The 69011-nt window shown below is 46.2% G+C and overlaps 2 protein-coding genes across 2 annotated transcripts; both read right to left on the reverse strand.

Moving 5' to 3' along the window:
* Positions 1–2051: 2051 nt before the first annotated feature.
* Positions 2052–9339, reverse strand: LOC110522708 (cAMP-regulated phosphoprotein 19). The gene is made up of 3 exons (XM_021601184.2): positions 9069–9339; positions 8356–8478; positions 2052–2461 (listed from the first exon to the last, which is right to left on the reverse strand). The coding sequence occupies exons 1-3, from the start codon at positions 9129–9131 to the stop codon at positions 2285–2287; spliced, it is 363 nt and encodes a 120-aa protein (XP_021456859.2). The 5' UTR covers positions 9132–9339; the 3' UTR covers positions 2052–2284.
* Positions 9340–12249: 2910 nt separating this feature from the next.
* Positions 12250–57939, reverse strand: LOC110521206 (protogenin B). The gene is made up of 20 exons (XM_036969160.1): positions 57692–57939; positions 56222–56521; positions 52011–52155; positions 51691–51827; positions 49872–50052; positions 49436–49551; positions 41625–41784; positions 39952–40199; positions 34874–35038; positions 34229–34534; positions 30590–30778; positions 20629–20724; positions 20102–20288; positions 19693–19820; positions 19232–19402; positions 18427–18615; positions 17791–17914; positions 17033–17180; positions 16758–16865; positions 12250–15877 (listed from the first exon to the last, which is right to left on the reverse strand). Exons 1-20 carry the CDS (start codon positions 57759–57761, stop codon positions 15650–15652), a joined length of 3396 nt encoding a protein of 1131 aa, XP_036825055.1. The 5' UTR covers positions 57762–57939; the 3' UTR covers positions 12250–15649.
* Positions 57940–69011: the final 11072 nt, after the last annotated feature.

Here is a 69011-nt window from a genome sequence, read left to right on the forward strand (position 1 = left end):
GCAAAAATATATATATTTCAACTTCTCATTTAAAACAGCTATCCGAGGACAGTGATCCTCCGGCAGCAATTTTCCTCAAGATTCTTTCTGCTCGATTTTCATTTTATGAAGTAGTTCAGAAAGTATTTCAGACCACTCACCTTCTTCCGCATTTTGTTAAAGCCTTATTCTAAAATGGATTAAATTGTTTCTCCCCCCCCCTGATCAATCTATACACAATACCCAATAAAGACAAAGCAAAAATAGTTTTTTTTTAGAAATGTATATAAGTATTCATACCCTTTACTCAGTACTTTGTTAAAGCACCTTTTGCAGCTGACTTGAGTCTTAGGTATGACGCTACACGTGTGGCACACGTGTATCTGGGGAGTTTCTCCCATGCTTCTCTGCAGATCCTCTCAAGCTCTGTCAGGTTGGATTGGGAGTGTCACGACACAGCTATTTTCAGGTCTCTCCAGAGATGTTTGATTGGGTTCAAGTCCAGGCTCTGGGATATTCAGAGACTTGTCCCGAAGCCACTCCTGCGTTGTCTTGGCTATGTGCTTAGTGTAGTTGTCCTGTTGGAAGATGAACATTCGCCCCAGTCTGAAGTACTGGTCGCTCTGGAGCAGGTTTTCATCAAGGATCTCTCTGTACTTTGCTCCGTTCATCTTTCCCTCGGTCTGGCTAGTTTCCCAGTCCCTGCCGCTGAAAAACATCCCCACACCACACGTGACGCTTGGCATTTCATCCCAAAGAGTTCAATCTTGGTTTCATCAGACCAGAGAATCTTGTTTCTGATGGTCTGTCAGTCTTTAGGCAAACTCCAAGCAAGCTTTCATGTGCCTTTTACTGAAGAGTGGCTTTCCGTCTGGCCCCTCTACCATAGAGGCCTGATTGATGGAGTGCTACAGAGATGGTTGTCCTTTTGGAAGGTTCTCTCATTTCCACCGAGGAACTCTGGAGCTCTGTCAGAGTGACTATCGGGTTCTTGGTCACCTCCCTGATCAAAGTACTTCTCCCCCGATTGCTCAGTTTGGCCAGGTGGCCCTAGGTATTTTATTTAACTAGGCAAGTCAGATAAGAACAAATACTTATTTACAATGACGGCCAAACCGGGACAATGCTGGGCCAATTGTGCGCCGCCCTATGGGACTCCCAATCACGGCCAGATGTGATTCAGCCTGGATTCGAACCAGGGACTGTAGTGACGCCTCTTGCATGGAGATGCAGTGCCTTAGACCGCTGCGCCACTCGGGTTCCAAACTTCTTCAATTTAAGAATGATGGAGGCCACTCTGTTCTTGGGGCCCTTCAATGCTGCAGAAATTGTTTGGTACCTTTCCCCAGATCTGTGGGACATGATTTGGAAAGGCACACACCTGTCTATATAATGTCCAATCAATTGAATTTACAACAGATGGACTCCAATCAAGTTGTAGAAACATCTCAAGGATGATCAATGGAAACAGGATGCACCTGAGCTTAACTTATGTAAATAAGGTACTTCGGTTATTTTTTTTTATACATTTGCAAAAGTTCTATAAACTCGTTTCCCCTTGTCATTATGGGGTATTGTGATGTCATAATGGGGTATTGTGATGTCATAATGGGGTATTGTGTGTAGATTGATGAGGATTTTTTAAAATCAATTTTAGAATAAGGCTGTAACGTAACAAAATGTGGGAAAGGGGAGGTGGTCTGAATACTTCCTGAATGCTCTGTATGTAGAAGGTGCAGGAATGAAAGAAAGGGGCCAGAAGACAGGCCTAGTAGAGGTAATTGGCTCCCTAACCCTTACCAATGGCCACACCCCTATCCTTGGCTCCCTACCCCTTCCCCTTGGCTCTACCCCATAGCTCCCTACCCCTCTGCCCCATGGCTCCCTATCCCTTCCTCTTGGTTCTCTACCCATGTCTCCCTACCCTCTTCCCCTTGGGGGCCCCCCCCTACCTCTTCCCCTTGGGCCCCCCCCCCCCCTCCCTACCTCTTCCCCTTGGGGCCCCCCTCTACCTCTTCCCCTTGCCCCCCCCCCCCCCCCCCCCCCCCCCCCCCCCCCTACCTCTTCCCCTTAGGCGCCCCCCCCCCCCCCACCTCTTCAATGTTTGAACAAATGTGAGGAATATGGAGGAAGGGCCAGCAAAATATGCATGCATTGAAGGGTTAGTGCCAAGCGGTAGACCTAGGGAACTAATTGAGACCGGCTCAGAGAGAGAACAAGAGCGAGCGATGGAATGGTAACAGAACAAAACAGTTCCAAGGTTCCATGGTTCCTAGTTCCATGGTTCCTAGTTCCATCAACCCACTCAGCCAGCCAGTTTGCTAGCCACGATAGAGGGCTTCCTCTGGGGGATGTCCTGGGGTGTGGGGATGTGGTCCCCGGTTATCTCTGCCTTCTCAGCCGGCGTCACTGCAGGGAGCTGCTGCTTGTTCTTCACCTTAGCCTTGGCCATGTTGTAGTCCCCAGAGTCAAAGAACTTTTGCTGTAGAGACACAAAACAAAAACACAGATTAGTTATGGTACAGGTCTAAGGATGTGAACCTTTAAAAAACGAAATTGGGAATGTTAACGTTTAGAAAAACTCACTAACCAAATTTTTTTTTTGAACCAAAATTAAAATTCACAGCGCAGTTATCACAACACTACCACTAACAGGTCCAGATCATCATAAAGGGAAACATTTAGATTAAACACCTAATGCAACCATGCTGTAACATTAGTAGGAGAAGGTTGGTATCTTCAAAATGATTTGCCACGGATGTAAAGCGCTCTGCGAGTCATCGTCGTTAACGGTTGGGGCGGGTGGGGAGAATGGCTGAGTGAGACAGGGAAGCAACAGCAGTGAAGTCCTGTATGGAAATACCTTGAAAAATTAAACGAGGTGGTGGTGAAATGGAAAACCTTTGCGAGGTGGGCGACAGTGGCAGTACAGGTGCAATGCTGAAAGGGAGGCCCAGCCCGTTGCTGCCAGCAGTGCGATAGGGGACGGAGTGAGAAACATCACAGAGCTGACTACAGAAATGATTGCAGTTGATATGCAGCCATTGTCAAATGGAAGAGGATGTTGGCTTCAATGCCCTGATGACATATCTAGAACCAGACTCCAAGATGGAATGTTGAATCAATGGTGGTGGATGTTGGCTTCAATGCCCTGATGGCAGACAGTGCCGTCGCAAAGTAAATCACACCCCTCGACTTATTCCACATTTTGTTACATTACAGCCTTATTCTAAAATGTATTAAATTGCCCCCCCCCCCATATCAATCTACACACCACACCCCAAAATGACAACGCAAAAACAGGTTTTTAGAAATGCTTGCAAATGTAAAAAAATTATTACATTTACATAAGCATTCAAGACGCTATATTCAGTACTTTGTTGAAGCACCTTTTGGCAGCGATTACAGCCTCGAGTCTTCTTGGGTATTTTGGGGGAGTTTCTCCCATTCTTCTCTGCAGATCCTCTCAAGCTCTGTCAGGTCGGATGGGAAGCATCGCTGCACAGCTATTTTCAGGTCTCTCCTGACTTATTCGATTGGGTTCAAGTCATCTTTCCCTCGATCCTGACTAGTCTCCCAGTCCATGCGGCTGAAAAACATCCCCTCAGTTTGATGTTGCCACCAACATGCTTCACCGTAGGGAAAGTGCCAGGTTTCCTCCAGACGTGACACTTGGCATTCAGACCAAAGTGTTCAATCTTGGTTTCATCAGACCAGAGAATCTTGTTTATCATGGTCTGCGTCCTTTAGGTGCCTTTTGGCAAACTCCAAGCAGGCTTTCATGGGCCTTTTACTGAGGAGTGGCTTCCGCCTGGCCACTAACATAAAGGCCTGATTGGTGGAGTGCTGCAGAGTTGGTTGTCCTTCTGGAAGGTTCTCCCATCGCCATAGAGGAACTCTGGCGCTCTGTCAGAGTGACCATAGCGTTCTTGGTCACCTCCCTGACCAAGGCCCTTCTCCCCTGCTTGCTCAGTTTGGCCAGGCAGCCAGCTCCAGCAAGAGTCTTGGTGGTTCCAAACTTCTTCCATTTAAGAATGAATGATGCCGCTGTGCTCTCGGGACCTTCAATGATGCATAAATGTTTTGGTACCCTTCCTCAGCTCCTGTCTCGGAGCTCTACGGATAAATTCCTTTGACCTCATGGCTTGATTTTTGCTTTGTCATGCACGGTCAACTGTGGGACCTTATATAGACAGGTGTCATGTCCAATCAATTGAATTTACCACAGGTGGACTTCAATCAAGTTGTAGAAACATTTCAAGGATGATCAATGGAAACAGGATGCACCTGAGCTCAATTTAGAGTCTCATAGCAAAGGGTCTGAATACTTATGTAAATAAGGTATGTTTATTTTTATATACATTTGCCAATTATTTATTTTTTTACTGTTTTTGCTTTGTCATTATGGGATAGTGTGTAGATGGATTAAATAAATAAAGTTCTCATAAATTTTAGAATAAGGCTGTAACGTTACAAAATGTGGTAAAGGTTTAGGGGGTCTTAATACTTTCTGAATGAACTGTATGTAGAGCGACTACAAGATGCCATGCATTAAAAATGCGAAGGCCCGGATGGAGAAATTGTACAATGGACAAAGTGCGAGCTCTCACACAATACGTGACGTTAACAACAGATTGTTGGACATCTATGAACACGCTGTCATACATCACTGTGACAAGCCATCATATTGACGAGAAGTGGGACATGAAGTACATACCGACAACATGGAGGAGAGGCACACATCTGAGAACCTAAAAACGTCATAAAATCTACCATCGTTGCCGAGTGGGTGGGGGGGACAACCGTAAGGTGAGCGCAGTCTGGTAGCCATGACTATAGTAGATTGAACTGTGGTTGACCCCAGTGACAATACAAAAGGCCATCTCTGAATTGTGTTTTTGTTTTATTTTTTAAGTAATTTTATGATCTATCACATAGTATAGCCTTTAAAAAGTGTTGTTTTGGGTTCAGAGAAGTCTGTGTTTGACTCTCTTTCCCAGAAAAGGAAAACAGATGCCTATCAAAGGAGGAGAATGATTCCATAACAAACATGCATTGCTGCGCAAGTAGGTGAATGTAAAGTGAAATTAATATAGTTTACATGTTCAGCGCATCTACAGCTACCAAAGTGTTGTGTTTGTAGGGCACAACCATAGGGGCAAAACTACCTTTGGCCGCCTTTCCTTCCAGTTCTCTGCTGCTAATAACTGGAACAAATTGGAAAAAAAAAAAAAAAATCACTGAAGCTTGAGTCTTATATCTCCCTCTCTAACTTTAAGCATCAGCTGTCAGAGCAGCTTACCGATCACTGTACCTGTACAGAGCCAATCTGTAAATAGCCCACCCAACTACCTCATCCCCATATTATTATTGATCCTCTCTCTTTTCCACCCCAGTATCTCTACTTGCCTATCATCATCTGCACATCTATCACCCCAGTGTTAATGCTAAATTGCAATTATTCCGACTCTATGGCCTATTTATTTCCTTACCTCCCTACTCTTCTACATTTGCACACACTGAACATAGATTTTTTTTTGTGTTATTGACTAAGTTTGTTTTTGTCGCACTGCTTTGCTTTTATCTTGGCCAGGTCGCAGTTGTAAATGAGAACTTGTTCTCAGCTGGCTTACCTGGTTAAATAAAAGGTTAAATAAAAACTCAAGGAGGTACATCGTTGGTCTGACCAATCAGAATTCACACTAAAAAAAAAAAACTGCTTTGATCACATGGACTGGAATATGTTCCGGGTCGCCTCTGGAGATATACGCAGGCTGTCACCGGACTAATAAAAAATAAAACATTTTCAAAAGCATAAATGACGTGATACCGATAGAGTCTTCAAAACGTTCACAAATCAACAAACGTGGATAGATCGCAGCCTTGTAGGAAAACTGAAAGAGACAGATGCTGCTTATAAACAGGGCAAGGTTACCGGGGACAATTGTTTGGTTAAACAGTACGAATATGACCTACGCAGATCAATCAAGATGGCGGAACACAAGTATAGGGACAAAGTGGATGAGCAATTCAGAGGGTCGGACACAAGGCAGTATGTAGCAGGGGCTCTTAAGGAAGCCAGCCACATCGCGGTCACCAACTCCACCCTACCAGAGTAGCTTAAAACCTTATGACACACCTCACGATTCGAGCACAATGACCCTGAGCTGCAGAGAGCACACGATGACAACATGGGTTACACACTTCCGGGCGTCACTGAGGACATATGTCACTCTAACGTGTTAACCTTTGCAAGGCTGATGGCCCAGACATGAGCAGACCAGCTGGCTGTTGTGTTGTCAGACATTTTTAATCACTCCCTAGCTTAGGCCTCTATACCCACCTGCTTCAAGATGTCCGCTATCGTCCCTGTGCCCAAGGAAGAAAACTGAACTGAATGACTACCGACCAGTAGAACTCACTTCCATTATCATGAAGTGCTTCGAGAGGCTCGTCAAAGACCATATCACCTCCTCCCTCCCCGACACTCTCCATATCACCTTCTCCCTCCCTGACACTCACGACCCTCTCCATATCACCTCCTCACTCGACCCTCTCCATAGCACCTCCTCACTCGACCCTCTCCATATCACCTCCTCACTCGACACTCTCCATATCACCTTCTCCCTCCCCGACACTCACAACCCTCTCCATAGCACCTCCTCACTCCCCGACACTCGACCCTCTCCATATCACCTCCTCACTCGACCCTCTCCATATCACCTCCTCACTCCCCGACACTCGACCCTCTCCATATCACCTCCTCACTCGACCCTCTCCATAGCACCTCCTCACTCCCCGACACTCGACCCTCTCCATATCACCTCCTCACTCGACCCTCTCCATAGCACCTCCTCACTCGCCGACACTCGACCCTCTCCATAGCACCTCCTCACTCCCCGACACTCGACCCTCTCCATATCACCTTTTCCCTCCATGACACTCACGACCCTCTCCATAGCACCTCCTCACTCAACCCTCTCCATATCACCTCCTCACTCGACCCTCTCCATATCACCTTCTCCCTCCCCGACACTCACAACCCTCTCCATAGCACCTCCTCACTCCCCGACACTCGACCCTCTCCATATCACCTTCTCCCTCCACGACACTCACGACCCTCTCCATAGCACCTCCGCACTCGACCCTCTCCATATCACCTCCTCACTCGACCCTCTCCATATCACCTTCTCCCTCCCCGACACTCACAACCCTCTCCATAGCACCTTCTCCCTCCCCGACACACTCAACCCTCTCCATATCACCTCCTCCCTCCCCGACACACTCGACCCTCTCCATATCACCTCCCCGACACACTCGACCCTCTCCATATCGCCTCCCCGACACACTCGACCCTCTCCATATCGCCTCCCCGACACACTCGACCCTCTCCATATCGCCTCCCCGACACACTCGACCCTCTCCATATCACCTCCTCCCTCCCCGACACACTCGACCCTCTCCAATTTGCCTACCGCCCTGACAGATCCACGGACAACGCAATCACCATTGCACTGCACACTGCAGTCACCCACCTGGACAAAAGGAATGAGGATGCTGTTCATGGACTACAGCTCAGCCTTCAATACCATAGCTCATGGCCCAGGGTCTGAACTCCTCCCTAATGCAACTGGGTCCTGGACTTCCTGACAGGCCACCCCCCAGGTGGTGAAGGTAGGCATCGTTATCTCCTCGTCTATGGTCATCTCCCCCCCAACAGTCTTTACTCTGCCTCCACCCCAATGGACATGTATTCATCACTGCTACAGTTGTTATTTTATTTATTTTTTATTTATTTAACTAGGCAAGTCAGTTAAGAACAAATTCTTATTTTCAATGACGGCCTAGGAACAGTGGGTTAACTGCCTGTTCAGGGGCAGAACGACAGATTTGTACCTTGTCAGCTCGGGGATTTGAACTTGCAACCTTCCGGTTACCAGCCCAATGCTCTAACCACTAGGCTACCCTGCAGACAGTGCTATTTCTATTGTTTAGTGTTTTTTAAAATTACCATTTTAGTTATTTTAATTTAATTTAATGCTGCATGTTGGAGCTCAGAGCCTACGAGTATTTTTGTTTAACCAGGCAAGTCAGTTTAGAACAAATTCTTATTTACAATGAGGGCCAACCCCAGTCAAACCCGGACGAGGCTGGGCCAACTGTGCGCCGCCCTATGGGACTCCCAATCACGGTCGGTTGTGAGACAGCCTGGATTCGAACCAGGGTGCCTGTAGTGACACCTCTAGCACTGAGATAAAAATCCTTAGACCACTGCGCCACTCTCGAGAGCCCAATGTACCCTGCAATCACACGTGCAACCCTGTACATGTGACTATTAAACAATGAATCGCTCTGAAGGAGGAACAAAAAACATACCCCTTTCTGAAGGCGTTTCCGGAGCAGGTCAGAGCCCCCAGGTTTGGCTCCAAGATGAGGGTACCTGGCCTTCAGTTTCACCTCCTCTGCCTTCTCTGGAGTGATGACATTATCATCAATCTCCTGTGTTGGCGGAAGCACACACAATACACAGTATAAACACGCATGGAGAGACATGTTATGATGTAACGTTAGGTCAGGCAGCAATATAGTTTTATCAATCTCGTGGTTGACAAGTCATGGTTAGTTTAACAACTAGCTATGATTCTCTGAAAAACGGATGTCCTTTGGTTTGATTATCTAATGGTTGGGGTTCGTTTACTAGCAATCAGCACACAACGTTAGCCTTCTGCGTAACAGCAGTGTGGCAACAAAAAAAGTAGCTTAGCGGCCAGCATGAACGCACGTAGACAAAACAATATGGACAATATATAGTTAGCTAGCTGGTTAGCTAACATACAGAGCTAACTAGCCTTAAATTGAGAAAGACTCGTGTTGGTAGTTAACTTTAACGCGCTATAACTCATCTTGATAACTAAAATAATGATTGTGCAAGGCGATGATACATTTGAAATACACTAACCAAGTTGCTAGCTAATTAAAATGCTGCTTAGACATCCACATTTGACCATTATCATGGCTAGCAAGCTACTGGCAATGTAGCATTAGCCTAGCTTGATAGCATCATAATAATTCAAACCTGACCGTCTGACCTGCTGTTCCTTGTGGGTTGCCTCATCGCTGGAGGGCCTTCTTCCTTCAATCTCCTCGGACATGGCAACAAGCAAAAAAAAGTATGTAAATATCAGGTTTTCTACAAAACTGACGCGAGGTTAAACTTTCACACCAACAAAACTGCAGTGCAGACGCAGCACATATATATATGGCTAGCCCATACAACAATGGCCGTATGTTTGAACTGGGTCGTACCACTCTCTAAAGTCGCTCCCTCACTTTTTCTCCCCTCTGTGTTGCAGCAGATTGTACGTCGATTGAACGTCGTAAAACACGAGACGGTGGGGGAAGCTCCGGGGCCGTTGGAATATATAACCACTGAACCCTTTCTTCTTCAAAGTAATCCCCAAAACGTATGTTTATAGTGAGCAACACATAATTAGATTGGCAGTATTTATGTTAAATGTATTTGAGTCCCTGTCAAAAGTTTGGACACACCTACTCATTCAAGGTGTTTCCTTTATTTTCACTGTTTTCTACATTGTAGAATAATAGTGAAGATGTCAAAACTATGAAATAACACATACGGAATCATGTAGTAACCAAAAAAGTGTTCAACAAATCAAAATATATTGTATATTTGAGATTCTTCAAAGTAGTGCATTGCACACTCTTAGCATTCTCTCAACCAGCTTCATGAGGTAGTCACCTGGAATGCATTTCAATTAACAGGTGTGCCTTGTTAAAAGTTCATTTGTGGAATTTACTTTCTTCTTAATGCGTTTGAGCCAATCAGATGTGTTGTGACAAGGTATGGGTGGTATAAAGAAGATAGGCCTATTTGGTAAAAGACCAAGTCCATATTATGGCAAGAACAGCTCAAATAAGCAAAGAGAAACAACAGTCCATCGTTACTTTAAGACATAAAGGTCAGTCAATGCGGAAAATGTAAAGAACTTTGAAAGTGTCTTCAAGTGCAGGCACAAAAACCATCAAGAGCCAGGATGAAACTGGCTCTCATGAGGACCGCCACAGGAAAGGAAGACCCAGAGTTACCTCTGCTGTGATGAAACTGGCTCTCATGAGGACCGCCACAGGAAAGGAAGACCCAGAGTTACCTCTGCTGTGATGAAACTGGCTCTCATGAGGACCGCCACAGGAAAGGAAGACCCAGAGTTACCTCTGCTGTGATGAAACTGGCTCTCATGAGGACCAACACAGGACAGGAAGACCCAGAGTTACCTCTGCTGTGATGAAACTGGCTCTCATGAGGACCGCCACAGGAAAGGAAGACCCAGAGTTACCTCTGCTGTGATGAAACTGGCTCTCATGAGGACCGCCACAGGAAAGGAAGACCCAGAGTTACCTCTGCTGTGATGAAACTGTCTCTCATGAGGACCGCCACAGGAAAGGAAGACCCAGAGTTACCTCTGCTGTGATGAAACTGGCTCTCATGAGGACCGCCACAGGAAAGGAAGACCCAGAGTTACCTCTGCTGTGATGAAACTGGCTCTCATGAGGACCGCCACAGGAAAGGAAGACCCAGAGTTACCTCTGCTGTGATGAAACTGGCTCTCATGAGGACTGCCTCAGGAAAGGAAGACCCACATTGCTGGTGACACTGTCAGTGATTTTATTTAGAATTCAAGGTACACTCAACCAGCATAGCTACCTCAGCATTCTGCAGCGAAACGCCATCTGGTTTGCGCTTAGTGGGACTATCATTTGTTTATCAACAGGACAATGACCCAAAACACACCTCCAGACTGTGTAAGGGCTATTTGAAAAGCAGCCAAAAAGTGCTCAGCATATGTGGGAACTCCTTCAAGACTGTTGGAAAAGGCTTCCTCATGAAGCTGGTTGAGAGAATGCCAGAGTGCAAAGCTGTCATCAAGGCAGAGGGTGGCTACTTTGAAGAATCTCAATCTCAAATCTATTTAGATTTGTAGAACACTTTTTTGGTTACTACATGATTCCATACGTGTTATTTCATAGTTTTGATGTCTTCACTATTATTCAAAATTTTTGAAAATAGTAAAAATAAAATAAAAACCCTTGAATGAGTAGGTGTCCAAACTATTGACTGGTACTGTATATACATTTTTAACATAATGACACTTTTGACAGTTAAACTAAGGCCATGAGTCATTTATAAATTATATTCTTCAATAATAAATGGGCATATATTATTAATTTACAAGTCCAAAAATGTATGTAGCAACTAAGGATTCTAGCTTTTACTTAAGGATCTTCCCCTTTTTGACATTTTTGCCTAAAATGACATACCCAAATCGAACTGCCTGTAGCTCAGGCCCTGAAGCAAGGATATGCATATTCTTGGCACCATTTGAAAATAAACACTTTGAAGTTTGTGGAAATGTGAAAGGAATGTAGGAGAATATAACACAATAGATCTGGTAAAAGAAAAGAAACGTTATTTTGTATTTTTTTGTACCATCATCTTTGAAATGCAAGAGAAAGACCATAATGTATTATTCCAGCCCAGGTGCAATTTCGATTTTGGACACTAGATGGGAACAGTGTATGTGCAAAGTTTTAGACCGATACAGTGAACCATTGCATTTTTGTTCAAAATGTTGTATCAAGACTGCCCAAATGTGCCTAATTTGTTAATTAACAACTTTTCATGTTCAAAATTGTGCACTCTCCTCAAACAATAGCATGGCATTATTTCACTGTAATAGCTACTGTAAATAGGACAGTGCAGTTAGATTAACAAGAATTTAAACTTTCTGCCACTATCAGATATGTCTATGTCCTGGGAAATGTTCTTGTAACGTACAACCTCATGCTAATCGCATTAGCCTACGTTAGCTCAACCATCCCATGGACGGGACACCGATCTCGAAGAAGATTTATGTAACAATTCACCGATTACCTATTTATATCTGCTGAAATTTGAATTGCAAATTTGTTTACACTGCAAATAACTCTTCCACAAAAAAAAATAGGGCAACTATGGGCCCTGGTAAAAAGTAGTGCACCCTATTCCCCATTGGCCCTGGTCAAAAGTAGTGCACTACATCTGGAATAGGGTGCTATTTGGGATGGAGGCTTACATCCACATATCAATCAATGCTGTATACTGTGTTTTTTTTGTTTTTTTTTTACATTGAGGTGAATCAATGTCCTCATTATATCTCATCCACATCAACTGAGAATTACAAAACACAACAGCACCACTGCACCAGACAGGAATAGTTTTTCAGGAACAGTTTTATTCAAATGATGAGACAATCTTGAGAGGACCAAACAGTTTGGCTTGTGCATTGTGACACAGAAACACCTTTGTTTTAACAATTGAGATAAAAAAAATACAAAATGATATGGTAAATATGCATTACAAACGCAGGAAATTATAACAAAAAATGAGCCAAATAATAAAAATAAGCAACACACTCAAAATGTTCAATTGGTGTCCTGCAAAAGGCAACAGGCAACAGGCTCACTGACTAACCTGCCACTGGGCACAGGCTTTGAGAACACAGACAAGAGGGAAAATAGCCCAATCTTTTCTTATATCCATCTATGAAAAATATGCGTTAACACTCAATAAAATTATCCTAAAAGAACAAAACAATAACAAAATGTTTTAAAAAGTCCCAAAGTTAACTTTTAAGTTCTTTAAGGTGAAATCTCTTGAACAACAATCATATCGACAACTAAACGGAACCATTTTTTGACCTCTCAAGCTGCTCAAAAAAAAAAGGGAACTTGGCACCACAAAGAATCGACTATAAAATGCCCTTTCCAGTGAATCAAAATCCTAGAAACATAAAACATTATGCAAATACTGTTATGTAAAAAAAATTAAAATAAAACCAAAGAACTAATGAATAAACAACGGTGACTTTAAATTAGTCTTTGGTTAAGATGAATTGCTTTTCAAAGATATAAAACTTGATTGTGTTGCTCTTCACACATAGTCGTTATCGATTTGATAGTCAGAATCCTTGTCGTATTGTCACACTGAAATATAGAATATAGTCATAACAAGGTTAGAATACCGAATATCGTAGTTGCCAGGTTAGAATCTGGTTGATGGATGAAAAATCCCCCGGAAAAAAAATAAATAATAATAATTCACCTACTATCACTGTTAATACACTGACTGGATTCTTTGGTCCTGTGTGAGTAGCAAATACTATCAGGGTTGGACTCAATTCCATTCCAATCCAATCAATTCTGGAAGTTAACAAAAATTCTAAATGCCAACTTTGCTCATTTAAAAGGCATTGGAATGTCAGTTTACTCCCATAATTGACATTTGAAATGGAACCGATCCCCAACCTGGCTTCAAATGACATCATTCCAAGGATCAATCTGAAGTCCTCCCATCTGATTTATCTGAAGGACTCTTTGGCATCTAATAGCACATCTGTGTCACCGCTGATTTTAGCATCAATGATCTAGATAGAAGGCATCTGATAGCACCCTACTGGGCACAGACGTCAACGTTCAACGTCTAGTTTTGAATTACATCTGGTTGAGTTGTCAACTAACATGAATTCAACATGAAATCAACAAACAAAAACATTTTGCCAATACATTGGACTTCGGTTAAAAGCTGAAAAAATATGAAATTCTCTTTACAGTGATGACTTTTTTTCAAATTCAATCCGTTTTTCACGTTGATTCAATGTTATCACATTGCATTTTTTGTTGTTGAAATGACGTGGAAACAACATTGATTGAATCAGTTTTTGCTCAGTGGGACATCTGTGTCACTGCTGCGTTTAGTATCAGTGATTTAGATAGAATGCAAACGGAGAACAATCGTCTGAAAGACAAAGAGTTAAAGCTTTCAACCAGGGATAAAACTCGTCTTGAAATGTACAATAAGAAATGCATTCAACTCAAAGAGGAATAGACAAACACTCTTAGGAGAAAGGGTTCCAAAAGGGTTCTTTGGCTGTCCTTATAGGTTAACCCTTTTGAGTTCCAGGTAGAACCCTTTTGAGTTCCGTGTAGAACCCTTTTGAGTTCCGTGTAGAACTCTGTGGAAACGGTTGTACATGGAACCCATGATTTTGGCATAGTCTGTATGCCTATTGCATGTAGAATTTGTTGTTGTTGTTGCTTTTGAGGTTTTGTTTACTTATAGGCGAACAACTTTTTCTTTGGATCTCTATATCTACGACCATCTGCAAAGCCATTTTCCACGTTATAAGGCCATTTTAAAGCTTTTAAGGTTGGGTGCACTGGAAATGCCAGTTAAATGTTTATGTTTGGTTACTTTATCTTACTCAAATAGAGAATGATGATATCTAATGCACTTAAATAGTAGAACTATACTGACTCATCATTCAAAACTTAAAAGCTTTTCCAACCTTGTAAAAAACAACTAATAATTAAAAAAGGAATTTTCACAAATCTTCAAAAACAAATTAAGCCTAAATCATTCCTGCAGGATATTAATGCAGGTAAGAAAAAATGGCTTTTAAATGTTTTCAACTTCATTCCCTGAGTTATGGGGAAATATTGCACAATATACTGTTAAGATGAGGTAGCACTATATACAGTACTGCACAATATACTGTTAAGATGAGGTAGTACTATATACAGTACTCCACAATATACCGTTAAGATGAGGTAGCACTATATACAGTACTGCACAATATACCGTTAAGATGAGGTAGCACTATATACAGTACTGCACAATATACTGTTAAGATGAGGTAGTACTATATACAGTACTCCACAATATACCGTTAAGATGAGGTAGCACTCTATACAAATCAGAGTCACTGAGGTAGACAATCAGCAATGAGGGGTCACCAACTACACCCTCTACTTCAGAGGAAGACATACATCTATATTAACATATTAGAAAATGTATCACAAAAGCAATACATTTTTGTTTACATTCTTTTGAACTTTCATTTTTGGTGTGAGCTTTGGTTTAGAACATACATTAAGGACTCATTGCCCCCTGGACACAGATTAAGCCGGGTCCTGTGCAAAGAAGCCACTTTGAATGGAGAATATCACTCAACATGCTTTTCAGGATACCATAACATACCTGTCACCAATCCAGGACAAGGCTTGATCTGTGTTTTTTTTTTAAAAACAGCCCTAAAGACCGAACAGACAAACCAGACAGACTGAAAATGAGTTCAAAATGAAACAGGATAACAACAACATTCATTTAGACCTGAAGAAAACACCGGTTTCCTCCTCAATCTTCAACTTCCTGATCCCTCTTCATAACTCCTCGTATGTTCCATGCCCAAGGACCTGTTTTCAGGAGGCCAAGAAGGGGGGGAAGTGGGCAGCTTCAGCTGTAGCTAAGTCACATTCAGGCTGGGTAGTCTATCGTCAGGAGGAGCCTGCTGATTGGACGGTGGCCTGGACAGGATAAGCAGCTTCCTCAGCCAAGAGGGAACAGGGACGTGAGGGCCGCTGGACAGTGTCATGATCAGGCCGGTGGAGGCGATGGTGATGATGGTAAGGGTTGGGCTTGGTGTCGTCACCTCAGATTCCACTTTAAAACCAGGATTTCCTTCTTCCTCCGCTTCTAAAACACTCTTCATCCTCTGGAGTTGAGCTGTCATCCAACTCTGACCGGAAGGATGGATGGCTGGAATTACAGGACGGGTTACTCATTCTCACTCTCGTGACCGGAGTCTCCCATCTCGTGGCTTCCTTCGCTGGTCTCAGTGGTCCCAGAGCTGCTTCCCCGACTGCTACCCACGGAGCGCTGTAAGCCCCCTAGTGGTCCAAACAGGATCTGCAGGCTGGAAGGCTGGAGGGGCGGGGCGTCTACCTTTTCCTCGTAACACAGCACGGTCTTCCCTGCCTCGTACAGACACACTCTGTTCTCAGCCTAGAGATAGAGGAGAGGAGGAGATTTGTTTGTTTGTCATTGTATAACAATACTCAACTCTAAACTATACCGAACCAAAATATAAACACAACATGTAAAGTGTTGGTTCTATGTTTCACGAGCTGAAATACAAGATCCCAGAAATGTTCCATACACACAAGCTTATTTCTCTCAAATGTTGTGCACAAATTTGTTTACATCCCTGTTACTGAGCATTTCTCCTTTACCAAGATAATCCATCCACCTGACAGATGTGGCATATCAAGAAGCTGAATAAGCAGTATGATCATTACACAGGTGCACCTTGTGCTGGGGGACAATAAAAGGCCACTCTTAACATGTTCGGTTTGTCACACAACACAATGCCACAGATATCTAAAGTTTTGAGGGAGAGTGCAATTGGCATGCTGACTGCAGGAATGTCCACCAGAGCTGTTGCCAGAGAATTGAATATTAATATCTCTACCATAAACTGCCTCCAACGTCATTTTAGAGAATTTGGCAGCCGCAGACCAAGTGTAAGCACGCCAGCCCAGGACCTCCACATCCTGCGGGATCGTCTGAGACCAGCCACCCTTGACAGCTGATGAAACGGAGGAGTATTTCTGTCTGTAATAAAGCCCTTTTGTGAGGAAAAACTAATTCTGATTGGCTATGCCCTCCCAGGCCCACCCATGCCCAGTCCTGCCCAGTCATGTGAAATCCATAGATTAGGGCCTAATGAATTTATTTCCATTGACTGATTTCCTTATATGAACTATAACTCAGTAAAATTGTTGAACCAGTTGCATGTTGCATTTTTAAAAAATATATTTTGGATCAGTATTGATGTTGAGGATAGGCTCTCTAATAGCATCAAGTTCCCGTCTGAAGATTTTACCTGGCTTGTATTTGTATTACGTCTCTCCCTCTTGAAGAATTGCCATCTCTTACCGCGGTTGCTGCCATTGACTGGACCTTTTCTACTAATCACCAGGTTAGAACCACCCTGAAACAGAGATATTACAAACAGATAGAGAGGTCTGTTGCTGGTTGCTAAAAATACATTGACAACCAGCATAAAACCTTATCATGGCATCATAAAGGTTGTCATAGCGATGTCTTAAATACATTCTCATACCACTCGTGGCCTGCGTCTGTGGAGCCATGTCTCACCTTGGCATCAATGAAGTGTTGTGCCATCACAGGCATCAGGTCCTCTATGTTGTCAGCCTGGTGTTCATTGGCCAGGGCCAAACCAGCATGTGGACCATGGGGTCTCTCACCGTTCACTACGTCCATGATCTTACAGATGGACGATTTCCTATTGGAGTAAAGCGTGGAAGTTAGTGGACAATATGAAATAATCTATTTGAAGAGAGGTCTTTCAAAAATGGCTGACGGAGTAAATGGAATATGAGAAGATGATTACCAAAAAATAAGAAGATGATTACCATAAAATAAGATGATTACCATAAAAGAAGATTACCATAAAAGAAGAAGATGATTACCATAAAAGAAGATTACCATAAAATAAGAAGATGATTACCATAAAAGAAGATTACCATAAAAGAAGATTACCATAAAACAAGAAGATGATTACCATAAAAGAGGAAGATGATTACCATAAAGATTACCATAAAAGAAGAAGATGATTACCATAAAAGAAGATTACCATAAAAGAAGATTACCATAAAAGAAGATTACCATAAAATAAGAAGATTACCATAAAAGAGGAAGATGATTACCATACAAGAGGAAGATGATTACCATAAAGATTACCATAAAATAAGAAGATTACCATAAAATAGGAAGATTACCATAAAAGAGGAAGATGATTACCATAAAAGAAGATTACCATAAAAGAAGAAGAAGATTACAATAAAAGAAGAAGATGATTACAATAAATGAAGGAGATTAGTATAGATATGTACCTGGATCTGCCTTTGTTGATGAGGATGAGAGCACAGATGGCGATACAAGCCAGAGTGATGCAGACCCCCACCATGAGGCCTGTCATGGACTTCTGGACCATGTGGTACTGGCCATCAGAGAACACTGGAGGAGACAAGCAACAGGCATACTGTTACACAGGAGAAATCATCTCACTTTGGGAAAGTACTATAGGCTACTGGAACTATACAGCTGTTAGCTATACACCACTAACAGATCTAGGAACAGCCTATTAGCATTGAGACAAAATTATAATTTGTTTGTTGCTATACATTCTACTGCTTCAGTTATTATGTCTCCAACAGCAGTATTATCAACATTCAAATATCTCCCCAGTCCAACAACACTCCAAGGGAAAGGGGGATGCCTAGTCAGTTGTACAACTGAATGCATTCAACCTGAAATGTGTCTTCTGGACTTAACCCAACCCCTCTGAATCACAGAGGTGAATGGAGCTGCCTTAATCGATGTCATCGGCGCCCGGGGAGCAGTTGTTGTTGGAGGTTAACTGCCTTGATCCACCTTGCCGGCTGGGGGATTCGAACCTGCAACCTTTCGTTTACTGGTCCAACGCTCTTAACTGCTAGGCTACCTGCTGCCCATGTAACCATAGTAACCTGAAGTGTCTGAGGAGGATCCGCTGTCTGAATGCCTGGGGCTCTTCCCTCTGTGTCTTGGCTCGGGCCCCAGGGCCAGCTCCACAGTGGTAGAGAAGGGCCCGTCTCCCACCAGGTTGGAGGCAGAGATCTTCACCAGGTAGACGTTACCAGGCTCCAGACGCTCCAGCAGGACCATGGTGTTACTTCCTGTAGGGGGAAAGACAGGACTGGTGTTAGAGAGTGCTGAATAGGATGAGGAAACGTTCCGTGTTGATTTAGTCAGTTCTTTTTACATCGTCTTTTCCAGCACGGTTACAGTAACCACGGTGGATGTGTAACCAGGGCAACCCAGCTCAGCTCGGCTCAGTTATGTCAAAAAGGGTTTAAGAGATGAGGTCAAAATCTAGCTGTCCATACTCACACTCCCTCTGCAGTATTTGCTAGTGTCCATACTCACCCTCCCTCTAGTGTTTGCCAGTGTCCATACTCACCCTCCCTCTACAGTGTTTGCTAGTGTCCATACTCACCCTCCCTCTACAGTATTTGCTAGTGTCCATACTCACCCCCTCCCTCTGCAGTGTTTGCTAGTGTCCATACTCACCCCCTCCCTCTACAGTATTTGCTAGTGTCCATACTCACCCCCTCCCTCTGCAGTGTTTGCTAGTGTCCATACTCACCCCCTCCCTCTACAGTATTTGCTAGTGTCCATACTCCCCCACCCCCTACAGTATTTGCTAGTGTCCATACTCACCATCCCTCTACAGTGTTTGCCAGTGTCCATACCCACCCTCCCTCTACAGTATTTGCTAGTGTTCATACTCACCATCCCTCTGCAGTGTTTGCCAGTGTCCGGCCAGCCAGGCCCTCTGTGAGGCGTACAGGATGGTGTAGTGTGTCACTGCCAGGTTGTTCTCCTCTGGTTCCCTCCAGGAAACCAGGGCTGTGCCGTCCTCAATCAGAGACACCCTCACACCTTCAGGTGGACGACTGGGCGCTGATGAACAGAAGAGGGTCATTTTGAGTCTCTTTAGTTTAAAAGTATGTTGGTCCGTCATCTAGTACGGTCGGCTTTGATTGGTGAGTGTTGTTGTGTGCAGAGGGGTCTTTGGTTGGAGCTCAGCTTGGGGTAGACTGGGAAGGAAGCTACTGTTGTCTAATTAACTTTTAAAAAGACTTCTTCATGATCTATAGATAGAGGGCACTTGTTACTTTGGTGACCCTGGTTACCTTGGTTACCCCTGGGGAGATAATAGTCAGAGAAAGATCAGAAGATGGTTTGTTCACCTGCAGGAAGGGTCCTCTGGTGGACAACAGAACTCCAGGGACTGGACAGCTGGTCGGCATGGAGACGCACCACTAACTCATAGCGTGTGTTGGGTTCCAGACCCTGTATCGCCACATTCTGATTGGTACTGACGAGGACAATCATGACAGGTTCAAACCAACAACTGTGTCAAAAACAAATCTTGATTTTCAGTCTCTTAGAAACTAAGTGTAGAACTAAATTACCACATGTAACATAAATGTCCAATGATCTGAAAAATTACAATGGATAGTAGTAAAGTAATAATCTTACTATTAAAGTAGTAGTCAAATATTATTATTCTACCTCAACAGACCACAGTATACAGGTATAAACATCTTGAACTTGAGCAGTGTCTTGAACTTGAGCAGTTCTGTTGCATGAACTCACGTCTGTATGTAGCGTATGGCTGATACGTTCATCAGGCCCACAGGTGTACAGCGAGCGGTGTAGCTAACAACCTTCCTAGAGGCGAAGGCAGGACGACTCCAACGCAGGTACACCGCCGACGAGCCGTTAGCCAACGCTCTCACATGGTCCGGGGCTGGAGGCTGGGCCACCGGGTGATCTCGGATTGCTACAAGACACACACACAGACGCACACATTTTTTAGTCACAACTAGAAAAGGTACATTTCCTGAAGAAAATCTGTGTGCTTGCTTCAAATCTAATCAAATCCAATTTTATTTGTCACATACACATGGTTAGCAGATGTTAATGCGAGTGTAGCGAAATGCTTGTGCTTCCAGTTCCCCACAATGCAGTAATAACCAATGAGTAATCTAACCTTCAGCTGTCTAGAAGTATTTTTTTTATGGTAGTGGGAGATGTGTTTGAGGCCAATGTAGATATTCAGGATGAACAGAAGCTGAAACAGATCAATAGTAAGAATTGATCTGATTTCTTTGTGTACTTACACACACATCCTGGGGTGCTGAGAGTCTGGTCGGCCTGGTAACCATCTCCTACAAGGCTTAATGCCAACAGTTTCACCTGGTACTTCCGCCTTGGGTCTGGAAATCAATAAATTGTAGATGAATAAATAATATAAGTGTAAATAAATGTTCTGTTTATTATCAACTAACCACCATAATAGCTTAAAACAACTGGGCTAACAAAATGCTGAGATGTCCACTATCAGTCACAATCAATCAATCAATCAATCAATCAAATGTATTTATAAAGCCCTTCTTACATCAACTGATGTCACAAAGTGCTGTACAGAAACCCAGCCTTAAACCCCAAACAGCAAGCAGTGCAGGTGTAGATTACATCTATCATCCTATTGGAGGTGTAGATTACATCTACCATCATAATGGAGGAGTAGATTACATCTATCATCTATCATCCTAATGGAGGAGTAGATTACATCTATCATCCTAATGGAGGAGTAGATTACATCTATCATCCTATTGGAGGTGTAGATTACATCTATCATCCTAATGGAGGAGTAGATTACATCTATCATCTATCATCCTAATGGAGGAGTAGATTACATCTATCATCCTAATGGAGGAGTAGATTACATCTATCATCCTAATGGAGGAGTAGATTACATCTATCATCTATCATCCTAATGCAGGAGTAGATTACATCGATCATCCTAATGGAGGAGTAGATTACATCTATCATCCTAATGGAGGAGTAGATTACATCTATCATCCTAATGCAGGAGTAGATTACATCGATCATCCTATTGGAGGAGTAGATTACATCTATCATCCTAATGGAGGAGTAGATTACATCTATCATCTATCATCCTAATGGAGGAGTAGATTACATCTATCATCCTAATGGAGGAGTAGATTACATCTATCATCCTAATGGAGGAGTAGATTACATCTATCATCTATCATCCTAATGCAGGAGTAGATTACATCGATCATCCTAATGGAGGAGTAGATTACATCTATCATCCTAATGGAGGAGTAGATTACATCTATCATCCTAATGCAGGAGTAGATTACATCGATCATCCTATTGGAGGAGTAGATTACATCTATCATCCTAATGGAGGAGTAGATTACATCTACCATCTATCATCCTAATGGAGGAGTAGATTACATCTATCATCCTAATGCAGGAGTAGATTACATCGATCATCCTATTGGAGGAGTAGATTACATCTATCATCCTAATGGAGGAGTAGATTACATCTATCATCATAATGGAGGAGTAGATTACATCTATCATCTATCATCCTAATGGAGGAGTAGATTACATCTATCATCCTAATGGAGGAGTAGATTACATCTATCATCCTAATGGAGGAGTAGATTACATCTATCATCTATCATCCTAATGGAGGAGTAGATTACATCTACCATCTATCATCCTAATGGAGGAGTAGATTACATCTATCATCCTAATGGAGGAGTAGATTACATCGATCATCCTAATGGAGGAGTAGATTACATCGATCATCCTAATGGAGGAGTAGATTACATCGATCATCCTAATGGAGGAGTAGATTACATCGATCATCCTAATGGAGGAGTAGATTACATCGATCATCCTAATGGAGGAGTAGATTACATCGATCATCCTATTGGAGGAGTAGATTACATCTATCATCCTATTGGAGGAGTAGATTACATCGATCATCCTATTGGAGGAGTAGATTACATCGATCATCCTATTGGAGGAGTAGATTACATCTATCATCCTATTGGAGGAGTAGATTACATCGATCATCCTATTGGAGGAGTAGATTACATCGATCATCCTAATGGAGGAGTAGATTACATCGATCATCCTAATGGAGGAGTAGATTACATCGATCATCCTAATGGAGGAGTAGATTACATCGATCATCCTAATGGAGGAGTAGATTACATCGATCATCCTAATGGAGGAGTAGATTACATCGATCATCCTATTGGAGGAGTAGATTACATCTATCATCCTATTGGAGGAGTAGATTACATCGATCATCCTATTGGAGGAGTAGATTACATCGATCATCCTATTGGAGGAGTAGATTACATCTATCATCCTATTGGAGGAGTAGATTACATCTATCATCCTATTGGAGGAGTAGATTACATCTATCATCCTATTGGAGGAGTAGATTACATCTATCATCCTATTGGAGGAGTAGATTACATCTATCATCCTAATGGAGGAGTAGATTACATCTATCATCCTAATGGAGGAGTAGATTACATCTATCATCCTATTGGAGGAGTAGATTACATCTATCATCCTAATGGAGGATTAGATTACATCTATCATCCTAATGGAGGAGTAGATTACATCTATCATCCTAATGGAGGTGTAGATTACATCTACCATCCTAATGGAGGAGTAGATTACATCTATCATCTATCATCCTAATGGAGGAGTAGATTACATCTATCATCCTAATGGAGGAGTAGATTACATCTATCATCCTAATGGAGGAGTAGATTACATCTATCATCCTAATGGAGGAGTAGATTACATCTATCATCCTAATGGAGGAGTAGATTACATCTATCATCCTAATGGAGGAGTAGATTACATCTATCATCCTAATGGAGGAGTAGATTACATCTATCATCCTAATGGAGGAGTAGATTACATCTATCATCCTAATGGAGGAGTAGATTACATCTATCATCCTAATGGAGGAGTAGATTACATCGATCATCCTAATGGAGGAATAGATTACATCTATCATCCTAATGGAGGTGTAGATTACATCTATCATCCTAATGGAGGAGTAGATTACATCTATCATCCTAATGGAGGAGTAGATTACATCTATCATCCTAATGGAGGAGTAGATTACATCTATCATCCTAATGGAGGAGTAGATTACATCTATCATCCTAATGGAGGAGTAGATTACATCTATCATCCTAATGGAGGAGTAGATTACATCTATCATATATCATCCTAATGGAGGAGTAGATTACATCTATCATCCTAATGGAGGTGTAGATTACATCTATCATCCTAATGGAGGATTAGATTACATCTATCATCCTATTGGAGGAGTAGATTACATCTATCATCCTATTGGAGGAGTAGATTACATCTATCATCCTAATGGAGGAGTAGATTACATCTATCATATATCATCCTAATGGAGGAGTAGATTACATCTATCATCCTAATGGAGGTGTAGATTACATCTATCATCCTAATGGAGGATTAGATTACATCTATCATCCTATTGGAGGAGTAGATTACATCTATCATCCTATTGGAGGAGTAGATTACATCTCACAGTCCAGTGTTCCAATTTGTAAACAAGGCTGCATGGGATTTCTCTTAATGCGACTCTGTGCAGCCAATAGCAATGTCCGCTTTAGGTATAATGGAGGGAGCCGCTTGTGGATTTGACAGCTCTAATGCAGTTTCACCTCCGACCTCTATGCGGATATCGGCTAAAGCAGATCTGATTTCAAGTTTCCCTTTTCAGTTAAAGGACTAGTCTCCAACAGATTAGGATGACAGTTAAGCGCTGGAGGGTAACGTTAACACCTTGGTTTCTGCTGTCTGTTCCCTATTCACACAGAGAGGCTCTCCCGTGTGCCCCTTGACCTCAGTCATATCTTGTCGCAGAGCAGAGAGGAGAGAGCTTTAGAATGAACCCACAGTCTGCCTGTCGACCTTCAGAAACAGAGGAGTTTCTACTGAACCTCGTAACAGACAGTGCTGACTGTCTCTCTTCATCCCCCCAAAAATGATCTACTGAAACATGGAGTCCTCGTGCTCTGCTAGATGAACTAGTGCTGACTTTCATCCATGCTGCTACTGCAAAGTCAACTCTTTACAGAGGAGAACATGGCCACTAGGCTGTGCTATACGGTGCTATACCATATAAACAGTAGAAACAGCAGCTGAAGAGGCCAGCTGAAAGGGGGGGGGGGGGGGGGGGGGGGAATTAGGTATATATTTTGTACTGCTATAGAACTATAGAACTACTTTAACTAGTTGTATAGGACTGTTTTGTATATAGAACTATTTTAACTAGTTGTATATAACCACCATGGCGGCTGGGGGCAGTTCCATTTCAATTTATTCATTTCAGGAAGTAAACTGAAATTTCAGTTGTTTTCTCATTGAAAAGTATTGATGAAAATTGGGATTGCAATTTCTGTTTACTTTCTGACCCAACCTCTGCTAACCACATGAGTAGGATTCTGCAACAAATCAATTCAGAGAAATTATTGGTAGGAAATAGACAAAATATCAAACAAGGTTTATATAGTTAAAACAAGTTAGTACCCTTTGGCTTAAAAACTGTGCAATTTAATTTCATCGTCTTTCACTTTGAAACCGACCAACTTCATGGCCACCACCTCGTAAATAACGCTGTATTTAAGGGAGCATTAAGGATTCGTTTCAGGTCTCTTGGTGTGAAAGGTTAGGTTCTGGGTATTGACCATTGGAGAGGGGTGGAGGGAGGTGGTGTGTCCAGGTCCGTTGTGCTGGTGGGGAATGGTGACCAGGGGCTCGGCTAGGGCAGGGGGGCCAGGGGGCTCGGTTGGGGCAGGGGGGCCAGGGGGCTCGGCTGGGGCAGGGGGGCCAGGGGGCTCGGCTGGGGCAGGGGGGCCAGGGGGCTCGGCTAGGGCAGGGGGGCCAGGGGCTCGGCTGGGGCAGGGGGGGCCAGGGGCTCGGCTGGGGCAGGGGGGCCAGGGGGCTCGGTTGGGGCTGGGGGGCCAGGGGCTCGGTTGGGGCTGGGGGGCCAGGGGCTCGGTTGGGGCTGGGGGGCCAGGGGCTCGGCTGGGGCAGGGCGGGCCAGGGGGAGCATTCAGCTGCTGGGATCCAGGGCCCCTGGGACCGGCGGGGAGGGGTGACTAGGGTCAGGGGTCACAGAAGGAATCTGGGCTTCAGGACTGTGGGAGAGAAGAGGAGAAGAGAAGAGAAGAAGAGAGGAGAAAAGAGGAGGAGTGGATGGAGAGGAGAGGAGTTGAGAAAGGAGGAGTGGATGGAGAAAAGAGGATTAGAGGAGAGGGGTGGAGAGAAGGGCCCCTTTGTTTCAACTCCTCAGTAATTTCTGTTCCACCTGGCTGCCCCTCCACCCTTCTACCTACCCTCCTCCTGGCTGCCCCCTCCACCCTTCTACCTACCCTCCACCTGGCTATCCCTCCACCCTTCTACCTACCCTCCCCTGGCTGTCCCTCCACCCTTCTACCTACCCCCCACCTGGCTGCCCCCTCCACCCTTCTACCTACCCTCCACCTGGCTGCCCCCTCCACCCTTCTACCTACCCTCCACCTGGCTGCCCCCTCCACCCTTCTACCTACCCTCCACCTGGCTGCCCCCTCCACCCTTCTACCTACCCTCCACCTGGCTGCCCCCTCCACCCTTCTACCTACCCTCCACCTGGCTGCCCCCTCCACCCTTCTACCTACCCTCCACCTGGCTGCCCCCTCCACCCTTCTACCTACCCTCCACCTGGCTGTCCCTCCACCCTTCTACCTACCCTCCACCTGGCTGCCCCCTCCACCCTTCTACCTACCCTCCACCTGGCTGTCCCTCCACCCTTCTACCTACCCTCCACCTGGCTGCCCCCTCCACCCTTCTACCTACCCTCCACCTGGCTGCCCCCTCCACCCTTCTACCTACCCTCCACCTGGCTGCCCCTCCACCCTTCTACCTACCCTCCACCTGGCTGCCCCTCCACCCTTCTACCTACCCTCCACCTGGCTGCCCCTCCACCTGGCTGCCCCCTCCACCCTTCTACCTACCCTCCACCTGGCTGCCCCCTCCACCCTTCTACCTACCCTCCACCTGGCTGCCCCTCCACCCTTCTACCTACCCTCCACCTGGCTGCCCCCTCCACCCTTCTACCTACCCTCCACCTGGCTGCCCCCTCCACCCTTCTACCTACTCTCCACCTGGCTGCCCCCTCCACCCTTCTACCTACCCTCCACCTGGCTGCCCCCTCCACCCTTCTACCTACCCTCCACCTGGCTGCCCCCTCCACCCTTCTACCTACCCTCCACCTGGCTGCCCCCTCCACCCTTCTACCTACCCTCCACCTGGCTGCCCCCTCCACCCTTCTACCTACCCTCCACCTGGCTGCCCCCTCCACCCTTCTACCTACCCTCCACCTGGCTGCCCCCTCCACCCTTCTACCTACCCTCCACCTGGCTGCCCCCTCCACCCTTCTACCTACCCTCCACCTGGCTGCCCCCTCCACCCTTCTACCTACCCTCCACCTGGCTGATGATTGAGATCCATACTTAGGCAGCCCTTTTCCCACCTATCTTTGTGGGAAGTTGACTTTGTTTGTGGCACATAGCCCTTAAGCTTCACGGTTGTTTTTGTATTGTATATTGTTTTTGCCGGCGTCATCCTAATAAATAGGAATATGTACGCTCACAACGCTGCGCTTTGGTCCTCTTCATTCCACGGCCGGGACAGTTTCATTCCTAAAACGTTTGATTCATATTTTTTATTTCACCTTTATTTAACCTTTATTTAACCAGGTAGGCTAGTTGAGAACACCTTTATTTAACCAGGTAGGCTAGTTGAGAACACCTTTATTTAACCAGGTAGGCTAGTTGAGAACACCTTTATTTAACCAGGTAGGCCAGTTGAGAACACCTTTATTTAACCAGGTAGGCTAGTTGAGAACACCTTTATTTAACCAGGTAGGCCAGTTGAGAACACCTTTATTTAACCAGGTAGGCTAGTTGAGAACACCTTTATTTAACCAGGTAGGCTAGTTGAGAACACCTTTATTTAACCAGGTAGGCTAGTTGAGAACACCTTTATTTAACCAGGTAGGCTAGTTGAGAACACCTTTATTTAACCAGGTAGGCTAGTTGAGAACAAGTTCTCATTTACAACTGCGACTTGGCCAAGATAAAGCAAAGCAGTTCGACACACACAACAACACAGAGTTACACATAGAATAAACAAACATACAGTCAATAATACAGTAGAAAAAGTCTATATCGGTGTGCAAATGAGGTAGGATAACAGAGGTAAGGCAATAAATAGGCCATAGTGGCGAAATAATTACAATATAGCAATTAAACACAGGAGTAAAAGATGTGCAGAAGATGAGTGTGCAAGTAGTGATTCATATAACGTTTGATTCATATAACATTTGATTCATATAACGTTTGATTCATATAACATTTGATTCATATAACATTTGATTCATATAACGTTTGATTCATATAACATTTGATTCATATAACGTTTGATTCATATAACATTTGATTCATATAACGTTTGATTCATATAACATTTGATTCATATAACGTTTGATTCATATAACGTTTGATTCATATAACGTTTGATTCATATAACATTTGATTCATATAACATTTGATTCCTTCTAGATAAATCTGTTGATTTAGAAGAAATGGGAATTAAAAGCCTAGATAAAGATCTAATCAAATCTATCTGATCTCTATCGGTCTAGAGACTATCAATCAATCTATCTGATCTCTATCAGTCTAGAGACTATCAATCAAATCTATCTGATCTCTATCGGTCTAGAGACTATCAATCAATCTATCTGATCTCTATCAGTCTAGAGACTATCAATCAAATCTATCTGATCTCTATCAGTCTAGAGACTATCAATCAAATCTATCTGATCTCTATCAGTCTAGAGACTATCAATCAAATCTATCGGTCTAGAGACTATCAATCAAATCTATCTGATCCAATGGACTCCCCCTGCATCTGTTGGGCACTATTTACATGGACAACACAGACAGCAGGCCATCACTATTTACATGGACAACACAGACAGCAGGCCATCACTATTTACATGGACAACACAGACAGCAGGCCATCACTATTTACATGGACAACACAGACAGCAGGCCATCACTATTTACATGGACAACACAGACAGCAGGCCATCACTATTTACATGGACAACACAGACAGCAGGCCATCACTATTTACATGGACAACACAGACAGCAGGCCATCACTATTTACATGGACAACACAGACAGCAGGCCATCACTATTTACATGGACAACACAGACAGCAGTCCATCACTATTTACATGGACAACACAGACAGCAGGCCATCACTATTTACATGGACAACACAGACAGCAGGCCATCACTATTTACATGGACAACACAGACAGCAGGCCATCACTATTTACATGGACAACACAGACAGCAGGCCATCACTATTTACATGGACAACACAGACAGCAGGCCATCACTATTTACATAGACAACACAGACAGCAGGCCATCACTATTTACATGGACAACACAGACAGCAGGCCATCACTATTTACATGGACAACACAGACAGCAGGCCATCACTATTTACATGGACAAAACAGAAAGCAGGCCATCACTATTTACATAGACAACACAGACAGCAGGCCATCACTATTTACATGGACAACACAGACAGCAGGCCATCACTATTTACATGGACAACACAGACAGCAGGCCATCACTATTTACATGGACAACACAGACAGCAGGCCATCACTATTTGGATAACACAGACAGCAGGCCATCACTATTTACATGGACAAAACAGACAGCAGGCCATCACTATTTACATGGACAACACAGACAGCAGGCCATCACTATTTACATGGACAACACAGACAGCAGGCCATCACTATTTACATGGACAACACAGACAGCAGGCCATCACTATTTACATGGACAACACAGACAGCAGGCCATCACTATTTACATGGACAACACAGACAGCAAGCCATCACTATTTACATGGACAACACAGACAGCAGTCCATTACTATTTACATGGACAACACAGACAGCAGGCCATCACTATTTACATGGACAAAACAGACAGCAGGCCATCACTATTTACATAGACAACACAGACAGCAGGCCATCACTATTTACATGGACAACACAGACAGCAGGCCATCACTATTTACATAGATAGCAGGCCATCACTATTTACATGGACAACACAGACAGCAGGCCATCACTATTTACATAGACAACACAGACAGCAGGCCATCACTATTTACATGGACAACACAGACAGCAGGCCATCACTATTTACATAGACAGCAGGCCATCACTATTTACATGGACAACACAGACAGCATGCCATTGTGTAATGGGGGGGGGGGCAGACATGGCGATTCTCTTATCCAAGTCCAATGTCTCACGACCATAGGTCATAGGTCTGTCCAGCTCTGGCCAATCCCAGGGGGCTGTGGGGTATGGTGGTAACGTCCCCCTGTCCAGCTGTAGAGGGGGTGCTAGTCAGGGTTACGGGTGGAGTGGGGGGGTTGGTGTCCAGGGTGTCATAGGACAGCTCTGGCCCAGCGTCCCTGCAGCTATAGCACAATAGCCAGTGATAATGTATGCAGGCCAGGGATGAGATCCATGGGAAACAGTGGTGGAAAGAACATCTGGGCCCTGACCTCTAATCTCTTGGAGGCTTTGCTGCTCACACAACACTGGGGAGGGGATGGAGAGCCACTGAGGAGGGGACTAGCCTGGTCCCAGATCTGTTGGTGTTGTCTTCTCATTGTGATCCTTGTGAAACCAAATGTGATAATGACCATATGAGTTGATAAGAAAGCACAAACAGATCTGGGACCAGGCTATGGATGGAGAGGGATTGGGGGAGGAACTTGGGACTGGACTGGGGGCTGGGGAGTCGAGGGAGGTCTGTTTAGGAGAGCCCATATTGATCGGGGACGGACCGAGAGAAATGGAAAGGGGGCACTAAAAGATGTCACTACATATTGAAAAATATCTGATCCTCCCCTTTATAACCTGTTGATGTCCCAAAAGCCACTTAAAATTCTACCTCTGCCCGCCTCTGCCCGCCTCTACCTCTACCCACCTCTACCTCTACCCACCTCTACCTCTACCCACCTCTACCTCTACCCAAACTATACCTACAGTATCTATACACCTACAGTATCTATACCTATATCTAATCATCACTTACCCAGACCACTGATGGTGTATTCTGTGTCCTCAGGCTGGAGCTGGATGGAGGGCTGTTCTGGTTGACCCTCCTCGTGGTAACAGAGCCGGTAACCCTGGACGACCACGGAGCCTGGAGATGGCTGCCACCGAACCAAGATGGAGGTGCAATTGAGAGGCTCCAGTTGCTGCAGCAGTGGGGCAGGTGGCACTGTGGGGACACAGGATGGAGAACAGGTACGAAGAGGATGATGATGGACACAGGAAGGAGAACAGGTACGAAGAGGATGATGAAGGACACAGGAAGGAGAACAGGTACGAAGAGGATGATGAAGGACACAGGAAGGAGAACAGGTACGAAGAGGATGATGAAGGACACAGGAAGGAGAACAGGTACGAAGAGGATGATGAGGGGACACAGGAAGGAGAACAGGTACGAAAAGGATGATGTGGGGACACAGGAAGGAGAACAGGTACGAAGAGGATGATGTGGGGACACAGGAAGGAGAACAGGTATGAAGAGGATGATGAAGGACACAGGAAGGAGAACAGGTATGAAGAGGATGATGAAGGACACAGGAAGGAGAACAGGTATGAAGAGGATGATGAAGGACACAGGAAGGATAACAGGTACGAAGAGGATGATGAGGGGACACAGGAAGAAGAACAGGTACGAAGAGGATGATGTGGGGACACAGGAAGGAGAACAGGTACGAAGAGGATGATGTGGGGACACAGGAAGGAGAACAGGTACGAAGAGGACGATGTGGGGACACAGGAAGGAGAACAGGTATGAAGAGGATGATGAAGGACACAGGAAGGAGAACAGGTATGAAGAGGATGATGGACACAGGAAGGAGAACAGGTATGAAGAGGATGATGGACACAGGAAGGAGAACAGGTATGAAGAGGATGATGAAGGACACAGGAAGGAGAACAGGTATGAAGAGGATGATGAAGAAAAATCTGTTGATGCGCCCTTAAGCAAGGCACTTAACCCCTAATTGCTTCTGTAAATCACTCTGAAGAATAGAGTCTGTTAAAATGCATTAGAAATTAATGTTCAATTGTGTCATTTTGGAGTCACTTTTTTTGTAAATAAGAATATGTTTCTGAAAACTTTGACATGCTGTGTGATGTTAGTTACCTTTGATGCTGGTTTAGGGTGAGGGTTAGGATGTGATGTTAGTTACCTTTGATGCTGGTTTAGGGTGAGGGTTAGGATGTGATGTTAGTTACCTTTGATGCTGGTTTAGGGTGAGGGTTAGGCTGTGATGTTAGTTACCTTTGATGCTGGTTTAGGGTGAGGGTTAGGATGTGATGTTAGTTACCTTTGATGCTGGTTTAGGGTGAGGGTTAGGATGTGATGTTAGTTACCTTTGATGCTGGTTTAGGGTGAGGGTTAGGATGTGATGTTAGTTACCTTTGATGCTGGTTTAGGGTGAGGGTTAGGCTGTGATGTTAGTTACCTTTGATACTGGTTTAGGGTGAGGGTTAGGATGTGATGTTAGTCACCTTTGATGCTGGTTTAGGGTGAGGGTTAGGATGTGATGTTAGTTACCTTTGATGCTGGTTTAGGGTGAGGGTTAGGATGTGATGTTAGTTACCTTTGATGCTGGTTTAGGGTGAGGGTTAGGATGTGATGTTAGTTACCTTTGATGCTGGTTTTGGGTGAGGGTTAGGATGTGATGTTAGTTACCTTTGATGCTGGTTTAGGGTGAGGGTTAGGATGTGATGTTAGTTACCTTTGATGCTGGTTTTGGGTGAGGGTTAGGATGTGATGTTAGTTACCTTTGATGCTGGTTTAGGGTGAGGGTTAGGATGTGATGTTAGTTACCTTTGATGCTGGAGGTTTTGGGTGAGGGTTAGGCTGTGATGTTAGTTACCTTTGATGCTGGTTTAGGGTGAGGGTTAGGCTGTGATGTTAGTTACCTTTGATGCTGGTTTTGGGTGAGGGTTAGGCTGTGATGTTAGTTACCTTTGGTGCTGGTTTAGGGTGAGGGTTAGGATGTGATGTTAGTTACCTTTGATGCTGGTTTTGGGTGAGGGTTAGGATGTGATGTTAGTTACCTTTGATGCTGGTTTAGGGTGAGGGTTAGGATGTGATGTTAGTTACCTTTGATGCTGGTTTTGGGTGAGGGTTAGGATGTGATGTTAGTTACCTTTGATGCTGGTTTAGGGTGAGGGTTAGGCTGTGATGTTAGTTACCTTTGATGCTGGTTTAGGGTGAGGGTTAGGCTGTGATGTTAGTTACCTTTGATACTGGTTTAGGGTGAGGGTTAGGATGTGATGTTAGTCACCTTTGATGCTGGTTTAGGGTGAGGGTTAGGATGTGATGTTAGTTACCTTTGATGCTGGTTTAGGGTGAGGGTTAGGATGTGATGTTAGTTACCTTTGATGCTGGTTTAGGGTGAGGGTTAGGATGTGATGTTAGTTACCTTTGATGCTGGAGGTTTTGGGTGAGGGTTAGGCTGTGATGTTGGTTACCTTTGATGCTGGAGGTTTTGGGTGAGGGTTAGGCTGTGATGTTAGTTACCTTTGATGCTGGTTTAGGGTGAGGGTTAGGATGTGATGTTAGTTACCTTTGATGCTGGAGGTTTTGGGTGAGGGTTAGGCTGTGATGTTAGTTACCTTTGATGCTGGTTTAGGGTGAGGGTTAGGATGTGATGTTAGTTACCTTTGATGCTGGAGGTTTTGGGTGAGGGTTAGGATGTGATGTTAGTTACCTTTGATGCTGGTTTTGGGTGAGGGTTAGGATGTGATGTTAGTTACCTTTGATACTGGTTTAGGGTGAGGGTTAGGCTGTGATGTTAGTTACCTTTGATGCTGGTTTAGGGTGAGGGTTAGGCTGTGATGTTAGTTACCTTTGATGCTGGTTTTGGGTGAGGGTTAGGCTGTGATGTTAGTTACCTTTGATGCTGGTTTAGGGTGAGGGTTAGGATGTGATGTTAGTTACCTTTGATACTGGTTTAGGGTGAGGGTTAGGCTGTGATGTTAGTTACCTTTGATGCTGGTTTAGGGTGAGGGTTAGGCTGTGATGTTAGTTACCTTTGATGCTGGTTTTGGGTGAGGGTTAGGCTGTGATGTTAGTTACCTTTGATGCTGGTTTAGGGTGAGGGTTAGGCTGTGATGTTAGTTACCTTTGATGCTGGTTTTGGGTGAGGGTTAGGATGTGATGTTAGTTACCTTTGATGCTGGTTTAGGGTGAGGGTTAGGATGTGATGTTAGTTACCTTTGATGCTGGTTTTGGGTGAGGGTTAGGATGTGATGTTAGTTACCTTTGATGCTGGTTTAGGGTGAGGGTTAGGCTGTGATGTTAGTTACCTTTGATGCTGGTTTAGGGTGAGGGTTAGGATGAGGGTTACGATGTGATGTTAGTTACCTTTGATGCTGGTTTAGGGTGAGGGTTAGGCTGTGATGTTAGTTACCTTTGATACTGGTTTAGGGTGAGGGTTAGGATGTGATGTTAGTCACCTTTGATGCTGGTTTAGGGTGAGGGTTAGGATGTGATGTTAGTTACCTTTGATGCTGGTTTAGGGTGAGGGTTAGGATGTGATGTTAGTTACCTTTGATGCTGGTTTAGGGTGAGGGTTAGGATGTGATGTTAGTTACCTTTGATGCTGGAGGTTTTGGGTGAGGGTTAGGCTGTGATGTTGGTTACCTTTGATGCTGGAGGTTTTGGGAGTGTGGTGGGAGGTCCAGGAGGAGGGTTCACACCACCCCACCCTGGTGGCTGCAGAGATCCGGAGCAGGTAGACGGTATCAGGCTGAAGGTCTCCCAGGAGGTACTGGGTGCTGTTTTGGGCCAGCTCCACAGACAGAACCGTGGCGTCTGCAGCTGTACGGTAGGACAGACGATAGGCCCAGATGTGCCCACGGGACAGTTTGGTTGGTAGAGGCTGCCACAAAACCTGGATGTCTGTAGGGCTGTGGCTGGTCAGGCTGAGCTCTGGGGTACGCAGGGGCACTGGAGGGGACAGGAGGAGACTTTCAACTGTGTTTGAATGGATCTGTTCGAGACAAGTCGAGTGCGCAGAATCTCTAACCTTAATCCACAATATTGAGGAGTTATTTTGGGATGATTTGTAGATCAATGATTCTGCACAGTCCGAATGCAATGTAGTTAAACTTAAAACACGCACAATCATTCACACTGTCAAATCAAGTGATGAAGTGAGTTACAGAAAGGAGCAGTTGATAATCCCTGTTATCGGCTCAATTCCATTCCATTCTATTCATTGACATGACAACAGTCTACATGACAACAGTCTACATGACAACAGTCTACTTGTATGTCCGTACTCACCGTCCTCCAGAGTGTGTTGACAGACTTGGTCAGACATACGGCTAGCTCCCATCGGCATATAGGCCACCATGTAGAAAGAGTAGTTCCAGGCTGGCTCCAGGTCATCTATAATGTAGCTGGTCGTGTCGTTGCCAATCACCACCTGGTATTCCTCATTGTTTAGTCCTGGAATGGATAGGGCAGAAAATGAAAAAGTTTTAATGTAACAAGGAAGATGCCTCAAATGTAAAGATCCCTTGAAAGGGAGACAAGGGGACTAAAACTGTTGAAATTAATGACAAATAGATGAATAAAATAGATATAAAAGACCAGAGATGAATATCTTCAAACCCTGTGGTATGTAAACAAGTTGGTTTTACTGTTTGGGTATACTAGTCTTTCTGCTAAGTCTTCTTGCCCCTCAGATTTTCTGTCAACATTGAACTAATGCAGAGCAGAGTCACGTTCCCTGTGACGTCTTTCCTACCCACAGGCCTCAAACAGTCCTAACCTGTGACACGTCTTTCCTGCCCACTCCTCCTCCACCCCCCCGTCTCTACCCCTCCTCCACCACCACCCCGTCTCTACCCCTCCTCCACCACCACCACCCCGTCTCTACCCCTCCTCCACCACCACCCCGTCTCTACCCCTCCTCCACCACCACCCCGTCTCTACCCCTCCTCCACCACCACCCCGTCTCTACCCCTCCTCCACCACCCCGTCTCTACCCCTCCTCCACCACCCCGTCTCTACCCCTCCTCCACCATCCCGTCTCTACCCCTCCTCCTCATCCCGTCTCTAACCCTCCTCCACCATCCCGTCTCTAACCCTCCTCCACCATCCCGTCTCTACCCCTCCTCCACCATCCCGTCTCTACCCCTCCTCCACCCCCCGTCTCTACCCCTCCTCCACCACCCCGTCTCTACCCCTCCTCCACCACCCCGTCTCTACCCCTCCTCCACCATCCCGTCTCTACCCCTCCTCCACCACCCCGTCTCTACCCCTCCTCCATCACCCCGTCTCTACCCCTCCTCCATCACCCAGTCTCTACCCCTCCTCCATCACCCCGTCTTTACTCCTACTCCATCACCCTGTCTACTCCTCCATCACCCTGTCTTTACCCCTCCATCACCCTGTCTACTCCTCCTCCATCACCCTGTCTACTCCTCCTCCATCACCCTGTCTACTCCTCCTCCATCACCCTGTCTACTCCTCCTCCATCACCCTGTCTTTACCCCTCCATCACCCTGTCTACTCCTCCTTCATCACCCCGTCTCCACCCCTCCTCCATCACCCCGTCTACTCCTCCTTCATCACCCCGTCTCCACCCCTCCTCCATCACCCCGTCTCCACCCCTCCTCCATCACCCCGTCTCCACCCCTCCTCCATCACCCCGTCTCCACCCCTCCTCCATCACCCCGTCTCCACCCCTCCTCCATCACCCCGTCTCCACCCCTCTGTCTCCACCCCTCCTCCATCACCCCGTCTCTACCCCTCCTCCATCACCCCGTCTCTACCCCTCCTCCATCACCCCGTCTCTACGCCTCCTCCATCACCCCGTCTCTACCCCTCCTCCATCACCCCGTCTCTACCCCTCCTCCATCACCCCGTCTCCACCCCTCCTCCATCACCCCGTCTCCACCCCTCCTCCATCACCCCGTCTCCACCCCTCCTCCATCACCCCGTCTCCACCCCTCCTCCATCACCCTGTCTACTCCTCCTCCATCACCCCGTCTACTCCTCCTCCATCACCCCGTCTACTCCTCCTTCATCACCCAGTCTCCACCCCTCCTCCATCACCCCGTCTCCACCCCTCCTCCATCACCCCGTCTCCACCCCTCCTCCATCACCCCGTCTCTACCCCTCCGTCTCCACCCCTCCTCCATCACCCCGTCTCCACCCCTCCTCCATCACCCCGTCTCTACCCCTCCTCCATCACCCCGTCTCTACCCCTCCTCCACCACCCCGTCTCCACCCCTCCTCCACCACCCCGTCTCTACCCCTCCTCCACCACCCCGTCTCTACCCCTCCTCCATCACCCCGTCTCTACCCCTCCTCCATCACCCCGTCTTTACTCCTCCTCCATCACCCCGTCTCCACCCCTCCTCCATCACCCCGTCTCTACCCCTCCATCACCCTGTCTACTACTCCTCCATCACCCTGTCTACTCCTCCTCCATCACCCTGTCTACTCCTCCTCCATCACCCTGTCTTTACCCCTCCATCACGCCGTCTTTACCCCTCCATCACCCCGTCTACTCCTCCTCCATCACCCCGTCTACTCCTCCTCCATCACCCCGTCTACTCCTCCTCCATCACCCCGTCTACTCCTCCTCCATCACCCCGTCTACTCCTCCTCCATCACCCCGTCTACTCCTCCTCCATCACCCCGTCTCTACCCCTCCATCACCCCGTCTACTACTCCTCCATCACCCTGTCTACTCCTCCTCCATCACCCTGTCTTTACCCCTCCATCACCCCGTCTCTACCCCTCCTCCATCACCCCGTCTCTACCCCTCCTCCAGCACCCCGTCTCTACCCCTCCTCCATCACCCCGTCTCTACCCCTCCTCCATCACCCCGTCTCTACCCCTCCTCCATCACCCTGTCTACTCCTCCTCCATCACCCCGTCTCCACCCCTCCTCCATCACCCCGTCTCTACCCCTCCGTCTCCACCCCTCCTCCATCACCCCGTCTCCACCCCTCCTCCATCACCCCGTCTCTACCCCTCCTCCATCACCCCGTCTCTACCCCTCCTCCATCACCCCTCCTCCATCACCCCGTCTCCACCCCTCCTCCATCACCCCGTCTCCACCCCTCCTCCATCACCCCGTCTCCACCCCTCCTCCATCACCCCGTCTCCACCCCTCCTCCATCACCCCGTCTCCACCCCTCCTCCATCACCCCGTCTCTACCCCTCCGTCTCCACCCCTCCTCCATCACCCCGTCTCTACCCCTCCTCCATCACCCCGTCTCTACCCCTCCTCCATCACCCAGTCTCTACCCCTCCTCCATCACCCCGTCTCTACCCCTCCTCCATCACCCCGTCTCTACCCCTCCTCCATCACCCCGTCTCTACCCCTCCTCCATCACCCCGTCTCTACCCCTCCTCCATCACCCCGTCTCTACCCCTCCTCCATCACCCCGTCTCTACCCCTCCTCCATCACCCCGTCTCCACCCCTCCTCCATCACCCCGTCTCCACCCCTCCTCCATCACCCCGTCTCCACCCCTCCTCCATCACCCCGTCTCCACCCCTCCGTCTCCACCCCTCCTCCATCACCCCGTCTCTACCCCTCCTCCATCACCCTGTCTACTCCTCCTCCATCACCCTGTCTACTCCTCCTCCATCACCCTGTCTACCCCTCCATCACCCTGTCTACCCCTCCTCCATCACCCTGTCTACCCCTCCTCCATCACCCCGTCTCCACCCCTCCTCCATCACCCCTCCTCCATCACCCCGTCTCCACCCCTCCTCCATCACCCCGTCTCCACCCCTCCTCCATCACCCCGTCTCCACCCCTCCTCCATCACCCCGTCTCCACCCCTCCTCCACCCCTCCTCCATCACCCCGTCTCCACCCCTCCTCCATCACCCCGTCTCCACCCCTCCTCCATCACCCCGTCTTTACCCCTCCTCCATCACCCTGTCTACTCCTCCTCCATCACCCCGTCTCCACCCCTCCTCCATCACCCCGTCTCTACCCCTCCTCCATCACCCCGTCTCTACCCCTCCGTCTCCACCCCTACTCCATCACCCCGTCTCTACCCCTCCTCCATCACCCCGTCTCTACCCCTCCTCCACCCCTCCTCCATCACCCCGTCTCCACCCCTCCTCCATCACCCCGTCTCCACCCCTCCTCCATCACCCCGTCTTTACCCCTCCTCCATCACCCTGTCTACTCCTCCTCCATCACCCCGTCTCCACCCCTCCTCCATCACCCCGTCTCTACCCCTCCTCCATCACCCCGTCTCTACCCCTCCGTCTCCACCCCTACTCCATCACCCCGTCTCTACCCCTCCTCCATCACCCCGTCTCTACCCCTCCTCCATCACCCCGTCTCTACCCCTCCTCCATCACCCCGTCTCTACCCCTCCTCCATCACCCCATCTACTCCTCCTCCATCACCCCGTCTACCCCTCCTCCATCACCCCGTCTCTACCCCTCCTCCATCACCCTGTCTACCCCTCCTCCATCACCCCGTCTCTACCCCTCCTCCATCACCCCGTCTCTACCCCTCCTCCATCACCCCGTCTCTACCCCTCCTCCATCACCCCGTCTCTACCCCTCCTCCATCACCCCGTCTCTACCCCTCCTCCATCACCCCGTCTCTACCCCTCCTCCATCACCCCGTCTCTACCCCTCCTCCATCACCCCGTCTCTACCCCTCCTCCATCACCCCGTCTCTACCCCTCCTCCATCACCCCGTCTCTACCCCTCCTCCATCACCCCGTCTCCACCCCTCCTCCATCACCCCGTCTCCACCCCTCCTCCATCACCCCGTCTCTACCCCTCCTCCATCACCCCGTCTACTCCTCCTCCATCACCCCGTCTACTCCTCCTCCATCACCCCGTCTCTACCCCTCCTCCATCACCCCGTCTCTACCCCTCCTCCATCACCCCGTCTACTCCTCCTCCATCACCCCGTCTCTACCCCTCCTCCATCACCCCGTCTCTACCCCTCCTCCATCACCCCGTCTCTACCCCTCCTCCATCACCCCGTCTCTACCCCTCCTCCATCACCCCGTCTCTACCCCTCCTCCATCACCCCGTCTCTACCCCTCCTCCATCACCCCGTCTCTACCCCTCCTCCATCACCCCGTCTCTACCCCTCCTCCATCACCCCGTCTTTACTCCTCCATCATCACCCCGTCTCCACCCCTCCTCCATCACCCCGTCTTTACCCCTCCTCCATCACCCCGTCTTTACCCCTCCTCCATCACCCCGTCTTTACCCCTCCTCCATCACCCCGTCTCCACCCCTCCTCCATCACCCCGTCTACTCCTCCTCCTTCACCCTGTCTTTACCCCTCCATCACCCTGTCTACTCCTCCTCCATCACCCTGTCTACTCCTCCTCCATCACCCCGTCTTTACTCCTACCTTCAGCCTTCATGTAGTGTACAGAATAAGCGATGACTTTGTCAACGTTGTAGATGGGTCTCTCCCAGGCCAGTAGGATGGCTGAGGAGGAGATGGTTTCAGCGTGGATGTTCCTGGGAGCGCTGGGCCGGTCCTCAGACATCACCACGATGAGGCGTGCCAGGGACAGAACGCTGCCCTGCTCGTTCTCCGCCACACACTGGTAGATGGCATCATCCTCCGTTGTGATCTGAGTGATCACCAGTTTACTGTGGAGGGAAACAGAGTCATGAACTTCGGTATAGTCTTTATTAATGGTATGTGTACAATGCCAGCAAGCTTAAATCAATACTTGTATTATTTTTTTATAAATGTATTACCAGGCAGGTCAAATGATTATTTACAACGATGGCCTGGCAGGTCGCCATTTGAACTACATAAAAGTGCATTGTTGTTTAAGGGCGTGTAAGTAAGCATTTCACTGTGAGGTCTACTACACCTGTTGTATTCAGCATTTCACTGTAAGGTCTACCTACACCTGTTGTATTCAGCATTTCACTGTGAGGTCTACTACACCTGTTGTATTCAGCATTTCACTGTAAGGTCTACTACACCTGTTGTATTCAGCATTTCACTGTAAGGTCTACTACACCTGTTGTATTCAGCATTTCACTGTGAGGTCTACTACACCTGTTGTATTCAGCATTTCACTGTAAGGTCTACTACACCTGTTGTAATTCAGCATTTCACTGTGAGGTCTACTACACCTGTTGTATTCAGCATTTCACTGTGAGGTCTACTACACCTGTTGTATTCAGCATTTCACTGTGAGGTCTACTACACCTGTTGTATTCAGCATTTCACTGTAAGGTCTACTACACCTGTTGTATTCAGCATTTCACTGTGAGGTCTACTACACCTGTTGTATTCGGCATTTCACTGTAAGGTCTACTACACCTGTTGTATTCAGCATTTCACTGTGAGGTCTACTACACCTGTTGTATTCGGCATTTCACTGTGAGGTCTACTACACCTGTTGTATTCAGCATTTCACTGTAAGGTCTACTACACCTGTTGTATTCAGCATTTCACTGTGAGGTCTACTACACCTGTTGTATTCGGCATTTCACTGTAAGGTCTACTACACCTGTTGTATTCGGCATTTCACTGTAAGGTCTACTACACCTGTTGTATTCAGCATTGCACTGTAAGGTCTGCTAAACCTGTTGTATTCAGCATTTCACTGTAAGGTCTACTACACCTGTTGTATTCGATGCATTTGACAAATAACATTCGATTTGATGAGAACAGCTTCACTCTTATTACAACAAACCATTGTTGGAGATCCTTTGACTGACACGTTGACATTTTTTAATTAAACGTTTTCTTTATGTCAATCGTGTTATTGTGAAGTCAAAGACACATTTTCATATTGAGTGGACAATAAAAAACATTTAAAAAAAGGGTTTGTTTTAATTCTAAATTGTAATTTTTTGTTGCAGGTGCGTGGAAATAATGTGATGATATCGTCAAAGAAAGAAAGAAACCCTGCGAGGGAACGCTGTGTGGCCGACACGTTCAATAAACAAAGTGATATGAGCAGGAGAGCAGCGTTCGGGGTTTCTCTCTCCCCATTTTAAAATGTCAAGTGTAAATATGATCTCCGGTACGGAGTCGTTCAGGTGTAACAGTACCTGTTGTACATCTTGATCCTGCCGTTCAGGTGCACCTCCTCTCCGTTCTTCAGCCAGGTGATGCGTGGCGGGGGCACCCCCTGAGCCTGGCACACGAAGCGGGCAGTGCCAGCCCTGGGACGGGTCTGGCTCTCGGGTCTCTCCACCAGTGATGGGGGCTCTAGAGGCAGAACCAAGTGGTGGATGAGGTGTGTATCTCACTTATACTATTTCATTTTAACTGTGCTATACACATCCAATCTATTTGTGCCGTAGTATTGATAGGAAAACCCTAAGGATGGCACGAATATTCTTACATATGTACTTTTTATTAGTGGATAGAGACAGGAAGTATTAAGAAGTGGAAACAGTAGGACCGGGGTTTGAACCCACACTCACACAGACATACATACATACACCAAAGGCTGTGAGGTGTTTCTCAAAATGCCTACTACACTGCTCCGAGTACGCAAATTGGGAGTACGGGGAGGGTCGGAAGTACAAGTCTACATCAAAGTATGCGAAACGTGGAGCATGGAGGGTGCTTCTCGAATGCGTACTCCGTTTGTAGATATGTTGAAGCATCGATGCTTCAAAGGAAAGTACGCAAAGAAATATGACACAACCACGTAACAAAAACTAAGAAAGTTCTCTTGCAATCAATGGCGGCCATTATTTGAGCTGAAGCGAAAAAGAAAAATACACAATGTTGCCCATTCCCATCTCACGCGTTGCCCATTCCCATCTCACGCGTTGCCCATTCCCATCTCACGCGTTGCCCATTCCCATCTCACGTGTTGCCCATTCCCATCTCACGTGTTGCCCGTTCCCATCTCACGTGTTGCCCATTCCCATCTCACGTGTTGCCCATTCCCATCTCACGTGTTGCCCATTCCCATCTCACGTGTTGCCCATCCCCATCTCATGTGTTGCCGGACTACAATGTTTTATCTTGATACGTTAATGAATACATGCTGTGTTACTGTTGCCGTGGTTACCAGCCTACACTACCCATTGTAGTGTGCGTAGGTCGTAGGTCAATAGTAAGTTATTAGCTCTAACTGGCTAGCTACTACCGCTAGCTGCTTCTCAGTGCTGCTCAGCTTGAGGTAATACAGTAGAGGGAGTGCTGCTCAGCGTGAGTTAATATAGTAGGGGGAGTGCTGAGGTAATACAGTAGGGGGAGTGCTGCTCAGCGTGAGGTAATACAGTAGAGTGAGTGCTGCTCAGCGTGAGGTAATACAGTAGTGGGAGTGCTGCTCAGCGTGAGGTAATACAGTAGGGGGAGTGCTGCTCAGCATGAGGTAATACAGTAGGGGGAGTGCTGCTCAGCTTGAGGTAATACAGTAGTGGGAGTGCTGCTCAGCGTGAGGTAATACAGTAGTGGGAGGTGCAGCGTGAGGTAATACAGTAGTGGGAGGTGCAGCGTGAGGTAATACAGTAGAGGGAGGAGCAGCGTGAGGTAATACAGTAGTGGGAGGTGCAGCGTGAGGTAATACAGTAGGGGGAGTGCTGCTCAGCTTGAGGTAATACAGTAGGGGGAGTGCTGCTCAGCATGAGGTAATACAGTAGTGGGAGGTGCAGCGTGAGGTAATACAGTAGGGGGAGTGCTGCTCAGCTTGAGGTAATACAGTAGTGGGAGTGCTGCTCAGCGTGAGGTAATACAGTAGGGGGAGGTGCAGCGTGAGGTAATACAGTAGTGGGAGGTGCAGCGTGAGGTAATACAGTAGGGGGAGTGCTGCTCAGCTTGAGGTAATACAGTAGGGGGAGTGCTGCTCAGCATGAGGTAATACAGTAGTGGGAGGTGCAGCGTGAGGTAATACAGTAGGGGGAGTGCTGCTCAGCTTGAGGTAATACAGTAGTGGGAGTGCTGCTCAGCGTGAGGTAATACAGTAGGGGGAGTGCTGCTCAGCATGAGGTAATACAGTAGGGGGAGTGCTGCTCAGCTTGAGGTAATACAGTAGGGAGGAGTGCTGCTCAGCGTGAGGTAATACAGTAGGGGGAGTGCTGCTCAGCTTGAGGTAATACAGTAGGGGGAGTGCTGCTCAGCTTTAGGTAATACAGTAGGGAGGAGTGCTGCTCAGCGTGAGGTAATACAGTAGGGGGAGTGCTGCTCAGCATGAGGTAATACATTAGGGGGAGTGCTGCTCAGCGTGTGGTAATACAGTAGAGGGAGTGCTGCTTAGTGTGAGGTAATACAGTAGGGGAAGGTGCAGCATGAGGTAATACAGTAGGGGGAGTGCTGCTCAGCATGAGGTAATACAGTAGAGGGAGTGCTGCTTAGCGTGAGGTAATACAGTAGGGGAAGGTGCAGCGTGAGGTAATACAGTAGTGGGAGGTGCAGCGTGAGGTAATACAGTAGTGGGAGTGCTGCTCAGCGTGAGGTAATACAGTAGGGGGAGTGCTGCTCAGCTTGAGGTAATACAGTAGGGGGAGTGCTGCTCAGCATGAGGTAATACAGTAGTGGGAGGTGCAGCGTGAGGTAATACAGTAGGGGGAGTGCTGCTCAGCTTGAGGTAATACAGTAGTGGGAGTGCTGCTCAGCGTGAGGTAATACAGTAGGGGGAGTGCTGCTCAGCATGAGGTAATACAGTAGGGGGAGGTGCAGCGTGAGGTAATACAGTAGTGGGAGGTGCAGCGTGAGGTAATACAGTAGTGGGAGTGCTGCTCAGCGTGAGGTAATACAGTAGGGGGAGTGCTGCTCAGCTTGAGGTAATACAGTAGGGGGAGTGCTGCTCAGCATGAGGTAATACAGTAGTGGGAGGTGCAGCGTGAGGTAATACAGTAGGGGGAGTGCTGCTCAGCTTGAGGTAATACAGTAGTGGGAGTGCTGCTCAGCGTGAGGTAATACAGTAGGGGGAGTGCTGCTCAGCATGAGGTAATACAGTAGGGGGAGTGCTGCTCAGCTTGAGGTAATACAGTAGGGAGGAGTGCTGCTCAGCGTGAGGTAATACAGTAGGGGGAGTGCTGCTCAGCTTGAGGTAATACAGTAGGGGGAGTGCTGCTCAGCTTTAGGTAATACAGTAGGGAGGAGTGCTGCTCAGCGTGAGGTAATACAGTAGGGGGAGTGCTGCTCAGCATGAGGTAATACATTAGGGGGAGTGCTGCTCAGCGTGTGGTAATACAGTAGAGGGAGTGCTGCTTAGCGTGAGGTAATACAGTAGGGGAAGGTGCAGCATGAGGTAATACAGTAGGGGGAGTGCTGCTCAGCATGAGGTAATACAGTAGAGGGAGTGCTGCTTAGCGTGAGGTAATACAGTAGGGGAAGGTGCAGCGTGAGGTAATACAGTAGTGGGAGTGCTGCTCAGCGTGAGGTAATACAGTAGTGGGAGTGCTGCTCAGCGTGAGGTAATACAGTAGTGGGAGTGCTGCTCAGCGTGAGGTAATACAGTAGGGGGAGGTGCAGCGTGAGGTAATACAGTAGGGGGAGGTGCAGCGTGAGGTAATACAGTAGTGGGAGTGCTGCTCAGCGTGAGGTAATACAGTAGGGGGAGGTGCAGCGTGAGGTAATACAGTAGGGGGAGTGCTGCTTAGCGTGAGGTAATACAGTAGGGGGAGTGCTGCTTAGTGTGAGGTAATACAGTAGGGGAAGGTGCAGCATGAGGTAATACAGTAGGGGGAGTGCTGCTCAGCATGAGGTAATACAGTAGAGGGAGTGCTGCTTAGCGTGAGGTAATACAGTAGGGGAAGGTGCAGCGTGAGGTAATACAGTAGTGGGAGGTGCAGCGTGAGGTAATACAATAGTGGGAGTGCTGCTCAGCGTGAGGTAATACAGTAGGGGGAGTGCTGCTCAGCTTGAGGTAATACAGTAGGGGGAGTGCTGCTCAGCATGAGGTAATACAGTAGTGGGAGGTGCAGCGTGAGGTAATACAGTAGGGGGAGTGCTGCTCAGCTTGAGGTAATACAGTAGTGGGAGTGCTGCTCAGCGTGAGGTAATACAGTAGGGGGAGTGCTGCTCAGCATGAGGTAATACAGTAGGGGGAGGTGCAGCGTGAGGTAATACAGTAGTGGGAGGTGCAGCGTGAGGTAATACAGTAGTGGGAGTGCTGCTCAGCGTGAGGTAATACAGTAGGGGGAGTGCTGCTCAGCTTGAGGTAATACAGTAGGGGGAGTGCTGCTCAGCATGAGGTAATACAGTAGTGGGAGGTGCAGCGTGAGGTAATACAGTAGGGGGAGTGCTGCTCAGCTTGAGGTAATACAGTAGTGGGAGTGCTGCTCAGCGTGAGGTAATACAGTAGGGGGAGTGCTGCTCAGCATGAGGTAATACAGTAGGGGGAGTGCTGCTCAGCTTGAGGTAATACAGTAGGGAGGAGTGCTGCTCAGCGTGAGGTAATACAGTAGGGGGAGTGCTGCTCAGCTTGAGGTAATACAGTAGGGGGAGTGCTGCTCAGCTTTAGGTAATACAGTAGGGAGGAGTGCTGCTCAGCGTGAGGTAATACAGTAGGGGGAGTGCTGCTCAGCATGAGGTAATACATTAGGGGGAGTGCTGCTCAGCGTGTGGTAATACAGTAGAGGGAGTGCTGCTTAGCGTGAGGTAATACAGTAGGGGAAGGTGCAGCATGAGGTAATACAGTAGGGGGAGTGCTGCTCAGCATGAGGTAATACAGTAGAGGGAGTGCTGCTTAGCGTGAGGTAATACAGTAGGGGAAGGTGCAGCGTGAGGTAATACAGTAGTGGGAGTGCTGCTCAGCGTGAGGTAATACAGTAGTGGGAGTGCTGCTCAGCGTGAGGTAATACAGTAGTGGGAGTGCTGCTCAGCGTGAGGTAATACAGTAGGGGGAGGTGCAGCGTGAGGTAATACAGTAGGGGGAGGTGCAGCGTGAGGTAATACAGTAGTGGGAGTGCTGCTCAGCGTGAGGTAATACAGTAGGGGGAGGTGCAGCGTGAGGTAATACAGTAGGGGGAGTGCTGCTTAGCGTGAGGTAATACAGTAGGGGGAGTGCTGCTTAGCGTGAGGTAATACAGTAGGGGGAGTGCTGCTCAGCGTGAGGTAATACAGTAGGGGGAGTGCTGCTCAGCGTGAGGTAATACAGTAGAGGGAGTGCTGCTCAGCATGAGGTAATACAGTAGTGGGAGTGCTGCTCAGCATGAGGTAATACAGTAGGGGGAGTGCTGCTCAGCGTGAGGTAATACAGTAGTGGGAGTGCTGCTCAGCGTGAGGTAATACAGTAGGGGGAGGTGCAGCGTGAGGTAATACAGTAGGGGGAGGTGCAGCGTGAGGTAATACAGTAGAGGGAGTGCTGCTCAGCGTGAGGTAATACAGTAGTGGGAGATGCAGCGTGAGGTAATACAGTAGGGGGAGTGCTGAGGTAATACAGTAGTGGGAGTGCTGCTCAGCGTGAGGTAATACAGTAGAGGGAGTGCTGCTCAGCGTGAGGTAATACAGTAGAGGGAGTGCTGCTCAGCGTGAGGTAATACAGTAGTGGGAGATGCAGCGTGAGGTAATACAGTAGGGGGAGTGCTGAGGTAATACAGTAGTGGGAGTGCTGCTCAGCGTGAGGTAATACAGTAGAGGGAGTGCTGCTCAGCGTGAGGTAATACAGTAGAGGGAGTGCTGCTCAGCGTGAGGTAATACAGTAGAGGGAGTGCTGCTCAGCGTGAGGTAATACAGTAGTGGGAGATGCAGCGTGAGGTAATACAGTAGGGGGAGTGCTGAGGTAATACAGTAGTGGGAGTGCTGCTCAGCGTGAGGTAATACAGTAGAGGGAGTGCTGCTCAGCGTGAGGTAATACAGTAGAGGGAGTGCTGCTCAGCGTGAGGTAATACAGTAGAGGGAGTGCTGCTCAGCGTGAGGTAATACAGTAGTGGGAGGTGCAGCGTGAGGTAATACAGTAGGGAGAGTGCTGAGGTAATACAGTAGTGGGAGTGCTGCTCAGCGTGAGGTAATACAGTAGAGGGAGTGCTGCTCAGCGTGAGGTAATACAGTAGAGTGAGTGCTGCTCAGCGTGAGGTAATACAGTAGTGGGAGTGCTGCTCAGCGTGAGGTAATACAGTAGGGGGAGTGCTGCTAAGCATGAGGTAATACAGTAGGGGGAGTGCTGCTCAGCTTGAGGTAATACAGTAGGGAGGAGTGCTGCTCAGCGTGAGGTAATACAGTAGGGGGAGTGCTGCTCAGCTTGAGGTAATACAGTAGGGGGAGTGCTGCTCAGCTTTAGGTAATACAGTAGGGAGGAGTGCTGCTCAGAGTGAGGTAATACAGTAGGGGGAGTGCTGCTCAGCATGAGGTAATACATTAGGGGGAGTGCTGCTCAGCGTGTGGTAATACAGTAGAGGGAGTGCTGCTTAGCGTGAGGTAATACAGTAGGGGAAGGTGCAGCATGAGGTAATACAGTAGGGGGAGTGCTGCTCAGCATGAGGTAATACAGTAGAGGGAGTGCTGCTTAGCGTGAGGTAATACAGTAGGGGAAGGTGCAGCGTGAGGTAATACAGTAGTGGGAGTGCTGCTCAGCGTGAGGTAATACAGTAGGGGGAGTGCTGCTCAGCGTGAGGTAATACAGTAGTGGGAGTGCTGCTCAGCGTGAGGTAATACAGTAGTGGGAGTGCTGCTCAGCGTGAGGTAATACAGTAGGGGGAGTGCTGCTTAGCGTGAGGTAATACAGTAGGGGGAGTGCTGCTTAGCGTGAGGTAATACAGTAGGAGGAGTGCTGCTCAGCGTGAGGTAATACAGTAGGGGGAGTGCTGCTCAGCGTGAGGTAATACAGTAGAGGGAGTGCTGCTCAGCATGAGGTAATACAGTAGTGGGAGTGCTGCTCAGCATGAGGTAATACAGTAGGGGGAGTGCTGCTCAGCGTGAGGTAATACAGTAGTGGGAGTGCTGCTCAGCGTGAGGTAATACAGTAGGGGGAGGTGCAGCGTGAGGTAATACAGTAGAGGAAGTGCTGCTCAGCGTGAGGTAATACAGTAGAGGGAGTGCTGCTCAGCGTGAGGTAATACAGTAGAGGGAGTGCTGCTCAGCGTGAGGTAATACAGTAGAGGGAGTGCTGCTCAGCGTGAGGTAATACAGTAGTGGGAGATGCAGCGTGAGGTAATACAGTAGGGGGAGTGCTGAGGTAATACAGTAGTGGGAGTGCTGCTCAGCGTGAGGTAATACAGTAGAGGGAGTGCTGCTCAGCGTGAGGTAATACAGTAGAGGGAGTGCTGCTCAGCGTGAGGTAATACAGTAGAGGGAGTGCTGCTCAGCGTGAGGTAATACAGTAGTGGGAGGTGCAGCGTGAGGTAATACAGTAGGGAGAGTGCTGAGGTAATACAGTAGTGGGAGTGCTGCTCAGCTTGAGGTAATACAGTAGAGGGAGTGCTGCTCAGCGTGAGGTAATACAGTAGGGGGAGGTGCAGCGTGAGGTAATACAGTAGTGGGAGTGCTGCTCAGCGTGAGGTAATACAGTAGTGGGAGGTGCAGCGTGAGGTAATACAGTAGGGGGAGGTGCAGCGTGAGGTAATACAGTAGTGGGAGTGCTGCTCAGCGTGAGGTAATACAGTAGGGGGAGGTGCAGCGTGAGGTAATACAGTAGTGGGAGGTGCAGCGTGAGGTAATACAGTAGAGGGAGTGCTGCTCAGCGTGAGGTAATACAGTAGTGGGAGGTGCAGCGTGAGGTAATACAGTAGGGGGAGTGCTGCTCAAATGGAATGTTTCATGTGTTCTCCAAACTCTCGTCCTCAAGAGAACGTCCTCGGAGAATACACTTGGAGCATGAGAGTGTGGAGCACCCTCGGTAGTATGCATATTGAAAAACTACTCAGTGGCTGTAACCACTAGACCGAAACCCAGTGCAATATTCTCCCATTTCAGCTGAAAACACATTGTTGGATCGGTATATATGGATATAGTAGCTTACCGAGCACGGTGAGGTTGGCAGTAGCGATGGTGTAGTTGCGTGTTCTTGGGGTGGTGGCTCTACAGAGGTAGACTCCACTGTGCTGAGGCTTCACATCACTGATCACCAGGTTTCCACTGTCAAACACAAATAAATATATATATTTTTTTTTTTAATGCATTAAAACACAACACACTTTACAGTGCAAACAGAACTTTGAGACCACTGAAGCAAGTGTCCACATTTTCCTTCAGGAAATACATTTTTTAAATATATTTTTATAACAATAATAAAATCACATACAACACAAAGGAAGTTTAAAAAACAAAAATGATGTCACTGATACATAAATGACAAGCTACAAAGGTGGGTCTTTAAACGTGGTTTAAAAACCTCAATGGTGGCCGATGTTGCACAGAGCATTATGGGTACAGTGGTGCATCATGCATCCTCTCACCTGCCCAGCACTCTGGCATTGAACACGTCGATGGGTTTACTGTCGGCCCGGCTCCAGGAGATGATGGGTCTGGGGTTGCCCGTAGCAACACACTCCAGGACCACGGTGTAGTGGAGGGAAGCAGTCATGTTTTGGGGGCCCGCTATGATCCGGGGCCTCTGACGCGGTTTAGGGCCAGAACCTACACAGAGACAAAAAAAAAAGAAGTTTTAATTGTGCAATTATTTTCACAGTAAAAACCAGTACAATTTAAAAGAAGACATACTGTATGTGCATGTGAGGTACGTAACATTGCAAAAATCAGAAACTTTCTGTCCAAAAATTATGCAGAAAAATTAATCCATGCTTTTGTCACTTCTAGGTTGGACTACTGCAATGCTCTACTTTCCGGCTACCCGGATAAAGCACTAAATAAACTTCAGTTAGTGCTAAATACGGCTGCTAGAATCCTGACTAGAACCAAAAAATTTGATCATATTACTCCAGTGCTAGCCTCCCTTCACTGGCTTCCTGTCAAGGCAAGGGCTGATTTCAAGGTTTTACTGCTAACCTACAAAGCATTACATGGGCTTGCTCCTACCTATCTCTCTGATTTGGTCCTGCCGTACATACCTACGTCACAAGACACAGGACTCCTAATTGTCCCTAGAATTTCTAAGCAAACAGCTGGAGGCAGGGCTTTCTCCTACAGAGCTCCATTTTTATGGAACGGTCTGCCTACCCATGTGAGAGACGCAGACTCGGCCTCAACCTTTAAGTCTTTACTGAAGACTCATCTCTTCAGTGGGTCATATGATTGAGTGTAGTCTGGCCCAGGAGTGTGAAGGTGAACGGAAAGGCTCTGGAGCAACGAACCACCCTTGCTGTCTCTGCTTGACCGGTTCCCCTCTTTCCACTGGGATTCTCTGCCTCTAACCCTAGAGTGACTGAGTCACTGGCTTACTAGGGCTCTTTCATACCGTCCCTAGGAGGGGTGCGTCACTTGAGTGGGTTGAGTCACTGATGTGATCTTCCTGTCTGGGTTGGCGCCCCCCCCCCCCCCCCCGGGTTGTGCCGTGGCGGAGATCTTTGTGGGCTATACTCGGCCTTGTCTCAGGATGGTAAGTTGGTGGTTGAAGATATCCCTCAAGTGGTGTGGGGGCTGTGCTTTGGCAAAGTGGGTGGGGTTATATCCTTCCTGTTTGGCCCTGTCCGGGGGTGTCCTCGGATGGGGCCACAGTGTCTCCTGACCCCTCCTGTCTCAGCCTCCAGTATTTATGCTGCAGTAGTTTATGTGTCGGGGGGCTAAGGTCAGTTTGTTATATCTGGAGTACTTCTCCTGTCCTATCCGGTGTCCTGTGTGAATTTAAGTATGCTCTCTCTAATTCTCTCTTTCTTTCTCTCTCTCGGAGGACCTGAGCCCTAGGACCGTGCCTACCTGACATGATGACTCCTTGCTGTCCCCAGTCCACCTGGCCGTGCTGCTGCTCCAGTTTCAACTGTTCTGCCTTATTATTATTGGACCATGCTGGTCATTTATGAACATTTGAACATCTTGGCCATGTTCTGTTATAATCTCCACCCAGCACAGCCAGAAGAGGACTGGCCACCCCACATAGCCTGGTTCCTTTCTAGGTTTCTTCCTAGGTTTTGGCCTTTCTAGGGAGTTTTTCCTAGCCACCGTGCTTCTACACCTGCATTGCTTGCTGTTTGGGGTTTTAGGCTGGGTTTCTGTTCAGCACTTTGAGATATCAGCTACGAAGGGCTATATAAATACATTTGATTTGATTTGATTTAAACAAGTCTACCCATAATCTTAATTGAAAGCACACACACACACCTTGGTTGATGACGGAGAGCGTTGCCTTTCTACTCTTGACGCGGTTGCCGATGTTGGTGGCCACACAACGGTACTTCCCAGCATCCTCTAGTTGGACATTTTGAATCTGGAGAGCTCCGTTGGGCAGGACTGTGATTCTAGAGAGACAAATGGACAATGATGGCCAGGACCAGGGCCCATAGTCACAAAGCACTTCTTAAGGAAAAAAAAGGTATAGTGTATAGTGTGCCTACCTGTCTGTCTCCAATGGTAGTGTGCTTTGGTCTAGCTCCCAGGTGTAGTTCGCTTTGTGTGTAGTGTCTAATGTGTAGTGTGCCTACCTGTCTGTCTCCAACGGTAGTGTGCTTTGGTCTAGCTCCCAGGTGATGGTGGCAGGAGGGTTAGAGGTCACCTGGCAGGTGAACCTGGCCACGGAACCTTCGGTCACCTCCAAAGGCACGGGCTGCACCACGAATGGTGAGATATCTGCAACGCGGTGAAAACACAATCCGCAAAGGAAGCAGTGGTTTCTCAGTTTAATATTAACTCTGTAAAGTCACAGAACCACTGAGTTCTTCTTTGCAATAGTTATTCTATGTGGGGCAGCAGTTAGCCTAGTGGTTAGAGCATTGGGCCAGTAGCCGTAAAGGTTGCTAGATTGAATCCCACGAGCTGACAAGATAAAAATCTGTCGTTTTGCCCCTGAACAAGGCAGTTAACCCACTGTTCCCCGGTAGGCCGTTATTGTAAATAAGAATTTGTTCTTAACTGGCTTGACTAGTTAAAACATTTTTTTTTTAAAAAGTAGATACACGAAGGTGCTACAAATGTTTCTCTCAGGAGCTTAAAAGGGGTTAGCTCTAAAGCAAATGAGAAATTCTGTGTTTTCCTGGGACCCAAATTAGACATTCTGTGTTTTCCTGGGACCCAAATTAGACATTCTGTGTTTTCCTGGGACCCAAATTAGACATTCTGTGTTTTCCTGGGACCCAAATTAGACATTCTGTGTTTTCCTGGGACCCAAATTAGACATTCTGTGTTTTCCTGGGACCCAAATTAGACATTCTGTGTTTTCCTGGGACCCAAATTAGACATTCTGTGTTTTCCTGGGACCCAAATTAGACATTCTGTGTTTTCCTGGGACCCAAATTAGACATTCTGTGTTTTCCTGGGACCCAGGCGTAGGAACATATGCAACTGTATGTAAATATTGGTACATTTCATTGCCCTTTTGCCTAAAACAAATGCAATATAAACAAAAACAAATAACAATTAAAATGAAATAGCCAAACAAAACGCTAGTCATGTTTATTTTCCCCCATTAAAAACTCTCGACATATCTGTCTAGGTTGGAACTGTTGCTGTTAAAATTCAATCAATCATTTTAATTCTGAACTGGAATAAACTGACGGATCCAGGCTGTATCACAACCTGCCGTGATTGGGAGACCAGAACACACACACACACACACACACAGTCGTAATGAGAGGTGTGTGGCTGGTTGAAGTTTTCAACAAGCGTGTCTATTCTGGGCTCTGTTTTTGACAGTGCAACATTGAGGTTATGCTCAGCATTGAGACTGCTTCTGTACTTTTTTTCCAGAGTGGAGAACCCTGACTGACACAGGCACGTGGTGCCAAACAGGACCAGAACATCTACTGCTTTACTCACTGTTTAGTGAGCCTGCCAGGTCAGTGCCTTAGACTGCTGCTCCACTGTTTAGTGAGCCTGCCAGGTCAATGCCTTAGACTGCTGCTCCACTGTTTAGTGAGCCTGCCAGGTCAGTGCCTTAGACTGCTGCTCCACTGTTTAGTGAGCCTGCCAGGTCAGTGCCTTAGACTGCTGCTCCACTGTTTAGTGAGCCTGCCAGGTCAATGCCTTAGACTGCTGCTCCACTGTTTAGTGAGCCTGCCAGGTCAATGCCTTAGACTGCTGCTCCACTGTTTAGTGAGCCTGCCAGGTCAATGCCTTAGACTGCTGCTCCACTGTTTAGTGAGCCTGCCAGGTCAATGCCTTAGACTGCTGCTCCACTGTTGAGTGAGCCTGCCAGGTCAATGCCTTAGACTGCTGCTCCACTGTTTAGTGAGCCTGCCAGGTCAGTGCCTTAGACTGCTGCTCCACTCGGGAGGCCATCAGCTAAATATATTATTCAAAAAAATATTGTTAACAGAAGAAACATCTTGAAACAAAACCCAGGGGGTCCATTCAATTTCAGCTCAAATTGGGGGAGACCCGGCGGGATCGAAGACTGTTACCGGTCTGGTCAGCTATCGTCCCCCAAAAACTGGGACTTGCATATACTAATGTTTCATTTGACATTTTAGGCATTTAGCAAACACTCTTTTCCAGAGCGACATACAGGAGCAATTAGTGTTAGATGCCTTGCTCACGGGCGAATCGACAGATTTTTAATTAACTGCTAGGCTCCCTGCCATCTTACTTCATGTTTTTTGTTAATTTTTGAAAATATGATACAATGTAGTGTGATGTCATAGAGGATGTAGTGTGATGTCATAGAGCATGTTGCAGGCCAGTGTGCTACTGCAGGTGGTATAACACTGACTGTTATCAGACTGAAATCAGACGCAATAAACATCACAGAACTCTGGTGGCTTTCCTTTCCTGAGCTTTTTTCAAATGTTTGAGAGGAACTAAAATACTATTTCAGAGTAGATAATACAACCTAGTCACCCACATGACAGATCGGGCCTAGCCTATAGATACATAGAACAATAGAGTTGATCTTGACAATGATGGCGAGTGTAGGAGAGCCACCGAAAGGACCAATGACAGACAGATTAGTGACAGGACAACCGCCAACCCCAGCAGGCCAGGCCGTGACATCACAAAGCCTTTCCCAATGAGAGAGAAGTAGCTTCTCGTGAATTATAAATCACATCTCCCAGAGAGAGAGAGAGAGAGAGAGAGAGAGAGAGAGAGAGAGAGAGAGAGAGAGAGAGAACTCTCTGGGCCTCTGGACAGACTGGGAGCAGTAGCAGAGAGAGAAAGAGAGAGGCCCCTCCTCCATCCTCAAATCAAATTGTATTGGTTACATACATATATTTAGCAGGTGTTATTGCGGGTGTAGAGAAATGCTTGTGTTTCTAGCTCCAACAGTGCAGTAATATCTAACAATTCACAACAATACACAAATCTAAAAGTAAAATAATGGAATTAAGAAATACATAAATATATATATATACATAAATATATATATATATGTATATATAAACTTCCGCCACACCTTAACTCATTGTTAACCTTGAGATGTATAAGTTACCAGACCTGGACTCAGGGATGGCTAACCCTGGAGAATGTGGAATGATCTAGAAAAAACTCCTTTAGAGTTGGTGCCTCTAGGGCAATTCAGGCAGATGTTAGAAGGCCTTTTTTTACTGAAGAATATGTTTGTTTCATATGATTGAGTTTTTCCTTTACATGTATTGTGTAATTGAGATATATATATATATATATATATATATATATATATCTGAGTGTAATTGTTGTTTATTGATGCAGGGCTCATCTGCAAATGTCTCTGCTTAAATAAAGATGAAATAAATTAATATCAAAACGTCAAATAAACTAAATATTGATGTTGCTTCTGATCAACAAGGAATCGTTGAGACTTATAATAAAGTATCACCTGGCTATTCTACAGACTCAAAGTATTGTACTTTTCTTCCCTGTCTCTAAATCACATCATACAGAAAAATACATTTAAAAAACGTATCCTAAAGACCCTACCCAAAATCTAAGCATGATTAAACTAAAGCTAGTCCTCGTGTTTGAGTTAGAAAGCGCCTGGTGATGTTGAATAGACCATGGGATCTGACCAGCTGTCCAGTCCACTGATATGTGGACAAATGAAACAGTCTTTTCTTTAGGGGCAGTCAGGAGCAGGCCAGACAAAGGGTTAAAAGTGAAAGGCCTTTTGAGAGATTCCTCTGTGTAACAGACCACGCCGCAGAACAATCACAGGAGCAGTGGTCTACACTGACAATGCATGTTCAATCGTAGAACACATAGGACTGGCTGATCCTGTGTTTGTGTGTTTCCATCTTACTTTACCTGAAATTTACACGGATTTCCTCATTTGATTAGCTTTCAGATAGACTGTCCGTCACTACTTAATTGACCCTTAAAAGTTTTAAAACCAGTCTAATAACTCCACAAGAAGCTTTTACTACTAATAAGGATAATCCTGTTCACTCCCTGAAACACTGGACAGCTTCTAATGACATGGAAACTTCACCGAGGAACGCTTTAGAGGACTGTGTGAGTCATTACAGTTGTTGTTGTTGTTTGGCTCCCGAGTGGCGCAGCGGTCTAAGGCACTGCATCACTACAGTCCCTGGTTCGAATCGAGTCCCATAGGGCGGCGCACAATTGGCCCAGCGTCGTTAGTGTTTGGCCGGGGTAGGCCGTCATTGTAAATAAGAATTTGTTCTTAACTGACTTGCCCAGTTAAATAAAGGTAAAATGTATTTTAAAAAGAATAATAGATTCCATTATAACCTTTCCACTTTGTTACCTCGAGCACTATACTTACTTGCGATAGTCAGGCGGGATCTTTGGCTTAGGATGGCTCCATATTTGTTCTGGGAGAGGCACTGATAAAACCCTCCGTCCGACCCTTCTCCATCTCTCCTGGCCTCCAGTATGTACAGTGAGCCGTTGGACAGGAACCGAAGCCGCTCGCTCTCAGCTAGCCCGACTCCATTCCTCAGCCATCCGATGACGATGGGAGGCTGTCCGTGGGCCACACAGTCCAGGACCACTGGATCCTTGGATATCACTGTAATATCACTGGGCTCGATGATGAAGGAGAGTTCACTGAAACAAAAAACACCTGGAAAAAGAGAGAGAGGGGGGGGGGGGGGATTAGTGATATGGAAGGAGGGAAGAGGAGAGAGGCACTGAGGGGAAAGGGGTGGAAGGGAAGGATGGAGAGGAGTGCATTGATATGCCAGGCCTGTTATGCCAAAGTAGAACCACTGGTCAGTAATAGACTTTGTGTATAACTCTTGAAATCGATGTACACTTGTTTTTATTAACTGGCTATGTATTCATTGCGCCCTTGATTAGTATCGGCATTACAGCAGTCCACTTTGTGTGTTTTACAGCAACTCTCTATAAACTATTCTATGTATCATACTTACAGAATGTTTCTATTCCCATAGTCTATATACAGAATGTATTTGTCACCTATGAAAACTGTGTGATTGTTTGCATTCCTTCAATTAATAGCATAACACTGTGAGACGTAAGACAAATGGGTAGTCTATTTGACATATGAAGAGTGAGTTTGACCAGTGAAATCGGGTGCAGTGCATAGTCTAGTCATTGCTCAGGTTACTACAGTGTTAATGTGACCTACAAGAGATACTAAATTAAAATGTAAGTCAGTAAATTGTCAGTGTGAATTTGAAAACGTCCGTTAATTCGTATACAAGATGTGTGGTCGGCGTCCGCGCAGAAATTAAAGGACTGGACAGTAGCAAAAATAATCGCAGTCACTCAAATCGGTCACTAATTTCCTCAAAGACTCTGGTTAATCATATCATTTTACACATCAGATTTGCGTTGCTATCCCTTTATGTTTAAAACTATCAAATCAAATTGTATTTGTCATATGCGACGAATACAACAGGTGAAAGACCTTACCGTGAAATGCTTACTTACAAGCCCCTAACCAACAATGCAGTTCAAGAAATAGAGTTAATTAAGACAATAACACAATAAAATAACAATAATGAGGCTATATACAGGGGGTACCGGACCGAGTCAAAAAGTGACTAGATCATAAACAGAGAATAGTGATTGTGCTTATTCTCGTGCGTGTCTTTGCCCGGTATAATATTGACCCATTGTGGTCACATTCTGTTGTCATCCAGTCTGGTACGGTTTATGGTCTGGTATACAGTCTGTGTTACACACACGGACCTCAAACACGTTCAGTTGCTGGGAAACTACTACTGACTAACAAAAAATAATATACAGCAAAAAACAAATGATTTACCTGATAGTGGAATAAACAAAACAAAAAACAGAAAACATAGCTGGTACAGTTTCCTTTTGAAAATCGCCATTTATCCAAATTGTTCTGTCATTCTATAAATGAGGATAGCAGTTCCCCATCGTGCTTCAAGCATCCCAAATTACGAATGACACCGGTGGTGCAACACGGGTTGTGACTCCTGAGCGGGGATTCGTCGACCCTCTCCCTCTGACCGCGCATGCGCTACCCGAGCCAAGGTTTCATCGATGGGCGGCGCTCTGTTGGTCTTGGAGCAGAGCAAATGTATGGTCTACTACTCTACAACTATAGAGAACAAGAAGCATCTCTCTCTCTCTGACAAAACACATAACACCTTTGAGAAACAACTATCAACAAAGTGTGCAGGTTCCATAGATAATATGTCAGACAGTCTCTGAGCCCTACTCTTTATTTGAGTATTCCTTCATATTTGGAGTAGGCCTGGCCTTCTCTCAGGACTGGAACCATAACACCATTATATTTGTTGACTTCGCACCACATTGTATACAGAAATTGCAGGAAATATATTGGGTTAGATTTTGTATTGGTTATTATTACCAAAGGTCATTGGATATTAAACTCGTGATCAGGTCCTTCCCTATATGAGACAGCTGCTCTGTTTGAAGACAGAACTTGGTAATTATTAAGATATATTGATGGTAGCCAGTCAGCTGGCTTCCTACTGAATTCAGATATTGATCCAATAGACCTGTACCTGGAGAGGCGTGGCCTACCTGCTGCGCCTGACTCCGTCCTACCTGCTGCGCCTGACTCCGTCCTACCTGCTGGACCTGACTCCGTCCTACATGCTGGACCTGACTCCGTCCTACCTGCTGGACCTGACTCCGTCCTACATGCTGCACACTGACTCCGTCTTACCTGCTGCGCATGACCCCGTCCTACCTGCTGGACCTGACTCCGTCCTACCTGCTGGACCTGACTCCGTCCTACCTGCTGCGCCTGACTCCGTCCTACCTGCTGGACCTGACTCCGTCCTACATGCTGCACACTGACTCCGTCTTACCTGCTGGACCTGACTCCGTCCTACATGCTGCACACTGACTCCGTCCTACATCCTGCACACTGACTCCGTTCTACCTGCTGGACCTGACTCCGTCCTACATGCTGCACACTGACTCCGTTCTACCTGCTGGACCTGACTCCGTCCTACCTGCTGCGCCTGACTCCATCCTACCTGCTGGACCTGACTCCGTCCTACATGCTGCACACTGACTCCGTTCTACCTGCTGGACCTGACTCCGTCCTACCTGCTGCGCCTGACTCCGTCCTACCTGCTGGACCTGACTCCGTCCTACCTGCTGCACACTGACTCCGTCTTACCTGCTGCGCATGACCCCGTCCTACCTGCTGGACCTGACTCCGTCCTACCTGCTGGACCTGACTCCGTCCTACCTGCTGCGCCTGACTCCGTCCTACCTGCTGGACCTGACTCCGTCCTACATGCTGCACACTGACTCCGTCCTACATCCTGCACACTGACTCCGTTCTACCTGCTGGACCTGACTCCGTCCTACATGCTGCACACTGACTCCGTCCTACATGCTGCACACTGACTCCGTTCTACCTGCTGGACCTGACTCCGTCCTACCTGCTGCGCCTGACTCCGTCCTACCTGCTGGACCTGACTCCGTCCTACATGCTGCACACTGACTCTGTCCTACCTGCTGGACCTGACCCCGTCCTACCTGCTGCACCTGACTCCGTCCTACCTGCTGCGCCTGACTCCATCCTACCTGCTGGACCTGACTCCGTCCTACATGCTGGACCTGACTCCGTCCTACCTGCTGGACCTGACTCCGTCCTACATGCTGCACACTGACTCCGTCTTACCTGATGCGCCTGACCCCGTCCTACCTGCTGGACCTGACTCCGTCCTACCTGCTGGACCTGACTCCGTCCTACCTGCTGCGCCTGACTCCGTCCTACCTGCTGGACCTGACTCCGTCCTACATGCTGCACACTGACTCCGTCCTACATGCTGCACACTGACTCCGTTCTACCTGCTGGACCTGACTCCGTCCTACCTGCTGCGCCTGACTCCGTCCTACCTGCTGGACCTGACTCCGTCCTACATGCTGCACACTGACTCCGTCCTACCTGCTGCGCCTGACCCCGTCCTACCTGCTGCTCCTGACCCCGTCCTACCTGCTGCGCCTGACTCCGTTCTACATGCTGGACCTGACTCCGTCCAACCTGCTGCACACTGACTCATGACACATGCATTGTGTCACATTAGGCTATAGTTGAAGATTTCCATAGATTTTTTTTTTCTTTCTGTTACCATACATTAGCAAGAAACTATATCACTTGCCTAGTTAAATAAAGGTACAAAATTATAATATTAATAATATCCAATGACACAGTTATTTAAAATGTTGACCAATGATAACTTTTTTTGCTAATTTTGGGTGTTTGAGACAGTGAGCAGTATAAATGTCAGGAACCTACACATATAAATGGAATTTATATAACCTTAGCATTAAATGCAACGTTAAATATATATTGATTATCGAGCTGACCATTGATTCATTTATCATTCCTGCCCCACTCCAGTCAAGATGAAGCTCAAGACCAATGTTCAGGATATAACGCTGTCCTATTCATTCATTTACAAATCCTCTGTGTCATTAAGTGTCTAGTAACTAGCAACTGGAATCAGATACAGGCCATCTGTTAAAGTTTAAATCTGCTCCTCAACCCAATACACATCTAACCACCACTGGCTGTATTAATGCTGTGTATAAATAGATAAAGGGCTATTTTACTGGTAAAACACATTTGTTCATTTTTCAAAATAGTGAATTCTCCACTATCCTGAACTAACAGGGGGTGAACTCGTGCATTCCAAATGGCACTCTGTGGAACTCAAAAACAGCACTGTTTTTAAAACGACCTTTCTCTTATCATACAGTGCCTGCCACCATACAGTCCAAAATACACTCTTGTAGAACTCACACATTGGTGTACGTTCTTCCTTTCTTCACGCCGTCGTCTTCCTTTCTTCACGCTGTCGTCTTCCTTTCTTCACGCTGTCGTCTTCCTTTCTTCACGCTGTCGTCTTCCTTTCTTCACGCTGTCGTCTTCCTTTCTTCACGCTGTCGTCTTCCTTTCTTCACGCTGTCGTCTTCCTTTCTTCACGCTGTCGTCTTCCTTTCTTCACGCTGTCGTCTTCCTTTCTTCACGCTGTCGTCTTCCTTTCGTCACGCTGTCGTCTTCCTTTCTTCACGCTGTCGTCTTCCTTTCTTCACGCAATCGTTGATTAGAACACATACAGCCCGAACAACACTCACTGTGTGGAGGAGGGTAGCACAGCACAGGCCGGGCTCCTCACCCTCACGGCCAGGGTCAAGAGAAAGAGGTCAGGGTTCAGGCTGGGAGAGGTCATGACCTAATAGAAGTAAAGGTCATTAACATGTTATGAATATGTTCGAGGGCCTGGGAACGGAGAGACGTGACCAAAAATACTTTGTTCTGATTGGTCAAGAGGCAGTGTGGGTGGAGTGACTCCAGGAGCCATTCGATGGGTTGAGGTGACCTCTAACCTCTAACCTTTTTGGGGTTGGGGGCTTGAGGTTGACCCCCCCAGCTCTGCCATATTGTCAATGAAAAATAACAAAATCGGATAAAAGATCTATACAGTAGGAGGGAGAAATGTTCAAAGCTTTGTCGTTCTGCCAGTTTCTGGTCATCATCAAAGGGGACACAGAGGACATGCTCAGTATGCTATCATCAAATAGTGTTGTGTCTGTAGTAGGACAGTCTTTCAATCAGTATTATATGTATGTGTTTGAAATAGAATACTGTGGATCTGTGTACGTCAACTTTACCATTTCAAAAGGAAGCAAACATGATAAAGATCAAGATTCTTTAAAAAAAAAAAAGTTTATTGGCTTTTAAAACCACTTTAAAAATCTCACCAGTGAGTACTTTCCATTGAAAAAAAAAGAAACATGAATGTTTTGTTTTGCCATATTAACAAGCTACTGTACATATGACACATTACACCAGACAACAACAGAGGGAGGGAGCTTCTTCTACTGGTAGGAATGAACAGGATAGTCAAACTGAGTTGGTACTGGCTCAGGGTCAGTCAGAACTCACAACGTACAGAGTAGAGTCACTGCTTGATGGAACCATAGAATCATTAGAACTCATTCTAATTCTATAGTTGGAACTCGTACATCTAAAGATGGAGGTGCATTTTCCTTCATTCAAAGATTTAATTCAAATATCAGTGCCTTATAGTAGTAATGCCAAAAATCTTGATTTTTTTTTTAAACAACGTATTTCTTTACAAATGCTACATTAAAAAAAGTATGTAAAAATAAAAACATAAATCCATCATTAACGAAACAGCTCCATACACACAGAACAATATGAACTTATATTAAGTAAACAGCCCACAAGGTAAAATAATGTAACTTACTGTAATTAAGTTAACTACAGTAACACTGTCTGTCAGGTACTACAGTAACACTGCCAGTCAGGTATTACAGTAACACTGCCAGTCAGGTATTACAGTAACACTACCAGTCAGGTACTACAGTAACACTGCCAGTCAGGTATTACAGTAACACTGCCAGTCAGGTACCACAGTAACACTGCCAGTCAGGTACTACAGTAACACTGCCAGTCAGGTATTACAGTAACACTGCCAGTCAGGTATTACAGTAACACTGCCAGTCAGGTACCACAGTAACACTGCCAGTCAGGTACTACAGTAGCACTACCAGTCAGGTATTACAGTAGCACTACCAGTCAGGTACACAGAGCCAGCCCTTACCACAGCAGACAGTGGTTACCTTAATAAGTGTGCGTTCGAAAAGGCACCCTATTCCCTATATAGTGCACTACTACAGTTCTGACCAGGTAAAAAGTAGTGTACTATATAGGGAATAGGGTGCCATTTTGGAGGCACCTAACAATTCCAAGTAGTAGGATAGAAATCATGAACACATGCACGCCTACGTATTACAGTCATGTTTTAACATAATGAAACATGTAGGTTTTCAAACATAAAAAAAAAAAAAAATCATTTTAAACATTTAATTTTTCCTTAACGCTTAGATTATATTCTCGTGGATGAGAATGAGTAAATCTCACTGAGATCATTATTAATGCACTTTTTTTTTTTGTTGCTACATGACAATTACAGTAGTCATTTTCTACATGACAATTCTTTCTTAGATCATAAAAAATATTTTTTTTTGTTGTTGTGTTTTTTTGTTGTTGTTGTTGTTGCGGGGCCTTCATTCGTCATTCCCTCGTGACATTTGTCCGTTATAAGGTTTGTGACAAAGCCATGTTTCGTATCATAGAAATTTAGTGCAATAAAAAGTGAACCTACAAAGTTTGTTTGTTGAAAACATGAACACAATGTCTATAGAATCGATGATGTTGCAGAAATGTATGCAACCAGCTAATATATATATATATATATCATATAACTCTTGATTTTTTTTTCTTTTCTTATCAATAAACCATGCTATTGTTCTCGCTCAGAGCACACATCAGAGACCCATTATTATCATTATTATTATAATAATTACCTTTGAAAGGAAAGTCAAAACACATCAGCAAACCAGAGACCAAACAGACAGCATTACTTTTACAAATACACCGAGGAGCCGGAAATACAACACACAACACACAGTCTCTATTATCTTGACTAATATACATTTAGCTTTTTTTCATTCTCCTTTAAATGGCACAGACTTACTTAGCTAGAATGATGGCCATAATATAGTAGTCTTTTTTTCTCTTCTTGATACATTGCATTTCTATGTATCTACCCTATTTACAAATTAATGGAGCTTTAATTTTGACTATGACTTTTACCACAATAACAATAGCCAAAATTCAAGCAAATCATCCTATTATAATCACATAGCTGGCTGGCTAGCAGTGATGGTTTCAACAACATGCTGTCTGGCCCAGTGTTTCCTTAGCAACAACAAGGACCTCCGCCATTTCATATACGTTTACATGCTGTCTGGCCCAGTGTTTCCTTAGCAACAACAAGGACCTCCGCCATTTCATATACGTTTACATGCTGTCTGGCCCAGTGTTTCCTAAGCAACAACAAGGACCTCCACCATTTCATATACGTTTACATGCTGTCTGGCCCAGTGTTTCCTTAGCAACAACAAGGACCTCCGCCATTTCATATACGTTTACATGCTGTCTGGCCCAGTGTTTCCTAAGCAACAACAAGGACCTCCGCCATTTCATATACGTTTACATGCTGTCTGGCCCAGTGTTTCCTTAGCAACAACAAGGACCTCCGCCATTTCATATACGTTTACATGCTGTCTGGCCCAGTGTTTCCTTAGCAACAACAAGGACCTCCACCATTTCATATACGTTTACATGCTGTCTGGCCCAGTGTTTCCTTAGCAACAACAAGGACCTCCGCCATTTCATATACGTTTACATGCTGTCTGGCCCAGTGTTTCCTTAGCAACAACAAGGACCTCCGCCATTTCATATACGTTTACATGCTGTCTGGCCCAGTGTTTCCTAAGCAACAACAAGGACCTCCGCCATTTCATATACGTTTACATGCTGTCTTGCCCAGTGTTTCCTTAGCAACAACAAGGACCTCCGCCATTTCATATACGTTTACATGCTGTCTGGCCCAGTGTTTCCTTAGCAACAACAAGGACCTCCGCCATTTCATATACGTTTACATGCTGTCTGGCCCATTGTTTCCTAAGCAACAACAAGGACCTCCGCCATTTCATATTCGTTTACATGCTGTCTGGCCCAGTGTTTCCTTAGCAACAACAAGGACCTCCGCCATTTCATATACGTTTACATGCTGTCTGGCCCAGCGTTTCCTTAGCAACAACAAGGACCTCCGCCATTTCATATACGTTTACATGCTGTCTGGCCCAGTGTTTCCTTAGCAACAACAAGGACCTCCGCCATTTCATATACGTTTACATGCTGTCTGGCCCAGTGTTTCCTTAGCAACATGCTGTACATGGATTTTCGAAGCTTCTCCTCTTTTCTTTCCCCCCCCCCCCAAATGAAACAAAACTTATACAGTGTGTTCCAAATGGAACCCTAAAATGGCACCCTATTCTCTAAATAGTGCACTACTTTAGACCAAGGTCCTATGTGTCCTGGTCAAAATCAAGTGCACTATATAGAGTGCCATTAAGGACGTACACCAAGTTATATCTGTTTCTTTTCACTGATAACATAAGTCTCTAGGAGCGCATGGATGATTACAAATCCCATGTATAACAACCTCCTACGATATTACAACTTCTAACGTAAAATTCGGTTATTTTTAAACAACTGCTTTTCTTTGGTATGGAAATAAGGCTGGATCTCCGGGAAAGACAATCACGATTCGTTTTGTATCTAGATCTTAAGTTGACATCATCAAACTCCAGAAACCAAATCTATGCAACTATCTTCGCAGCCTCTGTTGCCTTCAGTGACATATTTAGCCACACCAGTTATTTAACCATGCGTCCCAAATGGCACCCTATTCCCTATGTAGTGCACTACTTTAGACCATGACCCCATAGCCAAATGGCACCCTATTCCCTATGTAGTGCACTACTTTAGACCATGGCCCATAGCTAAATGGCACCCTATTCCCTATGTAGTGCACTACTTTTGGACCAGGGCCCTGATCAAAAGTAGTGCACTATAAAGGGAATAAGGTGATATTTGGGACGTGGACAATATTTTTTCAAGCCTGTGAGAAACACACCATGGCCACTAAAACGTGTGTCTGCCTGTTCCGACATTATTGTCCATCTACAACTGATACTAAGTAAGGGCACACTCAGTGTGGGTTGTTTTATACAGTATGGATGCATTAAGTGACCCTGCAAATAAACAAAGGAACCATAAGAAATAGTTTTGAAAACATTATCAGAGTTTAAACAGCTGCCTTGATATGAACAGTGAAGCTCTGGTTCTAGATCCAGAATCTGTGTGGTTCTAGAATCGCTTCTAGAATGTGCAGATTCTATGTACTACCATACTATTATATACAGTCTGTCTGTAAATATGGTGTAAGGCCTTGGACTTATCAATAAGAAATAAGGCAGTCAAGTTTGTTGTTGCTTCCCTTCCTAGGAGTGACATTGTTTCTTCCCCAGATAGACTACCAGCACTAGCAAATCATCTAATCTTCCTCCCATTTCCACATATTGAACGGTACAAGTAGCACAGGCTTTGAGATTTAAGATTTCACTGTGGGATGACGCTGTTCAGATATGAACCAGTACAATTGATTTGGTATAATGATAATGTATGATAAAGATAATGTCTTAAATTCAGCACCTGGTAGCTCCCAGATGGCTGCTACCCATTGAGTGTTTGGATATGGCAAGGCAATGTAATACGCATGTCATTAGGTTGCCTAATAAGTCCAATATTGTATTTTTCGGTTTGGATTCACTTTTGAAACACACTCTTCTAAAACAGGATACAACATCTCACAGAAAACATTTTTTGGTGAAGTTCATTTTTTGATTGTGTGATTGTGTGTGATTGTGTGTGTCAGAGTGTATTAAGTGATGTATTAGGTGATTTCAGAACATATTGCATTGTTGAATGAGTAGACAATTAAAATGTAAGATAAGGTTTAACTTTGTGGTATTCATCAAACCTTGAGAAATCTTATCCCTTTCAACAAGTCTGCCACTGAAATCCCTACGCGGGCCCTGGCCAAAAGGCGGGCCCTGGCCAAAAGGCGGGCCCTGGCCAAAAGCAGTGTACTATGTAGGCAATAAGCATCCATTCATTTTCAGATGCAGCCCATTGTCTCACGGGATTGCTTTAAAATACCATCTAATACTTGAAATGCACTCATTTTTGATCTCATTGGAAGGTGAAATTAAGTGGTACTGTGAATCCGATAACAACAAAAAACAGTGCTATAAAGCAGAGTGTCAGTAGGAGAGGGTAGGCTAACAGTGCTATAAAGCAGAGTGTCAGTAGGAGAGGTTAGGCTAACAGTGCTATAAAGCAGTGTGTCAGTAGGAGAGGGTTAGGCTAACAGTGCTATAAAGCAGAGTGTCAGTAGGAGAGGGTTAGGCTAACAGTGCTATAAAGCAGCGTGGGTTAGGCTAACAGTGCTATAAAGCAGCGTGGGTTAGGCTAACAGTGCTATAAAGCAGCGTGTCAGTAGGAGAGGTTAGGCTAACAGTGCTATAAAGCAGAGTGTCAGTAGGTTAGGCTAACAGTGCTATAAAGCAGCGTGTCAGTAGGAGAGGGTTAGGCTAACAGTGCTATAAAGCAGAGTGTCAGTAGGAGAGGGTTAGGCTAACAGTGCTATAAAGCAGCGTGGGTTAGGCTAACAGTGCTATAAAGCAGCATGTCAGTAGGAGAGATTAGGCTAACAGTGCTATAAAGCAGTGTGTCAGTAGGAGAGGTTAGGCTAACAGTGCTATAAAGCAGAGTGTCAGTAGGTTAGGCTAACGGTGCTATAAAGCAGAGTGTCAGTAGGAGAGGTTAGGCTAACAGTGCTATAAAGCAGTGTGTCAGTAGGAGAGGTTAGGCTAACAGTGCTATAAAGCAGAGTGTCAGTAGGAGAGGGTTAGGCTAACAGTGCTATAAAGCAGTGTGTCAGTAGGAGAGGTTAGGCTAACAGTGCTATAAAGCAGAGTGTCAGTAGGAGAGGTTAGGCTAACAGTGCTATAAAGCAGCGTGTCAGTAGGAGAGGGTTAGGCTAACAGTGCTATAAAGCAGAGTGTCAGTAGGTTAGGCTAACAGTGCTATAAAGCAGAGTGTCAGTAGGTTAGGCTAACAGTGCTATAAAGCAGCGTGTCAGTAGGAGAGGTTAGGCTAACAGTGCTATAAAGCAGAGTGTCAGTAGGTTAGGCTAACAGTGCTATAAAGCAGTGTGTCAGTAGGAGAGGTTAGGCTAACAGTGCTATAAAGCAGAGTGTCAGTAGGAGAGGGTTAGGCTAACAGTGCTATAAAGCAGAGTGTCAGTAGGAGAGGGTTAGGCTAACAGTGCTATAAAGCAGAGTGTCAGTAGGAGAGGGTTAGGCTAACAGTGCTATAAAGCAGCGTGTCAGTAGGAGAGGGTTAGGCTAACAGTGCTATAAAGCAGAGTGTCAGTAGGAGAGGTTAGGCTAACAGTGCTATAAAGCAGAGTGTCAGTAGGAGAGGTTAGGCTAATAGTGCTATAAAGCAGAGTGTCAGTAGGAGAGGTTAGGCTAACAGTGCTATAAAGCAGCGTGTCAGTAGGAGAGGGTTAGGCTAACAGTGCTATAAAGCAGAGTGTCAGTAGGAGAGGTTAGGCTAACAGTGCTATAAAGCAGAGTGTCAGTAGGAGAGGTTAGGCTAACAGTGCTATAAAGCAGCGTGTCAGTAGGAGAGGTTAGGCTAACAGTGCTATAAAGCAGAGTGTCAGTAGGAGAGGGTTAGGCTAACAGTGCTATAAAGCAGCGTGTCAGTGGGAAGGGTTAGGCTGGCACTTTTCATTGGACAAATGGCCAAGAGTCCAGAAGTTTTCCCCCCAACAAACAGTAATAAATAAAGAGATATACAGAGCACTCGGAAAGTATTCAGACCCCTTGACCTTTTCCACATTACATTACAGCCTTATTCTAAAATGGATTAAATAAAAAAATGTTCTCATCAATCTACACACAATACCTCATAATGACATCACAATACCTCATAATGACATCACAATACCTCATAATGACATCACAATACCTCATAATGACAAAGCGGAAACAGTTTTTTTTTTTTTTTTTTGTTGCAAATTTATAAAAAAAACTGAAATACGTTATTTACATAATTATTCAGACCCTTTGCTATGAGACTCGAAATTGAGCTCAGGTGCATCCTGTTTCCATTGATCATCCTTGAGATGTTTCTACAACTTGATTTGAGTCCACCTGTGGTAAATTCAATTGATTGGACATGTTTTGGAAAGGCACACACCTCTCTATATAAGGTCCCACAGTTCAAAGTGCGAGTCAGAGCAAAAACCAAGCCATTAGGTATAAGGAATTGTCCGTAGAGCTCCGATACAGGATTGTGTCGAGGCACAGGATCTGGGGAAGCATACCAAAAAATGTCTGCGCATCCAAGGTCCCCAAGAACACAGTGGCCTCCCATCATTCTTAAATGGAAGAAGTTTGGAACCACCAAGACTCTTCCTAGAGCTGGCCACCCGGCCAAACTGAGAAATCAGGGGAGAAGGGCCTTGGTCAGGGAGGTGACCAAGAACCCGATGGTTGCTCCGACAGAGCTCCAGAGTTTCTCTGTGGAGATGGGAGAACCTTCCAGAAGGGCA

Source organism: Oncorhynchus mykiss, chromosome 30 (assembly GCF_013265735.2).
Source record: "Oncorhynchus mykiss isolate Arlee chromosome 30, USDA_OmykA_1.1, whole genome shotgun sequence".
NCBI classification, from domain to species: Eukaryota; Metazoa; Chordata; class Actinopteri; order Salmoniformes; family Salmonidae; genus Oncorhynchus; species Oncorhynchus mykiss.

What these genes read in the sequence shown, in the direction of transcription:
- LOC110522708 (XM_021601184.2), bottom strand. Translation starts at nt 9,131, where the DNA reads ATGTCCGAGGAGATTGAAGGAAGAAGGCCCTCCAGCGATGAGGCAACC. An exon ending in CAACCCACAAGGAACAGCAG is followed by an intron (nt 8,479 to 9,068) that starts GTCAGACGGTCA and finishes CCGCCAACACAG; the next exon opens with GAGATTGATGATAATGTCAT. An exon ending in GGAAACGCCTTCAGAAAGGG is followed by an intron (nt 2,462 to 8,355) that starts GTATGTTTTTTG and finishes GTGTCTCTACAG; the next exon opens with CAAAAGTTCTTTGACTCTGG.
- LOC110521206 (XM_036969160.1), bottom strand. Translation starts at nt 57,761, where the DNA reads ATGGCGATTTTCAAAAGGAAACTGTACCAGCTATGTTTTCTGTTTTTT. An exon ending in TTTGTTTATTCCACTATCAG is followed by an intron (nt 56,522 to 57,691) that starts GTAAATCATTTG and finishes CTCTTTTTCCAG; the next exon opens with GTGTTTTTTGTTTCAGTGAA. An exon ending in TCAACACACTCTGGAGGACG is followed by an intron (nt 34,535 to 34,873) that starts GTGAGTACGGAC and finishes TGTCCCCTCCAG; the next exon opens with TGCCCCTGCGTACCCCAGAG.